The sequence below is a fragment of the Euphorbia lathyris genome, chromosome 7 (genome assembly GCF_963576675.1).
Source record: "Euphorbia lathyris chromosome 7, ddEupLath1.1, whole genome shotgun sequence".
In the NCBI taxonomy this organism is placed as follows: domain Eukaryota; kingdom Viridiplantae; phylum Streptophyta; class Magnoliopsida; order Malpighiales; family Euphorbiaceae; genus Euphorbia; species Euphorbia lathyris.
In genome coordinates, this window is record NC_088916.1 from 71,909,717 (window position 1) to 71,981,805 (window position 72,089).

Genomic DNA, 72,089 nt, shown 5'->3' on the forward strand with positions numbered 1-72,089 from the left:
TTTATGAAGCAAAAGTGCAGAGTAAATAACAATCACAATCATACCAACAATCACAGAAATTACGCAACTGATACATACCCAAAAATTACGCAAATGACACATACCCAAAATTTCGATTAATTATGTAAACCCTAACCCATACACATACCCAGAAATTACGCAACTGACAAAAGAAGCTGAAGGCTTACCTGTATGCGAAATTTCAATCGCGATTCTTCATCTCCCCCAGTATCGAGTGTGCGCTCTCCTCCTACGATCTCCACCTGCGATCTCCACTCGTCCGAGAGTAAGTGATAATAGGGTTTACCCCTTCGATTTTCGAAAATACAGAGCAAATAAAGGTCGAAACGTAATTCGTGGGAGAAGGGGAATATCGCACTTCGTTGGAGAGAACGAAGAAGACGAAAGGTTCGGTCTGGGTTCTGAGAAGATTTTCTAATTTCTGCCTTTTATATTTTGAACTTGCCATGTAGGATATTTTTTTTAATTATTTAAATTTTTTAAAAAGCCACGTGGCATGACGTGTCGTTACACGTGGAACGACGTTTGTGCCAAATCAGCATTCCGTTAGTGTGGGGTATATTTGTAGGGTCGTGACAAGTACAAGGATATTTTAGTGGGTTTATTTGATACAGGGGCAAATGTGTTTTTCCGAGAAAACACGAGGGCAAATATGTGTATTAACCCAAATTAAGACACTAGCTTAGTCAACTGGTGACTAAGTCAGCTTCTTTCTTTGAGTCAGGAGATAGCACTTGAGTCTATTCCTGAACTCAGATACTCAATACACACAACTCAGCGTGACCTCTTTACTTGGCCAGTTTTGTTTAAGCAAGCAATATATATATTAAGGAGTTTAAGGTTAGAAAGATGTTACTCAGCAGATTTATCCAGGTTCGGCCTCTAAGCCTACGTCCTGTCCCCGGAACACGTTCCGAGCTTTCGAAATCTCTACTGAGCTCTTTAACGGTAGAGCATCAAACCTTTTACAACATAGAAGCTGAGTATAACAAGAGTACCTTCCTCTATACCTCTACTCACTCCTAATCTCTCGCTGAGTACTATAACTGAGTACTCAGCCTCTCCTTTCCAATCTCTAAAAATGATAAAGATTTGTCCTAAACAACAATTGCTAAGACACCTTAGATGATTGAATAATCACTCTAGACTTTTACACGAAAGATATAGAATTTGGTGTAAGTATTTGCTTTGCTTTTTCTCACAGAACTTTGAGTAGAATTTTGGTCAACGTAATGGCTTGATGAAAGTTCTCTGTTTTATGAAGCAACTGAAAGGACCTATTTATAGAGATGTCTGAGGTATCAGTCATTTCGAATTTCGAAATTACCGTTGGAGGGAAACGGCTTCCTGTCGTTGTCACTCAGTCCTGCTCAGTGCTCTTGGCCAATCAGATTCAAGTATCTTCTGTCTTCGGTCAGTGCTGAGCAGCTTTTAGTCAGTCCGGCAGAATGTCTCTCCATTTATGGTAAGGTCAACTAGACAGCTTTCTGTGTCTTCTGAACTTTACCCAAAGTAGAAATACTTTGTCTGGAAGTTGTTCTTGCTCAACTGCTGTCTTGTACTCTTTGTCGATACAACTCAGCAGCTTCGTTCCGAAGTTGTTCAGCGAAGGTCTTCTCGATCCTTCTCTCGCTGAGCTGCGTTTTGTACACAACGGCAGCGTTTTGCACACGCGGGCCGAGTGGTGTTGATCTGTTTGACTTGGGCTTTGACTTCTTTAAGCCTTTTAGTCTTTATGTCTTATAAACAATTTAACTCAACATTGAACAAACACATTAGTATAATAAATCAAAGCATTTAAACTTAGTGTGTTTAGAATATATTTAATTTTACTTAAATAATTTTATCAAATCAAAATCATGTGGAAAGGTGTTTCAACAGATGTTTCAATGAATTGAAAATCACTCCATTTGATTGCTTGTATTAATTGAAATGGCCTAATCATTTCCTATTATAGGCATGATATTTGTGGGATCAGAGGCAGGAGTAGAAATTCCTTGCAGTCTCTTTTATGTTGATGAGTATGCTTGAGTTTAATGGATACTTCCATTGTCAACATTTGTTTGATTTGTATGTATTCCATTGTATTTTCATTTATTCATTAGAATAACCTTCTACAAAAATTAGTGTTCATGTTAGCCTAAGTTTTCTCTAGTTTTGTTTAGCAACTTCAATGATTTCACTGCCTAAGTTCTTATACTTTCTCTAGGCTAGCTTTGCAAATTATCTCTAGTTCTAAACTTTAAAGTAATGTTCTAAAATTTCTCTAGGTCTTCAAGTATTCATATCAGAAATCTTTTCCTGTTTTAAGCTAGTGATTTTTAGTTAAAATGAAAAAATCACATTTTTTCCCACTAAAATAAATGGCTACTTTGTATATATAATTATTGAATTAAATAACATATAATTTCTCTTCCTTATTGCTTTCTCACTCTCAATTTCACTTTATTTTTTTTTATCATCCCCTTGTGATTATTGCATGTTGTTAACCCCATTTTTGCAAAGCCCCTTCACTTGTTAATTTAATTTCTCCGATCATCTATGAAGAGGAAGCACTTAGATATTTCTAAGCATTCCTTTGAAACTCACCCTGTGCTCTATTGATTTTTTTTTCTTCTTTTCTTATTTTTGTTCTCATGATTCTCTAAGACCTTTTTTTTCAGTTTTTGATCTATGTTCTTGGATTGAATTTTTCTGTTTTATTCCCAAAAATATTGAGAATTTTATGTGGAATTTCTTACTCTTACTTAATTTTATTGGGAATTTTATGTGGAAATTCTTATTCTTATTCAACTTTCTACCTGTTCTACTAAGCTTGTGCTTGCTGAGTAATTTAAGTATATGTTCAACTCATGCAGGAAGTTTTAACAATCAAGAATGAACATCCAGATGACCGTCAATGTATTGTTCATGATAGAGTTAAAGGGCCTTTGAAGATTATAAGAGCATTTGGTGCAGGATTTCTCAAACAGGTATTTGTTAAAGTTCCTTTATAGATATTTTCTTGAGAATCTTCTCAAAATTTAGTACACAATGAGAAGAATACAATTTTTTTGTAGTAATGTTTTAAATCTGTTGTTTTGTTTGATGATAATTGCATAACTTACATTACCAGTTATGTTCAATATTACAATGTTGTTTTTCCTTGTTTGTTTTATTGCATATAACATTTTGTAGTAATGTTCTGAAGATCTAGAAAAGTTGCATTGATACATGATGGATAAAATTACACCATTTTAGACGTTAGGGGTAAAATTGCATCATTTTAGACATTAGTGGTAAAATTGCTCTTGGCTGCCAATGTTAGGGATAAAATTGCACCATTTTAGACGTTAAGGATAAAATTGCACCATTTAATTGTTAGGGGTAAAATTGCACCATTTTAGAGATTATGGGTAAAATTGCTCTTGGCTGCCCAATGTTAGGGATAAAATTGCACTATTTTAAACGTTAGGGGTAAAATTGCACTATTTTAGACATTATCGGTAAAATTGCTCTTCGCTGCCAAGGCTAGGGATAAAATTGCAAAATTTTAGACATTAGGGGTAAAATTGCATAGCTGCAAACTTTAAGCATTTTTTTGCACCTTATCCCATCAAAGAATTGTGGTTAATATTGCTCAATGGAACCAACATAAATAAGTAGTCCTTGTTTGTTTGAAACTAGTATGAATAGCAAATATATTAATTTGTAAGATACAAGGAAAAAAAAGAAACAGCCTTAAGTATTCATATAATTTCACATACACATACAAAATACTATGCTTTCAAGATAGTTATGCCTTTTTTTTATCCACTAAAGTATCTAAATCGTAACAATTAACTTTTGGCAAAAGGATCAAGAAAGAAAAGTGAAAATATAGAAGGCTATTGGCCGGGACGCTAGCTGTTCTTGATTATTACCAAGGTAATGTTTCTTGCTTTTAACCATAAACTTTTACATTCAATTTAACAATTTTATCCTTTAATTGTTAATTATTTTATTATTTTCACAGGTTATCCAAACGACCAACTCTTGAGGAATTGAATTTTGCATGTTAATTATAATATATTATTTTGATTGAGTTAGTAACTCAACATTTTGGACGATACAATTTCTCGTTATGTTGATTGTTTGTAATGGATATAACCTATAACTCATAACATTAGAGCTTAATTTCAAAGTTACATTTAATCTTATAGCTTATTTCTTGTTATATATTTTCTCAAAATTATAATTAGTCTTAGAGCTTATTTCTACAACAATAATTATTTATAATTTTCAATTTTCACTAAATTGTGTATTTTCTACAAAATACATACATATTAATGGGAAATGAAGATATCTATTGCATCACGAAAGCCTTATATTGAAACAAAATTTGAAACAACCATGATATAATGACAAATGATTTGTCAAAAAATATACTCAAATATGGAGTAATTGTTCATCACAAAAGATTCTCTATTATGGCACTATTTCCTGCCACAAAATTATATACTTTTGTGGCAATATTGCACGCCATAAAATACATGTTTTTGTGGCGTTTATATGTTCCACAAAATACATGCTTTTGTGGAGTATAATTATGCCACAAAATCTATAATTTTGTGGCGTACTATTGTGCCATAAAATACATGCTTTTGGGGCGTAAATTTACGCCACAAAAATACATGTTTTTATGGCGTAATATTATGCCACAAAAGTACATGTTTTTGTGGCGTAAGATTTTGCCACAAAAGTACATGTTTTGTGGCGTAAGATTATGCCACAAAAATACGTGCTTTTGTGGCGTACAACTGCGCCACAAACTACATGCTTTTGGGGTCTGAGATTCTGCCACAATACTTCTATATTGTGGCGATATTTTTCGCAACAAAATAACTTGTATAGTGGCGATAATATAAGGCCACTATAGACGATCATTCGTGGTGTTTTTTAATTCCTCACTATATAATATGGTATTGTGGCAATAAATTTTGTTCGTCACTAAAGGCTTTAGTGTCGCGTTCCTAGTGGCTAAAATTATTTTCGCCACAAAAACCATCAGTGACGAATTTCTAGCTTTTTGTGGCAAATAATTTCCCCATAAAAAATTGCTTTTCTTGTAGTGTGCAGGAGCATTAGTCAAGCCAAAAGGCATCACAAGAAACTCAAAATGACCATACCTTGTGCGAAAAGCAGTTTTAGGTATGTCAGCTTCTGCAACTCTCAACTGCCAATAGCCCGATCTTAGATCAATCTTTGAAAAATGACGAGCTCCTCTAAGCTGATCTAGCAAATCATCAATCCGAGGCAAGGGATATTTGTTTTTCACTGTCATTCTGTTCATTTGTCTGTAATCAATACACAATCGCATACTACCATCTTTCTTCTTCACAAATAATACAGGTGCTCCCCACGGTGAAGTACTAGGTCGTATAAACCCCTTCTCAAGTAGTTCTTCTATTTGTTTCTTCAATTCTTGTAATTCCATTGGAGCCATTCTATATGGAGAAATTGATATAGGAGATACTCCTGGCATGGTCTCAATAGGAAAATCAATCTCCCTATGAGGTGGTAATCCTGGTAGTTCATCTACGAATACATCTGCAAAATCTCTCACCACTGGAATATTCTCCAATTTGCCTCCATCCTCCCTAGTATCCACAACATGAGCTAAATATGCCTCACACCCATTTCTAATCCATCTGATTGCTTGAATTGCAGACATTAAACAAGACGGCACAACCTTTCTCTCCCCAACAAATAACACAGTTGACTCTGAAGTAAAATGTAACACAACTTCCTTTGAACAACAATCAACTTTAGCTTCATATTTACACAACCAATCCATTCCCAAAATAATATCAAATTCTCCAAACCCCATAACTACTAAATCTATAGGGAACTCACTATATATGAATGTGGGGAGATGTATATGTTAGGGTTTTAGGGATGTTACATAATAAGTCTTAGAAAAATATAACAAACTAATATATAAGTTCGAAATAAAATTACAACATAACAATAAAAAATAACTATCTAAAATTACAATATAACAATAAAATATAGCTATCTAAAATTTATATAATTAAATTTATAAATATATATATATATATAACAATAAAATACCCGCCGGGTAATTACATAGCCCAGGCCCGCCCATTTACTAGGCGGGCTTAATAGGGCTTGGGCCGGGCCGGGCCTGACACTAATTTTATGTGTCCAGGCCCGGCTAAATGGGCCTGGGCTCGGGCCGGGCGGGCGGGCTCATCGGCCCATGGCAAGGTCTAATTAAAATCATGTTAATTATATTTATTTAGAATACTTTTACGTCTATATTTATTTCTATTGTGCAAGGTACTTAATTACTTGGTAAAATCCAAAGAGGAGCTAAAACGGAGCAAAAACAAGAGGAAAATCACATTTACGAGCTAAAAGCACGTGGAAGATTAGAAGACCGATACGAGGAGTTAGGAAGCAGTCAAGAACGGGAACCAAAACCCCTATCGCGACCGAGATTCCCAATATCTCGATCGCGACACACTCACTTCAGCATCGGAAATACACTTTCGACAGCAATCTCCCTCAAACCCCATGTCGCGACTGAGATTCCAAAATCTCGGTAGCAATAATGAAGTTTTCAGCACACATTTTACATGTGTTAATTTCCAAACAACGCGTTCTTTCATCGGGATAGAGGCGACTCTTCACCAACGGACACGTCTCTTCAAACACACCTCTTGGAATATTATAAATAGATAAAGAAGTTCAGAATTCAATGTTGTTCAATGTTGATTATTTCAATGTTGTTATGTTGGTTGTTTTAGTTCATAGTTTTGTTACACAAACTTGTTATAAAGTTACAAGTTTGTGTAAATAGTTTAAGATACGATATGTAGTTCTTATAGTTTAGAGTTCGAGTGTTGTTCGAAGATGAGTTTGCATTCTGGTAGTGGATCAAACAATCTCTATTCCGAGATTCAGTGAGAAGAATTAGCGGTTGATGCGCCTCAGGGTCTGACAAACCTACGAAGTTTGAGGAAAGGATTGACAACCCAAAACTCAAATTAGTTAAAATGCTATCCATATTTCTTCTTCTCTGTTAACTTGATTCAATTCATAATCAATTAATAAGATATATTTTCAATGCAATATATTCTTCTGTTGTTACTTTGATGTTATTTTGACAAAATGATTTTCGAAGTAATGTTCTGGTGTTTTCATTAAAACGTTTTACACAAATATAATTACAAGGAAACTTTGTTGAACACTTAAAAGAATTAGGATTTATGGATGCTATGATCAGTAACTCAGCTTATCAGACATAAAACACCAATTTGATTAAGGCAGCGATCTTGCCCGATCATAAGAAGATCGTCTGCAGTTCGAAGCCCGTTAATTGTGTTAATCGATAGATTGTTACATCTTAATAATCTGATCAGAGTTATAAGTTGTTTTCTTGCTTTGTGTAAACAAGTCTCGAATTCTACTTTAACCTAAACTTAATTTCTATATGTTGTAATCTTAACGATAACCAAAATTAGGATTGGAAACCAATTTAAACCATTTCAACCATTAACGTTTTCCTATAAACTTTGAGAAGACGAATGTAATAAAGACAATAAATTCTAATCAAAATTATCATACGTTCGCTGTGGGATCGATATTTTATTACTACAAGCGAAACCGTGCACTTGCGGAATTCGCCTAACAAGTTTTTGGCGCCGTTACCGGGGAACGATGTTGATATTTGATTTTTATTGTTTTATTTTATTCCGAATCTTGGTTTGTAGACTTATTTTTAATTTATGTATTTATTTAGGTTATAGTTTATATTTATTTGAGGATGGTCATTAGGACTAAATTCTCATTGTTATTTAACGTTTGCATTAAGATTGTTTGCAGATAAACAGAAAAAAAATTTCAAGTTTTCTCAAAGAAGATAAACTGGAGATTTGATCATCAGTACAAATTCACCGAAGGAGTCTACAGAAAAGAAATTCGACTAGCAGATACATCAGAAGGGAAAGAAAATATATTTTTTTTGAAGCAGCATGTCAGACGTGGCAGATGATTTTCCTAGAAAAAATTAATCTCTTCCCAAACACCTTTACCTCGTTTCTATACACTTAACCCTTCACTAAAACATCATTTCTCTTTGTAAAATAATTATTCAATTCCTACATAAAACAAAATAATTTCTTCTTTTATCATATCATTTCTTTAAACACCTACATTTATCTCTCTAAGAAATAACAGAATCATCACCAACAAGTTTGGCGTCGATTGATCGATATCTCTTCTTAGACAGATACATCAGAAAGTGGAATGAGAAATACAGTCATTGAAATTATCTTATCCGTCAGGAAGGAATTGTCTACTTTTACCATAGTTTCAACAGTTTCAGTTCATACGCGGAGTTCCTGTTCGTGCACAAAACTAGAAGTTCGGGCATTCAACCGGGATCAGTAGATCCTTAAATTGAGAAAACGTAAAAAAAAAATTTTCTAGATAAGTTAAAATGGACGGGACCATTATTTAAAACCGGTCCATGTAATTGATTTTGTCCATGATTTTGATTCTCCTTGAGAATTCTTAAGGATTATCACATTTTTAGTTTTTAATTTTTCATATTTTAAATCTTTACATTTCATTTTAGTTTAATTTATATATTAATCTTTAGTTTAGAAAATAATAGTTAGATTAGAAATAAAAATTTTTTTTATCATTGAAAGATATTCAAAATATGTTATGTATCTTAAATATTTGTAATTGATTAGGAAAGTGTCTTTAGATTTTAAAAAAAAAATTCTCAATTGAATAAAAATTGAGAGAAATTACATCAAACTTAAATTTCTGCTCATGTAGAGATTTTTTAAAATCTCAACTGAGATTTTTGTTTTTTGAGTTTGATGAATTTCTGCTCATGCAAAGATTTTGATAATCTCAACTGAGATTTTTGTTTTCAATGCCTTATAGAATTTCTGCTCATGCAGAGATTTTTAAAATCTCAATTGAGCTTTTTGAAAATCTCTATAGAGATTAGGGAGGATCAACGCAAAGCATTCCTTGCCAATGGGCAAGGTGTGTCACGATCGATATTCCGAATTCTCGATCACGACATGCGTATTTTGAAAAAAATAAAAATAAAATTTTTTCTCTTTATGTATTTAATTTCTTATTTTTTATTTTATTCAACAAAAGGCACAAAAGACACCTTTTCCTTTTTCAATAGTCATGATTTTTGGTTTGAAATCAACAAATTAAAAACTTCACATATTTTTCAATATTACAATTTTAATTCTCAAAATTTCTGAAATCCTTATTTATTTAAATTCCTCCGTTTAAGAAATTTTCTTTTACAGTAATGTTGTGGATTCGTCACAAATATTTATGACAAGGTTTGATATCTACTTCCCGTTCGAAGAACAAGAAAATTGGATATGAGAATTTTATTTGTATCTTAGCACGATTTCCGTTCCTTGGAACGAGAATGAACCTTTCCCCATCCTTAATTTAGAGTTCTTGGAGAACAACGAATTTGTCGAACATAAATACTAACTTTTAGTCTAAGTTATACATCTTAAAATTAAGTTGATAAGAAGGAAGATACAAACATGATAAGTAGTTTCAAATACAACATTATGCTCGAAATAAGTATAACTAATTTTGAAAAAGGCATCACCGCCATTTTGTTGAGTTTTTCACTCTGCATTCCATAAAAAAAAAAGAGAAAAGCATATTTCATGGCTGAAACTGTGTTAATTACTGAAATGAAGATGATACGGTGAATAATTTTTCAAAGTTTCGCTGAATTTATAAACTTTATATGGTGTCTATTGAATATAGGGCATGTTAATGGAGATGCATATTTCTTTGACATTTATATATTTAGGAGATGAGAGATATAATGTTCTGTTAATATAATGCAGAATTAGATTACTACTAGGGAACCTTCTGCTAAGCAACAATCATTTACTATTAAATATGAGATGTCAAGGAACTCCTTTCAATAAATATGTTAAGTTATTTTGCTTGTCACTTTATTATTACTTTCAACTTGATAGTAAAGTAGATAATATTTGTGTTTTGTTGAATGTATAAATTATGTTGATAGATCTCTATTTGTACTGTATAAATTCTCGAATAATATTTTCATCTGTTTTTGTACATATGTTTTTAGTTCTTGTTTGCACATCTTTCATTTTTTGTGGTTGTACATATATGTTCCAATTAATAAATATCATCTTTTTATGAAATATTTAGTTTAAGGGAAGCCCTTATGGCTAACCTTTTATTTAATTTTCAGTTTTGATTTTAAGTTTTTCAGGTATTACAAATCATTAAAGGAACATTAGTGTAAGAAGAAATAAATTTAGCAAGTGATCGGAACTCTAGGTTTTTTCATACTTCGACCTTGATCCGTAGGAGGAGAAATCGCATTGATGGCCTTCAAGATATTGGGGGTGAGTGGATTTGGGATGATAGTCGTCTGAAGCAGCTAGTAGTTAGCTACTTTCAGGGGGTGTACACGGATGACGTGAGGGGATGAGCCATCTTATTGGTGATGCCATTGGGAATGGGAGCTGGAAGCCGATACATGTGTCTAGAAGAGGTCCTCAGCTCTCTCATTTGATGTTTGCTGATGATATCGTACTGATTGCGCAAGCGTCGGCAGATTAGGCCATCATGATGAAAGGCATCCTAAACAGTTTTTGTTTTGCTTCAGGGCAGTGTGTTAGCTTCTCCAAATCGAGGGTCTCCTTCTCCTCTAATGTTCCGGAGTGGGTTGCTTCTAGGATTTGCACGGTGTTGCAAGTGGGACCGACTACGAACCTGGGTAAGTATCTGGGAGTGTTTCTCTTCCATAAACGAGTGGAGCGCAGTGACTTTCAGCATGTAGTGGATAGAGTGCAGAACAGGCTGAATGGGTGGAAGAGTCATTGCTTATCCCTTGCTGGTAGAACCACCCTGATTCACTCTGTTGCCTCCTCTATTCCTTCTTACATTATGCAGACGATGATTATGCTGATAAATGTGTATTGCCTTTTGGATCGTTTGAATCGTCACTTTTTATGGGGTAGTGTGGGTAGCCGGCGTAAAATTCACCTTGTTCGATGGGACATTGTGTGTCGGCCAAGATGTTGGGGTGGCCTGGGAATTCGCCCCACGCGGGAGTTTAATTTGGCTATAGTGGCGAAGCTTGGTTGGAGGTTAATCACTAAAGATTCGACCCTTTGGGTTCAAGTTTTGAGGAACAGGTATATGAGAGGTACGTCTGATCTTAAGGAGATTTGTGCTAAGCAAAATTCTAGTCATGTTTGGAAGAGCATTGTGCAGGGTTCAGTTTTATTGAATAATGGGCTTGAAAGGCTCGTCGGGAATGATACTTCAACAAAATTATGGACTGATAGATGGGTAGGGGATAGCACTCTTGAGGAAAATTGTATTTCAGTGATTCCTGAGACTGTTAGAGGTAGATCTATAGCTTCCTATTGGAGGAGGGAAGGGGGCTGGGATTGGGAGATGCTTCATGGTCTGATTCTGAGCTCTACTTTGGTTCATCTGCCATCAATGGTCGTTTTTCCTGGCGACGAGTAGCAAGATTCCTGGAGGTGGCGGCTCAATAGTTCAGGTATGTTTAGCGTCAAATCTGCATTTAGTTTAACCCAAGTCCAGGGCAGGGATTTAATGCATACTAAGAATTGGAAGATGATTTGGAATTTGCAAATCCCGGAGAGATTGAAATACTTTATTTGGTTACTAATGTATGAAGCTGTTTTGGTTAATACGGTTCGGATGGCGAGACATCTGAGCGAGTCTGATGTGTGCTTAGCATGCGGTTTGTCAGAGTCATTATTGCACGTTTTGAGGGACTGCAGTGAGGCTGTGGGGCTTTGGCGGATCCTGATACCTGCTGCAGATTGGATTGAGTTTTGCCGCACTGATCTTAGTTCTTGGTTGTTAGCTGGTCTCAATAAAAAGGGGAACTAGCGTGGTATAGGCTGGAGTACCGTGTTTGTCTACACTGTTGAAACACCTTTCCACATAATTTTGATTTGACAAAATTGTTTAAGTATAATTTAAAATACATATTCCAAACACACTAAGTTTAAATGCTTTGATTTATTCTACTAATGTGTTTGTTCAATGTTGAGTTAAAACTGTTATAAGACATAAGAATCAAAAGGCCCAAGCCCAATACGGAAGCTAAGGCCCAAGTCAAACAACTCAGTACAACTCGGCCCGCGTATGTCAAGACGTTGCCGTTTTGAATAAAACGCAACTCAGCAAAAGGAAGGATCTAGAAGACCTTCAGGAACAACTTCAAGATGAAGCTGCTGAGTAGTCTCGACAAAGCGTACAAGACAGCAGCTGGCAAAGAAAAACTTCCAGACAAAGTATTTCCCCTTTGGGCAAAGTTCAGACGACACAGTATGCTGTCCAGTTGACTTTACCATAAAAGGAGAGACAGTCTGCTGAGCTGACCGAGGACAGAAGATACACAATTCTGATTGGCCGAGAGCTCTGAGCAAGTCAGGATGACAATGACATATAGCCGTTTCCCTCCAACGGTTATTTCAAAATTCGAAATGACCGATGCCCAGATGTCTCTATAAATAGTGCCATCAGAAGCTTCACTCAACACAGAACTTGATCAAGCCATTACGCTGACCAAATTTCTACAAGTTCTGCAAGCAAAGAAGCAAAGCAAAATCTTACACTACAATTCTTATATCTGTGTAAAAGTCTAGAGTGATTGTTTCAATCGTCTAAAGTGTCTTAGCAAATCTTTGTATAGGACAAAACATTTATCATTTCTAGAGATAGAAAGGAGAGGCTGAGTACTCGGTTTTAGTACTCAGCGAGAGATTAGGATTGAGTAGAGGTATAGAGGAAGGTACTCTTGTCATACTCAGTTGCTGATATTGTAAAAGGTTTGAGGCTCTACCTTTAAAGAGCTCAGTAGAGGATTCGAAATCTCGGAACGTGTTCCGGGGACAGGACGTAGGCTTAGAAGAAGCCGAACCTGGATAAATCTGCTGAGTGAAGTATTTCTTACCTTTAACTCCTTATTTATATTGCTTGCTTAAAATAACCAAAAACTGACCAAGTAAAGAGGTCAAGTTGAGTTGTGCGCGTTGAACGTCTGAGCTCAGGAATAGACTCTAAGTGCTATCTTCTGACTCAAGCTAAAAAACTGAACTAGTCACCAGTTGACTAAGCCAGTATCTTGCTGTTTACTCAGCGCCGCTGTTAAAACCTTTTTCCTTAGAAAAAGAAGTCTGCCCTAATTGCGAAAAAGTTTAAATAGTTCCTAACCCCCCCCCCCCCCTTGGAACTATACTTGCAACCTTACAAGGGACCAACAAGTGGTATCAGAGCTTAAAAGCTCACTCTAAAAGGTCTAACAACCTTGAGCTGATCCCTACTATGGGCGAAAACAGCACTCGGTTTCTCCCTGGAAACCAAACAACTCAAATACTACCTGAGGGGATGTCCATTACTAGGCCTCCCCTATTCTTCGGGTCAAACTATACCTTCTAGAAGAATAGGATGAAAAACTTCATTCGGGCTACAAACATGAGTGCCTGGCTATCTATAGTCCAAGGCCCATTTGTACCTGTCGAGGTTGTGGCTGGCCAAACAGTTGTAAAAGCTGAGACCAAATGGACAGAGGATGATCTTAAGAAGCTCCAAAACCATGCTTCGGCTATCAATATGCTTCACTATGCGCTCGATGCTGCAGAATATAATAAAATCTCAGGTTGTGAGTCGGCACAAGAGATCTGGAAAAAGCTGGAAGTCACTTACGAGGGAACCAATAAAGTAAAGGAGTCCAAGGTGAATCAGCAGATGAGACTGTACGAGCTGTTCGAGATGAACAATGATGAGGGCATTTCAGACATGAATGCAAGGTTTACCAACATCATTAATGAGATCAAGAGACTTGGGAAAATCTTCACTGAGGAAGAACAAGTCAAAAAGATACTCAAGAGTCTTCCTAAAGACTGGCATGCAAAGAAGACAGCAGTTGAGGAAGCTCAGGATTTAACCACCTACAAATATGACGAACTCATCGGTTCATTGCTGACCCATGAGATACCCATGAAAAACTTTAGGGTGAAGGAAAAATCTGAAGACAAGAAGCAGAAATCCCTTGTCATGAAAGCTGACTCCACTGACGGGAGTTCAACTGACGATGAGGAGATGGCTATGTTCACAAGGAAGATGAAAAGGCTATTCAGGAAGAGTGACAAATACTCTAAAAAGCCTTACAGAAAGTTTGATAAGTATAAGGCTGACTCAAGTGACAGCAAATATAAAAAGGACAGCTCAAAGCCCATTACATGCTTTGAGTGCCATCAAACTGGCCATATTAAGTCAAACTGCCCCACACTGAGGAAAAACAAGAAGAGTGGGAAGAAGGCAATGGTGGCTACTTGGAGCGACAATGATGAGTCTTCATCTACAGAAACTGAGGCCACCGAGTCAGCGAAGATATGCTTCATGGCTGACGAACTTGCTGAGCCATGCGTCTCTGAGCATGCTGACCTATGAGATGACGAGGAGCAATCAAATGAGGTAATTTCTCTTCCCCAGCTCAGAAACGATATGGTTAATGCCCTGAGTGATCTCTATACACTTGTCAAGAAGTGTAATAAGAAAGTTAGAGCACTCAACAGGCGCTGTGACGAAGTGGAAGAGGTCAAACTGAGTGACCTCAGATACCTTCTTCAGGACAATACAACTCTGCATGATAACATGAAGATCATACATGAGTCTATCTCTGAAGTCCAGTCAGTTTCAAAGAAACTGAGTAAGGACGTCACAACTATCCAGAACCAACTAAAGGTTCCAAATAAAAGAAACAGTCCTCTGAGAACTCAGTACCAAGGTACTAAGCAGAGATGGAATCCCCAGCGAAAAGTCCAGTGTGACTTTTGTGGGAAGTTAGGACACACCACTAAGGTGTGCTGGCACGCTCAGCACTGGGGTGCTGATAAGTCAGTGAAACATCCTAAACAGAAGGTCAGTTGTGACTTCTGTGGAAAGAATGGCCATACTGTCCATGTATGTCGCCATAAAATAAAATATGATGCTATACCTGTTGCACCTAACAAGTCAGGACCCAAAAAGAATTGGGTGCCTAAAAGTAACTAGTTACAATGCAGGTAAGCCTGAGATGTGCCGAGAAGTCAAAGATGTGGTATATTGACAGCGCATGCTCAAGGCATATGACGGGTGATGAAACTCAGTTCATCACGTTTGAGCGTAAACGAGGAGGGAGCGTAAGTTTTGGAGACAACAAGAAGGGTAAGATAGTAGGGTCAGGAACCATCGGAGGTAATCCTACTATTGAATCTGTCTCCCTAGTCAGCGGACTCAAATATAACTTACTCAGCGTAGCTCAACTATGTGACAATGGGAGAAAAGTTATATTTATCTTGCTGACCAGCAAGGATGAGACCTTTGAGACATTTTCAAATTTGGTTAGAAAAATTGAAAATGAAAAAGACCTAAAATTAGCTCACATCCGTAGTGATAACGGTGGAGAATTCAAAAACCAAAAGTTTGTTGAATTCTGTGAAGCCAGCGGTATTGACCATAATTTTTCTGCTCCTAGAATACCTCAGCAAAATGGGGTTGTAGAAAGGAAGAACAGAACTCTGGTTGAAATAGCCAGGACAATGCTGGATGAGCATAGGCTTCCAAAGTATTTTTGGGGAGAGGCTGTTAACACAGCATGCTATATTCTTAATAGGGCTCTAGTTAGACCTATATTAAAGAAAACCCCCTATGAACTTTGGAAAGGACGAAAGCCCAATATTGGATACTTTCGTGCCTTTGGCTGTAGATGTTTTATTTTAAATACCAAAGATAGCTTAGCAAAGTTTGATTCAAAAGCTGATAAGGCTATCTTTTTGGGCTACTCAACAAACAGCAAAGCATACAGAGTTTTTAATAAGCGAACTCAAGTTTTAGAAGAGTCAGTACATGTAGAGTTCGACGAAACTGACCCTGCAGGTAGATACCAGCCGCTGACCGAAGATGATCCACACTCAGTAACCACCGCTGACCAAGAACCAGCCACTGAGTCATTCACCAAAAGGCTGACCAAGAGTAAGAGTGAACCTAAGATTACTTTTACTGACCCATCTACTTCTGCAGAGATTGTTGAAACAGAAACAACACAAGACATGAATCTACCTAAAGAGATAAGGATCCCAAGAGGGCACTCAGAAAGTGCAATCCTTGATTCTGCTGGGAATACCCTGATGACAAGGAATCAACTCAGGAAGTACCTCAGCAATGTTGCCTTCATCTCAGTACAAGAACCGAAGAATTTCGCTGAAGCTGAGTACGATGAATTCTGGATGATCGCAATGCAAGAGGAGCTCGATCAATTTAGAAGAAACGATGTATGGGAGTTAGTGCCTCATCCAAAGAGTCAAAAGACCATCAGAACAAGATGGGTCTTCAGGAACAAGATGGATGAACAAGGAAACGTAGTCAGGAACAAAGCATGGCTTGTAGCTCAGGGCTACAGTCAGCAAGAAGGTATTGACTACGGTGAGACCTTTGCCCCAGTGGCAAGGCTAGAGGCAATTAGAATTCTATGTGCATATGCATCTTACATGAACTTTAAATTATTCCAAATGGATGTCAAAAGTGCATTTCTTAATGGAGTTATAAACGAGGAGGTTTATGTAAATCAACCTCCAGGTTTTGAGGACCCTAAGTTCCCAAACCATGTTTACAAACTCAAAAAGGCTCTGTACGGCCTCAAGCAAGCACCACGTGCTTGGTATGAGAGGCTGACCAGTTTCCTGCTGACTAGAAATTACGTCAGGGGCAAAGCTGATACAACCTTATTCATTAAGAGAAAGGGTAAAGATACCATGCTGGCCCAAATTTATGTTGATGATATAATATTTGGTGCAACTAAAGAATCAATGTGCAAGGAGTTTAGCCAAAAAATGCAGAATGAGTTTGAAATGTCCATGATGGGAGAACTCAACTTCTTCCTCGGTCTTCAAATTAAACAAGGAAAGAATGGCATCTTCATCAGTCAAGCCAAATATGCCAAGGAGATATTAAAGAAATATGACTTGGAAAATTGCAAGCCAATATCCACTCCTATGGGCACTGACACTGTCCTCTGCGCTGACGAGAATGGTAAGTCAGTAGACAGCAAATTATATCGAGGTATGATAGGCTCTCTACTTTACTTAACAGCTAGTAGACCGGACATTCAGTTTTCAGTATGCTACTGTGCTAGATATCAATCTAACCCTAAGGAATCTCATTACATTGCTGTAAAAAGAATCCTTAGATATTTGCAAAGTTCAGTGAACGCAGGTCTATGGTATCCAAATACTCATGATTCTACACTCATCGGATACACTGACGCTGACTATGGACGGGATAAGCTAGAACGTAAAAGCACCTCTGGAGGATGTCACTTCATAGGAAACTGTCTTGTATCCTGGTTCAGCAAAAAGCAGGCGTCAGTAGCCTTGTCTACCACTGAAGCTGAGTACATTGCTGCTGGTCATTGTGTTGCTCAAGTCCTATGGATTAAGCAACAGCTTGAAGACTATGGTGTTCAAACGAAGACAATTGAAGTCAAATGTGACAACAAAACTGCAATTGATCTCTCAAAGAACCCAATTCAACACAGCAGAATGAAGCATGTCAGCATTAGACATCACTTCATTAGAGACCATGTACTCAAGGGTGAGATCAAGCTGACCTTTGTCCCAATGGACGAACAGCTTGCGGATATCTTCACGAAGCCACTGGCCCGTGAGCAGTTCAGCATACTGAGAGAAGCAATTGGTATGTTTAATCCTCTTCAGTAAATTCCTGTGCTTAATGAATATGCATGTTGATTGAATTACCATGCTAAATGATTGATTGTTTGCTGAGTAACTCATCGAAACTGACTGAATATCAAAAACTGAGTAAACTTGCACACTGAGTAAGTTAGTTTAAACTTAAACTTAAAAAATCATGCCTTTATGCAAATACTGACCACTCAGAATATCAAACGCTTGACATTCTAAACGCTGAGTGTTAGATCCGTTAGCATAAATGCAATAGCACGCGTATAGCCCTAGAATGACGTATTCGCCGTATGTGTCATAAATGCCAGGATCTTTGTCGGTACACAATCCCAAGGAAAAACTGACACATGGATTCGATTAAATCCACACCGCTCATTCCATCTATAAATAATGGGTAATTCCCCATTTTTTATTCTTTACGCTTAATCAAACTCTAAGGCAAAGAAACTCTTTCTCTCTCAAAATCCTTCTAAACCTTCCCCATCCTCGAAAATGACTAAGGTATCCTACAACGTCTCTGGTGCCGGTCACCAAAAGACTAGCTCTGATGAACCTACTGGAAATCCTCCTACGTCGAGCAAAGGAAAAGCTGGCCAAACCTCTGGTCAGGGAAAACCCGTAAAGGTCAGGACCTACTCCAAAGTTTTTGAGAACGTACGAGAATGGAAAGTTGAGCCCTCAAGATGGGTTTCAGAAAACTTCGTACAGAACGAACAACCCTTCTGCGAATGGATTTCACAGAATGGATGGACTGGGCTGTTTTCAGTTAGGGATGAAACCTATCCTGACTTGGTGAGGGAGTTTTACCACAACCTCAAAGTTACAAATGACAACACTGACTACCTGTGCACTGAGGTGAAAAACAAAACCATCTTCATCAACCCTCTCTACATAGGAAATCTTCTCAAGCTAAAAACTGAGGGAGCAAGGCTGAGAAGATCGGGAGATCAGGATAAAATTGACTGTGCACACAACTTCTGCAAACCTGAGGGTCACTCAGGAGAAGTCTCAGCTTCATCAATGGGTCAGCACCAGAAAATGGCTCACTACTTGCTGACCTATTTCATATACCCCAAGATCAACTGCACTACATCAGCAACCAATTTCGAGCAATGCTTTATCTGGCATATGCTGACATACACCCCCATTAACATGCCAGTCTTTCTTGTTGCTGGTTTCCTTCGAAGCACTGGCACGATGCGGCTTGGATCACTCATCACTAGAATCCTCATTGACCATAAGGTTGATCTCGAAGGTGAGGAGAAGACTCGAGGAACTGAGATCACAGCTTCCTCGCTGAGAGCCTTAAAGTTTGGACAGCCCTTGAAGAAAGGTAAAGCTGCTGCTGCTGCTGGCCAAGCTGAGGAAACTGCTGAGCTAAAGAAAGGGCGAAGGACTAAGGCCCCAGCTTCCCGCAAGAGGAAAATTGCTGAGACTCCTTCCAAAAACGTTGAGTCTCCAGCAAAGAGGCAGAAGTCAGCTGGTAAGTCAGCTGAGAAAAGAAGCAGGCAAGGTGAGCCTGGAACTGAGGAAGCTATGGAGCAACCTCAGAAGAAGCAGAAGTCTTCAACACTGACTCCATTGAACGCCATACCTACGGACTTCGTTGTACCGGGTGACTCTCACTTCACCCAGTGTCAAGGTACTGTAGCTGAGCATGATGAGCACGATGTACAACTGGATGATCAGTTTATCTCCCAAGTTGAAGAAGAACTTGATGGTGATAGCTCAGAGGAAGAAGAAGAGGAAGAAGCCAGCGGTCAGGATGATGCTGAGGACTCTGAGGAAACAGCCAGTGAGATTGAGGTTGAGCATGCCGATACTGAGTTGGCTGCTGGTGTTGAGCAAGTACTTGACCAACACACTGTTGATCCAGCCGAAGAGCAAGCTGACCAGCCTCATACTGAGCAACAAGAATCTTCCCCTTCTCACTCAGGAGAACCTGATAATACTGCCACTCCACCTCGTAGAAGGCGAAAGTTGGTCAAGGCCAGTGAGAAGCTAGTCAGTGAACCTCCTGTGCAACTACTAACTCTTCCTGACTTTGTCGTCTCAAAGACAACTAAGGACACTTCTACCGTCAAACTCAAGTTTTTCAAACGCCAATCCACTTCCACTACATCGGCGGCATTAGAAAAACAAGCCTCTGTTTCTTCTCAACAGGAACATCCCGACCCCAATGCTTCTGCAACATCAACCAGTCAGGTTGAGCTGTCTACTGTTCATGCTATTTCCTCAAGCATGGTGCTGACTCCACACACCTTTGCCGTCAGCACAGACAGTATTCGCATTACAACTTCTCCAACTCAACTCTCTGCCGATCAATCAACTATTCCTACAACTCAAGTGCAGATTGAGCATACTATTCCAGTCACTGACCAGGTTAGTCCTTTCACTCCTCCTCCTTCCGGTCATACTGATGTCCCTGAAGGTTCACAAAGCCATCTGAATGCCACTGAGTCTGGCAAAAAGATCATTGACTCAGTGCAAGCATTAATCAGAGACCTTCAACATTCCACTCCTCCTGCTGCTGGATCTTCACTTCTTGAGACCACCCAGCTTTCCCAGGTCACTTAGCTTCTCAACGAAGTTAAGGGACTCAAGGATCTATTGAACGTCGTCTTATCCTTCCAAGCATAGCAAGCTAAGCAGGATTCAATTGCCAAGTTGGCTGAGATCCAGCTGACAACCGTGCAACACCTGAACTCTCTCCATCAACAAGTCCAGAAATTGTCAGCTGTGAACACTGACTATGCCACTTCATCTGAAATCAAAATGCTCTTTGCTCAGCTTCATACTGAGCAACTTAAGACCAACGAGCAAATGGTGTCGTACAGTCAGTGCTCAGTAGAGCAAATTGGTGAGGCTATAAGGTTGCTTAATCTGAATAAGCAAGAGATGGATACTGACGCAATGAAGCAGAACGAGATGATGACTCTCGCACAACAAACCTTCAACCACATTCGTCATAACAACATTCAACGTCAGTATTACGACACAGCTCTCTTAAAAACCTTCCACCAAATCTTTGCTAGCCTTACTGAAGCTCTTATCTGGCAAGGCAAAGCTCAAGCATTCAGTGTAAATATGCTCAGTGCTGCTGATCTCAAAGTACCCGACGAGGTATCAGTTGATGGAGTTGCCATTTTTGATGGCGTAAATGAAAGCGCTGAGAAGCTTAAGGAGCTATCCCAAGAACTGAATCGCGCTGTATTAACTGATGCTTTTAGACTCCCTGAAGTTGACAAAACGGGGGAGAAAGAACATGCAGCTAGAGCTCAGCATGAGCGAAGTCAGTCATCGCAACACAAGAAAAAGAAATAGATAGGCTAGCCCAGTTTTAGATTGAGTCACTTGTAATCTAATTCTATTTGCCTTATCTATAAAAAATTTTGCTGTGTAATTACTGACTTCTATCTATATATCATATTTGCATCTCTTATTCAAATCCTGAGTTATGATATATGTTATTAAGTACTGAGTCATTATGTATCTTCAATTAAATCAGCTATGTTTAATACTTGTAACATTTATTGACTAAATGATATGCTGATAACATGGTTGACATTGACCTATGTGTTTATAAAACATTCTGATAAGAACTCATTGAACAACAAATTACTCAATGCGCTCTATATGACTAAACCTTCCGCTTAATACTGAGTAAATAGAATATGTTGATATAGCTGACCTATATCTGAAAACTGATCTTAGACTTACTCATTTAAACCTTTAAATGTTTTGAGTAAAACTAAGTCAGTAGCTCAACCCTTACGGGGGAGTTTGCTAAATTATACTAGGTCAACTATCATGGGGGAGCTCATACTGAGTTCCTCGCTGAATAGTTTTGCCAACATCAAAATGGGGGAGTTTGTTGAAACACCTTTCCACATAATTTTGATTTGACAAAATTGTTTAAGTATAATTTAAAATACATATTCCAAACACACTAAGTTTAAATGCTTTGATTTATTCTACTAATGTGTTTGTTCAATGTTGAGTTAAAACTGTTATAAGACATAAGAATCAAAAGGCCCAAGCCCAATACGGAAGCCAAGGCCCAAGTCAAACAACTCAGTACAACTCGGCCCGCGTATGTCAAGACATTGCCGTTTTGAACAAAACGCAACTCAGCAAAAGGAAGGATCTAGAAGACCTTCGGGAACAACTTCAAGATGAAGCTGCTGAGTAGTCTCGACAAAGCGTACAAGACAGCAGCTAGCAAAGCAAAACTTCCAGACAAAGTATTTCCCCTTTGGGCAAAGTTCAGACGACACAGTATGCTGTCCAGTTGACTTTACCATAAAAGGAGAGACAGTCTGCTGAGCTGACCGAGGACAGAAGATACACAATTCTGATTGGCCGAGAGCTTTGAGCAAGTCAGGATGACAACGACATATAGCCGTTTCCCTCCAATGGTTATTTCGAAATTCAAAATGACCGATGCCCAGACGTCTCTATAAATAGTGCCATCAGAAGCTTCACTCAACACAGAACTTGATCAAGCCATTACGCTGACCAAATACAAGTTCTGCAAGCAAAGAAGCAAAGCAAAATCTTACACTACAATTCTTATATCTGTGTAAAAGTCTAGAGTGATTGTTTCAATCGTCTAAAGTGTCTTAGCAAATCTTTGTATAGGACAAAACACTTATCATTTCTAGAGATAGAAAGGAGAGGCTGAGTACTCGGTTTTAGTACTCAGCGAGAGATTAGGATTGAGTAGAGGTATAAAGGAAGGTACTCTTGTCATACTCAGTTGCTGATATTGTAAAAGGTTTGAGGCTCTACCTTTAAAGAGCTCAGTAGAGGATTCGAAATCTCGGAACGTGTTCCGGGGACAGGACGTAGGCTTAGAAGAAGCCGAACCTGGATAAATCTGCTGAGTGAAGTATTTCTTACCTTTAACTCCTTATTTATATTGCTTGCTTAAAATAACCAAAAACTGACCAAGTAAAGAGGTCAAGTTGAGTTGTGCGCGTTGAACGTCTGAGCTCAGGAATAGACTCTAAGTGCTATCTTCTGACTCAAGCTAAGAAACTGACCTAGTCACCAGTTGACTAAGCCAGTATCTTGCTGTTTACTCAGCGCCGCTGTTAAAACCTTTTTCCTTAGAAAAAGAAGTCTGCCCTAATTGCGAAAAAGTTTAAATAGTTCCTAACCCCCCCCTTGGAACTATACTTGCAACCTTACAAGGGACCAACATACACCATCTGGTGGTTGTGGCGGTGGAGATGCTCGGCGGTGTTCGATCCGGATAATGCTGTTTGTCGAAATAAGCTGGAATTTATATATGGTAAAGCTGGGGAATGTCAGAAAGCCTTTTTAGATGAGCAGCGCATGAGAAATAGAAGTAGAAGGACTGTCATGGTTAGTTGGAAGCCCCCGTCGAAGGGCTGGATCAAGGTGAATAGTGATGGTGCTTATAAGGGAGCCCCGGGTCCGACGGCTGCAGGGGGCATTACTCGGAATGACAATGGAGTTTGGGTAGGAGGGTTCTCTGTTAACTTAGGTATTTGTAGTGTTGTGCTTGCAGAGCTATGTGGTCTGTACTTCAGGTTAAAGTTTGCTTGGGATAGACATTTCCGTAGAGTTTTATTCGAAATGGACTCGCTTGTGGTTGTGGATTTGGTGAAGAATGGTAAGGATCATAGGCATAGGTTCTTTTGGCTAATTGATGAGTGTCAAAGATTGTTAAGACAGGATTGGGAAGAGGTTAGGTTGATTCATATTCTCTGCAAAGGTAACCGTGCCACAGACTGGATGGCGAATTACACAGGAAGTTTACCCCTGGGTCTTCACGAGTGTGGGGTGCCCCCTGCAGGCATCATGGATATCTTATTTTCTGATATTTGTGGTACTTGTCTTCCTAGGATGACTAGTATCACTTAACTTGTTTTTTGTTGTGCTCCGGGGTTTCTTCCCCTCCATTAAGAAAAAAAAGCAAGTTGAAAATGTTAGAAAATGGAAATTTTGGTGTACAACTTGAAAATCTCGGTAGAGATTCTCAATATCTTTTGACGATCAGCGAGCAGGTGAAGTCAAGAAGAATTTTTCTCCCTGAAAAACGTTTGGCGTTATTGAGATTCTCGCGACACGCTGTTTAGGCCGAAAATTGGCTTACATCCTTCATTTTTTCCTATTCCAACTCTATTTAAAACATATTTTCTTCTTCAACATTCAATTACAAAACCATATCATTTTTAATTTTACCAATTTTTATTTCACCTATCCAACATACTTCTTTTTCCATAAAATATTTTTGATTTTTCCCCTACCTTTTTACTATTCATCTTTTTCCCCAAACACAAACTCCATAACCTAACCCTCCATTTTTCTCTCTTTTACAAAATTTTTCTATTTTATTTCTCTCTTAAGTTCAAAATTTTATACACCATGCCTAGTCATAAGGTTACTCACAAGATTTCCACTTCCACCTCCAATTGGTTGCGTTGTCTTTTTGTGGCCACATTCGACATTATTTCTGATGAGGAGGGGAAGCAGTATAGGCACTCTTTTGGGACAAAGTTCGCGTTTCACGCTATTCTTTTTGGATTTTGCTACAGAGATTTACATTTAGGTCATTGGGTACAATTTATGAAGTTGGATTAGATGAATTTAATCCCAAGAATGCTTCTAGCAAGCTCATTAAGGATAATTGTATTTTCTATATCCATTAATTTTTATCCTATTCTCTTTTTGGTCATGTTAAAGGGTAGAAGGTTCGAGGTCGGAATTTATTTGTTCATTTTGGATTACATCTTCAAGGGTTTAGTGGTAGATAACGTTGGACAACTTCTTGACAATTTAAACCGAGCCTCCGTTTCAACCAATACGCAAGTTTTTATGGGTAATTTGATTACGAGTTTGTTTTGGAAGCTACGGGTAGTTTGGAGTAATTTCATTCCGTTACATATGATTATTTTCCAATGTTGGATTATGCCGCACTTTTCCAAGCTAGTTTAGTAGTTAGCTACAGTACTCCTTCAATTAGGTCTTACGAGACCAGACCGGCTAGTTTATTTGCAAGTTTGATGTTGGTACTGCAAGTCCGGTGTTGGTATTTCAAGTTCACATGGCAATGGTTTTCAAGAGGATGGTAATAAGGAAGCGGATTTTGGTGAGGATGAAGATATGCATGAAGATGAGGCACCACGTGAAGACGTTGGGGCTCCTGTAGATGAAGTTGTGGGTTGACAACAAGTTTTGGATCACGTATACGGTTATTAGAGACATTCTCGCAACGAGCAAACAACAAAGTTTTTGGCGAAAATAAGCACCAACAATAGACAACTAAACTTACAAATCGATGAGTTAGATAAACACGTCAATAATTTGAGGAAGGAACAACAATCCACTCGTCTACAGTTATTATTGTATTTCTGTCGCGAAGGAGTCGAGTCGACACGATCTCCATCGGATTCTCCGTCACATTCATGTTTTATCTTTCCTTACTTTTTAGTCTATTTTTTTATTTTATGATTGTTTGTTTCGTACTCGTTTATTTCGGTTTTTATAATTTCGTACTCCATCTTTTAATTATCAATTTTTGCACAATGAGGACATTGTCCAGTTTAAGTATGGAAGAAGATACTTCATTTATCTTATTTCGAGTACGAATGTTTGTCAAATTATTTTTGCATACACATTTTTGCCTACGTAAAAATAATAATAATACATGTTACATATGCTAAAAAATAATTAGTACATATTACATATTAAGGTTATATAAATATGCTAGAAATAATTAAATATTTCTACAAGGGCAACAATGTTATTAAAACATCTCCGACACGATTTTATAAAGAAAATGTCTCGAGTAAATGTATATAAGTAATATATTCTTTATTTCGATTTTTCTTTTATATTATGCCAATGCATGATAAATATACTTCTTATTTCTATTTTTCAATTAGGTTTATAGGCATTAATCAAACTAACACTTTTTGCTCGGTTTGATTCATTCTTACTTTAAATTCAATTGAAGTTTTCAGGGAAACTATAGCCATAATACATGTTGATTTAAGTCAATAGAGGATGAATGTACTCTTTGCTTTCCCATATTAAAATTTTATTTATTTACAACTCATATTAATTTAATTAAATAATCGTATTCTTAACTTTTGGCCACGGTTGCGACCACCCATGTCATAATCGAGGTATGAAAGGGAAGAAAAGTTAGTAAAAAGGTACTTTTGGCCACGGTTGCGACCACCCTTATCACGATCGAGGTATGAAAGAAATGTTAAATAAAAATTAAAAACCAAAATAACGTGTCTAAGTTTAAAGTCACGGTTGCGTCCAGCCATGACATGGTCGGGACCTCTTAAACGGACACAAGTTAATAAATGCCTTGAGACCGAAGATCAAAGACATGTGTGCTTACACCCGTCCCTAATGCTTCAATATAAAAATCACAATACAAGACGGATGATAAATCACTTTTATCCTAGCTAGTTTGATGTTTTGCGTATAAATTTACCTTAAAGAAATTTATCTTTTGGTTTAACTAATTTAAAAATGTTATGTGGAAATATATTCTATTTTTAAAGATCGTTTGAAGGATAAATTTAATGATAATTTTGCTCGGGACTAGCAAAAGCTTAAGTGTGGGAGTGTGATAAGCCCCATGTCGCGACTGAGATTCCAAAATCTCGGTAGCAGCAGCGAAGTTTTCAGCACACATTTTACATGTGTTAATTTCCAAACGACGCGTTCTTTCATCCAGATAGAGGTGACTCTTCACCAACGGAAACGTCTCTTCAAACACACATCTTGGAATATTATAAATAGATGAAGAAGTTCAGAATTCAATGTTTTTCAATGTTGATTATTTCAATGTTGTTATGTTGGTTATTTTAGTTCATAGTTTTGTTACATAAACTTGTTATAAAGTTACAAGTTTGTGTAAATAGTTTAAGATACGATATGTAGTTCTTATAGTTTAGAGTTTGAGTGTTGTTCAAAGATGAGTTTGCATTCTGGTAGTGGATCCAGCGATCTCTATTTCGAGATTCAGTGAGAAGAATTAGCGGATGAAGCACCTCAGGGTCTGACAAACCTACGAAGTTTGAGGAAAGGATTGACAATCCGGAACTCAAATTAGTTAAAATGCTATCCATGTTTCTTCTTCCCTGTTAACTTGATTCGATTCATAATCAATTAATAAGATATCTTTTCAATGCAATATATTCTTTTGTTGTTACTTTGATGTTATTCTGACAAAATGATGTTTGAAGTAATGTTCTGGTGTTTTCATTAAAACGTTTTACACAAATATAATTACCAGGAAAGTTTGTTGAACACTTAAAATAATTAGGATTTATGGATGATATGATTGGTAACTCGACTTATCAGACATAAAACACCAATTTGATTAAGGTAGCGATCTTACCCGATCGTAGGAAGATCGTCTGCAGTTCGAAGCCCGTTAATTGTGTTAATCGATAAATTGTTATATCTTAATAATCTGATCAAAGTTATAAGTTGTTTTCTTGCTTTGTGTAAACAAGTCTCGAATTCTACTTTAACCTAAACTTAATTTCTATATGTTGTAATCTTAACTATAACCAAAATTATGATTAGAAACCAATTTAAACCATTTCAAACCATTAACGTTTTCCTATAAACTTTGAGAAGACGAATGTAATCAAGACAATAAATTCTAATCAAATTATCATACGTTCCTTGTGGGATCGATATTATATTACTACAAGCGAAACCGTGCACTTGCGGAATTCACCTAACAAGTTTTTTACCGAAGACAATCGGCCTGAACTGCTCAATCTTGACCGCTCCCTCAATTTTTGGAATTAAAACCATGGTATTTGAGTTAAGCCCCAGAAGCATATGACCAGTAGTAAAGAAGGCTCTAACAGCTTCACAGACATGTGACGGAACGATGAAAAAAAGTGTTATTACGATCACCCGTCATTAACCAATTATTCCTGCTTTTTTCTTTTAGAAAAATTTACTTTTGCAGCAGTTTTTCATCAAGCTCAGAATGAGCTAAGAGCTCACGATGAACAAGCGAATCCGAAAATCCAGAGATGTCAATTTCAGCTTGGATATCAGCAAGAGAAGTCTGTGCCTCAGAAATAAATTTATCAAGATTCCTAAAAACATCACGGTTCCAAACCCGAAGCACCCCCTGAAGTCACCGTAATTTGAAACCAATTAATTGCAAAGGAGGAAGACGAGTGCTATCGTCAGACTGAAAGTCAAGGATAACTTATCATAGGCCAGGGTGAGTTAGCCACATCCTTTCGAAATGAAAACGAGCCGGGCGAGAATCCATAATCTTTCCTTCTAGAAAGATAGGGGGTGATCAGATAAATGTCACGGGAGTAAAGAGCAGGAGACAGATGCCCACATGTTCATGAAATCCTCAGAAGCAAGAGCCCTACCCAGACTGCTGCAAACTTGTGCATAACCAAGTCATCCATTTGTCAAGGAATAAGTTGAACCAGAATGAGGAATATCAAGTAAATTAGTTGATTCAATGAAGTTACGAAAGTCTACACAAGGGCGAGAAGGAGGAGGATTGCCAGACTTTTCATATGCTCCCAGAATAGCGTTAAAATCCCCAATGACAAGTCTAGAAGAGGGAAAGAGATTTCATGGAAGTCCCCAAGAATGTCTTCCCAAAGGATTCGGTGACGATTTGACCAAACACTGGCGTACACAAACCAAACACAATGGGATTTGTTATGTAAAACAAAGTCACAAACTATCACCTGCTCACGGATAATCACACGAGTAGAAGTCATAGTTTGACGAGTAAGAACCCAAATAGTAGAAGGAGATCGATTATTGAAAGCAATTAGGACTAGACCAAGAGAAGACCAGAAGGTCGCAAGTATTGAATCAAAACCAACCATCGGCTCAGCAAGACAGACCAAATCCGGATGATTCTTAGAACAATAATCATAAATGAAATGCTTGGTTTTAGCGTTCCTAAAACTCTACAGTTCCAGTAGAGGATTCATGAGTTACGAGGTTCAGATTGCCTCCTCGCATGAGAGCGGGCTTCCCTTTTCATCTCGCGGAGAGATGTGTTTTTCCTGTATGAAACGACTTGCCATTCTGGAGCAGGGACCTGAATCTCGGAAGTAAAAGCATATGTAGCCTGAGCAGTAGTATTAATGTTGTTAACGGCAGTAGAATCATCATTGTTTGCCAAAGGGAAAGAAACAATAGGTGTTGGGATCACAACCTCATCAGGTCTGCTGATCAAAGGAGGAAGTGCGGATGAAGTGGGGTCAGATGATATAATAACAGCCACCAAATCAGGTGGATTAGAAGCAATAGCGTTTGTGATTCTCGGGAATGATCGGTGAATTGGAACAACGTCATTTTGAACCTCCCTCAACACTTTAGAGGCGCGAGATGGACTTTGAGACATCCGTCTGCCAGCCCCTTGCCGAGTGGAAGGAGTAACTGTCACACCCGACCCTAAATGACCTCAATCAGCATCGGGCGTGAAATAGAAAAATCACAATCAACATCTAAGAGTCTCCAAATTATCCAAATATCATAAATTTCAAACTTTTCAAGTATTCCTCTTAGATATATTATAAAACGAATTCATATATATACTACATTCAAGTCCCAAAATATAACCCAATACAATCAAATTTTCAAACGAAAGACAAATGTCCTAACCAAAGACAAAGTCAATGACTCGATACTTTAACCTTGTTTATCAACTCGTAACTTCTTCTATACCTTGCTCTTTCTCGCCTAAATCGTTAAAACATTTAAAAACGTGAGACAGAAATCTCAGTAAATAATTATCAACTACATAAATTAATTATACTCAAAATAACTATATTTATAGTTTAATTTTTCAAAATGCATCATATAAAATTCATATTCTTAAGAATTAACATTTTATGGATTAAACCATAATAAAATAGTCAAATGATACTTTTAACAAAATTTGCAACTTAAAATATCAAGCTTGCTATCATTTCTCAAAATACCAAGCATAGTCAAAACGCAAATCACTGTATTAAATTACTTAAGATAAAACTCGTGTTCAAAATAGCTATAAACATTTATTTGGTTAAAATCTCAGCTATACAAAATAAATAGGTTTGCAATCAACCATTTACTCAAATCAATCGTAAATCAATAAACACTTCATAAATCGTATTTCGATAAATAATTCATAAATCGTATTCCGATAAATACTTCATAAACTGTATCTCAATAAATACTTCACAAGCCGTATATCAATAAATACTTCACAAAACTTATCTCAATAATTACTTCCCAAACTGTATCCATCCGAGAGATAATCCCCGTATGTATCAATCCCCACAATATAATAGAATCGAGATATCATACAATTTTGCCTAACTCTGCATGGTCTTGCTCAACACTTCTTTTCCATACCATATTAGGTCTTTAACTGTGTACACAGGCCGTATTTCTCCTTAAATACAGACTTTAATTAAAGTCACATATCTGGATTACTCTTGATGATACTAAAAGTATTATAATTTCATAATAAAATTTAAAATCATATATATATATATATATATAACTCATAAATCAACATCATAAAATTTTCTCCATACCTTTACTCAATCCATTTCCAAAATATTAAATCATAATTTATTATTGAACTAAAATCACCAATAAATAATGTATTGATATACTTATCAATACTAACTTCAATTTCTTAAAACAAAAGACATAAATCATTATATATATATTTTATTTCAATAAATCATAAATTTATCAAAATTACTATTTTAATAATCTTTAATTAAAACTAAAATTTACTTTGAGAAATAAATTTATAAAAAACCACTTAATATATATTCATACACCTTTGTTCATAAACCAATTATTAATAAAGTTTCTCAATACACTTTCCTTTAAATTCTAGTCTTCAAAATATCAAATCATACACAAATATTAATCAAATATATTAAGTTCATCAAAACAAAACCCAAATCATGCAAATACATATATAATTGCTTGAACTTAACTTTAAGCTCATGTTAAAAACTAAATCATAAAAACTCCAATTAATCAAATGCATGGTAAAAATTCCGAAAAAATCAATTTCTGGAAAAACATAGAGTGATATATATATATATATATATATATAAACTCAAAAGGGTAGTTGATAGTTACTTACCATAATTGAGAAAATAAAACACATTAAGCCTCAAATCTTCTCCTCCAAACTGCTTAGGACGAATTCATGCTAAAATATTCCAAATCAAAATCACACCGACCATAATGTGTATTAGGATGTCTAGAAGGTACTATAAAAAAATAGGCTCAATTGGACCACACAAACTCCGTCCGGATATCATAAGATCAATGAAGCTGGGTATTTTGAGAGTTTGAATGGAGAGGGTGAGATGGAGATGATCACAAGCTTCGGAAATTCTTCCAAAAAAATTGCCCTGGAAATATGGCACAAAATGCATGCCTAGTTTTATATAATTTGGGTTCCAATAATGGATAATATCTATTTTGATCCTTCTAAAATCTAGCCTCCTTTAAATTTACTATAAACATTTAATTTTACACTTAAAGCATGACATTAGGCTCCAAACTATATCCATAATACCCAATTAACTCTCCGATGAATAAACAAATATAATGTAACCTAATATTAGGGTATAATAACTAAAATTAAGGGCACAAATGTGACAATTCTTCCCACCTTAAAGAATCTCGTCCTCGAAATTCATAATCTCTAGTCTATCCAAGTTTTTTTTTCAACCGTCTTCAAGATCATAAAGTTATTTCAACTCACTAAATTTATCATAATCATCATGAGACCACAAATTCTAATGTTTTCCTCCATTAACTTCATCCATATCGACATCACTGTAACAATTATTTATACATAACTCTTAACTCTAAACTTCAACCTAGTTAACTCCATCACCAACATATCTGTAAGAAGACTTCAAATATCATTTATTCAATTTTATTTAATATGCTACACTTTATATTCATATCTTCCTAGCATTAAACCAAATCTCACTTTAATAAATCTAAATCACAATTGATTTCGTCCATTGCTTATATATCAAATATATTTCACATATCTCCAAGTTCAATAGATTTCTATAGGGAAAAAATCACTTTTGAACCACTAATATTTACGATATTATATTTTCCTTAAACTTCAAATAATTCGAATCAATAAATTGCATCAACGTATAATTTACTTCATCATAATAATAATAATACTTATATCTACAATTTTCACTCCAATCATGATTTATATTATAACCTCTCCAATCATCATCTTCAATCAAATATAAACCTTATTATTATAATATGATTTCCTATCAATAAGACTCCTTTCATAAAATCTTAATATCCATGTCACTCTTATAATTTTCAATTTAATTCCTTAAAATCAATTGAACTAATATGCTATATTTTTTTTTTATAATCATCACTATATATACCATTTATCAATCTAAATAAACTTCAACATTTTCTCCAACCATATAACTAAGCAATATAGAGTACCTAAATTACGATAATCAATGTTTTTACAAACTCCAAATAATATCCTTACATATATAAAAGTCAATAAATCTATAATGTCATTCGATTTTCTTATTTGACCTACAAACACTCAATTTGATCCTTATATAAACTTAAACTATAATCACACAAACTTCAACTAAAAATTACTTGACTATTATTATCAATGAAGGTACTATATAAATTCAATTGTCAATATACATATCTTCAACTATTTATCCTAACTCCAAATTAGTGTCTATCATAATCTCCAAAATATTATTCAAACTCCATAATAATTAGTAAAAATGTCAACATTTTTATTTTCCTCAAGCTTACAACAAATCATCACTTGCGCCACGGTTAGAATCGTGGCACAAGTATAATATTTTCGTGGCTATACTATTTAGCCACGAAAAATCAAGGTAGATACTCCCGCGGCGCAAGTGATCGTGGTTAGGTATTTGCCACGGGAAAAGAGTGGGTGTGGCATAAATTGGTTTTTATGCCACGGAAAAATTTGTGGCTAGTTGAATCATTTTGCCACAGGTAAATTTGTGGCAAAAGTAAAATACCCGTGGCAAGAAAGCCACCCGTGACAATCAATTCCACTTAGCCACGAGCATAACCGTAGCAAAAAAATTGAACATTTCTACCCAGAAACTTTGCTTAGCCACGAGCATAACTGTAGCAAACATAGAACACTTGTGGCCAAAACCTTGATTTGCCACGAGCATAATCGTGGAAAAATGAATTTTTAGTAATTTATTTTTATTAATATTTCATTATTATTATTATTATTATTATTATTATTATTATTATTATTATTATTATATAAATATTTGGATTGAAGGGAGCTATATTAAAACTAATAAGAACAAAAAAGAATAAAAAAACAAACAAAGTTCAAAAATGTTAACCATTCCTTTTTTTGAATGAGAGTTGGGACGCGAAGGCAGGCCGGACATCCCAGTTAGACTGGCAAATGTTAACCATTCCTGACGAAAAATTAGTAATTAATATATAAACATAAATCATTCTATTATAAAAAAAATATTCTCAATCAGAGAACACATATATCTACAAACAAAATCTAAGTCTAAATCAAAGGCATCCACAACAAATATTTCATTCCATATTATTAAGTACCATATGAATAACAATGGAACCATAAAGTTGAATATAATTAGCATTTCAAATATAAACATTTCAAATGTACAATTTTACAAGGAGAACAAAGATGTGCGAGAGCTAAAGAAACACGTTGGATAGCCTTGTCCGCCACACGAATGGTAAGCGAACAATATGCTTCAACTTCGAGCTGAAACTATAATAATCCTACAAAATAAATGAGCATCTATAAAATTTTGACAGAGAAGGGTATATTTTTTGACAATTCAATAGCATTGAATAAACAAAGGTTGTCCATAACAGCATATTTTTTTTTTAAATTATACAAGTCATGAGAATTCACATACACATATATGAAGGGTTATAGAGCCTTGAATTTGGGAGGAAATTAAATAAAATAATCCAGCAAGTGCATACCACCTGATTAGAGAGGTAAAACAAGCTCAACTATCCAAAGACTTCATAAATTAGAGTTTTAATGAATTTCAAGGAAGTTAGCTGAGTACCTAAAATTGTATTTTCTAGTTTGAGAAATAAAATATTATTGGAAGATTCTTGAAAGAGTGAACTGAATTCATTAAATTGTCCTAAATGGAAGGAAAAGAACAGTTGCAGTAAAACTCACCAATAACTATTAGATGATCAACCTCACAACTATAAAGCAATGAGGGGGTATATTTGTTTCCGTCGTTCTCATATATTGCTTATCACTGTCGATCAAGTTCAAGGACTCGAGAGTAGCAAATCTGGAAAAGGTATTATTAATGAACTAATAGAAAAAAGAAATCAGGAACAAATTCTAGCAATGCAATATAAATTTCAAACCTGATCAATTATTGCATCCTCATAATCTCTTCACGGCCCTCCCAAGATGAATTCGGGTGCCGGAGTACAACAAATACTCCGTGCACACTCGCTCAGCGGTGGAGCTAGGAAAGAGGGTCTGCTAAGACGGAGAAATTATCGCATAGCCATTCAAACCAGAGAAAGGTAAATCAATAAAGAGATAAAAATAAAATAAATAAGAGAGCCTAAACCTATTATTTACCTCTAAGAACGAAGGAGAGCCAAACAAAGGATATCAGCACAATTAACACAACTACCTCAATGAGAATATTACCATTAACCGGTAACCTAGACATTACAATAAGAAGGTTACTAATTGTGCAAAATGAGGATGGAAGAGACCCAACCCAAACATCTCGTGCCCCTATTTCTTTTTGAAGGAAAAAAGGAAAGAGAAACAGAGAAGATAATCTGCAAACCTACACGACTAGAATCCTTTGGCAGATGATGATGAGTCAAATGGTGTTGACCACTTGTCACCAACGATTTATAGCTTGTATTTATGTTTATGATGGCTAGATTGGTTGTCTGCACCCAATCATTTGAACTGAATCACTAGGTGTAAAAAAACTATATATTATTTAAGCATCATGGACCAAAAAGTACCCAACAATATAAATACTATAATGATGAGTATGATAGAACCAACAAGGTTAAAAGTGTATGCATTAATACTCATTCCCCAATTGAAAATTGAATTCAGAAACATGATTCAACAATTTAAAAAACTAAGCTTGAAATGTAAGCAGATGAAAAACAGAGTAGCATAGAGAGATGAGTAAAACAACACGACTAAGCCTTAGTCCCAACGTGTTGGGCTTAGCTATATGAATTATTCGATTCCTATCATTTGCGTTCCTTATAAGATTATTCAAAGAGCTAGTATAAAGAAAAGATTTGAAGAAAAATATCATTTTGATACTTCCTTGTGATCCAGTTATGGGACCATCAAGTTTATTTGGTTTTCTCGTCTTCTTCTACCTTTAGAACCTATGGTGAATGAAGGCAAGGGTCCTTTAAAAATAGCCCTTGGATATCTTAGAAAACTTTGATGGAAATTAACACCATTGTTTGTTGTACATCAATAAATACCCATTACAAACAAGAACTTCTAAATGATCTTATCCAAAAACGCAGATAATTGAAAGTAATAACTGACACATAGCTTCCTATATACATTTGACTAGTATAACATGCTTTTATTAAAAACAAATGTTGCAAACACACACATGATACACTTAGAAAATCATAAAATGAAAAAAAACTAATCAAGCTTCCTCTTGTCTCTATGAGTGTATTGTTTGACACCTTGATGGCCCACTTGTATAACATAACACACTTCATTGTCAGAATAAGCATTAATATAGTAGAATGGATATGTCGATGAAACAGGGTAAACAAGGATAGCTCAATGATAATAAACACATGGCTGGATAACAAATATAACACTCAATTGTTTCATATCTAAACGAATGAATTAGTGGTCAAAATGGACCCTTGAAGTTGGCAATCAGTATCAGTTTATCCCAAATTGATTCTTAACTTGGCAATATTTCATAAATTAGCCCAATTTTGACAAAAATTTTAGTCATTGAAACTGATTCTACTTGGCTAATATGTCAAATATTGACTAAGTCGGCACTGACTTGATATAAAACAGCTCATGTCTGCCAACATCAGCAGATGAGAGCTACTATCCTCGCTCTGTTCTATCTCCCGGTTTTCATATATTTTTATAAAGATGCTATGAGCAAAGATTAGGCGTCTCAACATTAACCAATTCAGCATAATTGCATTTGAATTCATAACAGTCCTATCATGTAAAAAACAACTCGTCCTAGCAATTACCAATAAAATTATGAATAACAAGCTCACCTATGTAGAACCTGTGTGGTGTTTGCAAGCAATCTCATTGAAGAGGTTCTGACTTTACCATTCATTTCCTTGTCATGTAACTGTTTCAATCTAGCAAATATTAGAAAATAAAAGAAAAACTGCCAGTTGTGATCAAATAAAAACAGAGAAAACAAAGATTAAGCCAAACAGAAAAAAGTATAGAACTCTTTTAACCCTGTCCATCAATCCTCCAAATTGAGAATGTCCACAAGCATTGATGTGGACTTCACCATAATCAACCTGCCCTCCTTTCAAGTAATAAAACAACTTATTAAAGCTGGTTGGAAGCAACTAAAATGGCAGCAATATATCTTAGAAAGCAGTTTTTGGAAGGTCAATTTGATGAAATTAGTTGCTGCACAGGAAACTTAAACATGAAAGGTTGCAGACTGAGGTAAAAAGATTGGTGTTAAAGACAACAATATACTGCAATTTGTAAAACAGATTTCATGAGAGTACCATATTTAGTTGTTCTATTTGTGTCTTTAATTGACTCCCTTAATGCGATGTCACATAACAATCAATCACAGATGTCGTGACACCACAAGCTCAGCTAAGTACTTGTTTCGATAGGAAAATACATAGGGCACTGATGCGTACCGTCTAGTGTAGTGGTTTTCTAAGGACGACTAAATGTGTATTGCGGTGAATGTGCTATGAATATGGATGTGATCTTTTAAATGTTCTAACTCCACTAGACACTACGACTACTTAGGGGCAAGTGTACCCCGTCGTATCAAGTAATAATCCGGTTAAGACCGGGTATCGAATCCACGGGATTTATAATTACAAGTATTAGACGACTCGGTTTCGTATGTTATTTAAGCGGTGATTACTTTGGGGTAAAGTAAGACGCAACTACACACTATCCCTAACTATTGGCGACACAGATTTATGTAGCTAAAACCCTATGAAGTAGGATGAATAACGATAAGTTATAACCACGATAAATAACGACTCTAAATGTATACGGATAATAATTTACTCTTGTAAAGACGACTAAGTGTAGTAGGACCGACCCGTGAAGCACTTAGACTACGTGATTCCTAGTCAAGGCGTGTCTAATGCGGGGGAATTAGAAACTAGGGCCCGTAAGTTCCGTGGCTTGTCAATTCCTACGGTTTCTGATTTGTCACTTCCGGTAAGGCAACACCTATATAACTCCCTATGGATAGCCCGAATGGCGTCGGAAATCGCGTTCTCCAACACAATAATCAATTATCAATATCAAAACAAGTAGCAAACACTAACACGTAAAGGGAAATAGAGATTATAAATCATGAAATTATAAATATGGAATGTATATAAATGGAATACAACCAAGCCTAGTACATAGGAAGAGTACAAGCTAATTAGCACGTAAAAAGGGGAGAATCCGCCCTTGAAACTAGCTAACCGGACTCAAAGCCGTCTCCTAGGTCGTGGAGGTGGAACTCTCGAGCTTGGTGACGAATGGTGGAGCGGAACTTCGATGGAATGCCGGAGCAACCGAACAAGCTCTCGAGGTGGAGAGTTTAGCTACAAAAACTGAATCTATACTACAACAATAATCAAAACAAGTATAGTTTGCTCTCTAGTGTGTAAATTGGTGTCCCAAATGAAGTCCAAGAGCTTCCTATTTATAAACATCAAGCAAGGGCAATATTGTAACTTCACAAAGCACAAGTATGGAGCAACATTATTTGGTGCAGAAATCCCATGATACGCCCCGCGTGAGGTGGTCTACGCCCCGCATAAGTGCCCATTCCGTCAGAAATCTCCTGCATGTGGACCAATTCCATGTCTTGTTGTCTCAAGCACGCCCTGCGTAGCTAAAGTACGCCCCGCGTGTTTGAGTCTCTGAAGTTTTATTGCTTGAATTGGAGCTTTTTACGCCGTGCGTAGCCGAAGCACGCCCCGCGTAAATGAGTCTCTAAGTTTTTATCATTGAGGAATTGCCTGGCACGCCCCGCGTGTATGGTGATACGCCTCGCGTACAAAGAGTTGACTCAAGGAGACAGTGCAGTCTGACTTTCAGGATTAGGCCAATTATTTCCGACATGTGTCATATGCCCCGCGTAGGGTGGCATACGCCCTGCGTATGCTGAGTCAATTCCACATGGCGTCTGCGGATAAGGCAATAATTGCTGACACCATGTTTCACGCCCCGCGTAAAGGCTGATACGCCCCGCGTATTTGAGTAGATTTTTGCTCCTTGCTCGTACCTGAAATACAAATCTTGCGAGCCGAGTCAGCTTGACGTTTTTATTTCCTAAATTAATCAAAAACACGGAAAATTAACTGAAAGTATGAAATTTATTTTTATTTCTTTATTTTCTCAAAACGCTTTATTTTCGTAATTAAACTTATTTATTTTATCCAAAATCAACCCGTAAATCACGCTAAAAGATAGGGGTAAAATACCCTTATCAAACCTCCTCGGACTTTAAAGTTTTACTTGTCCTCAAGTAAAAGAAATCGAAAGACAATGGATTGAGAAAATTAAGAAACAAACCAAAGGTTGGTTTTGCCAAGTGCGTGATTTCAAAGTTATGGTTTTATGCAAAGGTTTCGGTAAGTACCTACGCAAACAATTGAGTACAAAACTTTGTTTGAAACCTCCATGATCAAGATTAATAGGCAATATTAACGGGGGTTGATTATCTTTTGAGAACCCGATAGTACCTCACCAAGGGATTTCGCTCTTACACTCAATTTTAGGTGGGTCGGTGTTTTAGCACTCTTCTTTGCACTTACTCGAGATCATGTTGAATTTGCATTTTCATCCAGGTTTTTCCTCCTAAAATATGGTTAGGCAATATTAAAAATGAACCCGGAGGGGGGTTGTAATGTGGGTGGCTTCTTTAGTGGTTAGTTTAAAGAAACTCGAGTTCAAAAATACCGTTTTGTGTTTGCACCGTGTTTTTGTTTATTTCGGCCTTGGCGATTTTTACAAAATATACTTCAAAATTGCTCGGGTGGAGCTTGAGAATGCCTTTTTATTTTTATCGTATCCTTTGTTTTGATAGAGGCACAAAAACAATATTTTGAAGGCTTATGGTGCTCGTTTGTTAAGGCCGTGACTTTTTTCGAGTGATTTAGGTGCAAATTGGTTTTGTCGGTATTCGAACAAGAGGAAAAAGGGTTAAATGTTAAATGGGTATTAACAAAAAAAGTTGGTTAATAGGCTCGAAGGGGTTTCCTAATGTTTGATGAAAACAAGAAAAATAAATTAAGAAAAATTAGCGTGGGTTCGGTTTATCATCTGTTGCCTTTTTACCAAAAATAAGTCTACTTAACCCGGTATTAGATGCAAATTCTATGAGTCGAGTCAAGTCAAAGCTCTCGAAAAATTGTGAAGGAATTAGCGTTCTCGTATGAACTCCTTTAAGCTCAAAAATACCTCACAAAGATTCGGGTTTAAATTGTGTACTATCAAGTCTTCGCTAAATTCTCAACTATCCCGTTTTTATTGCCTTTTCAAAATTCATTATGGAGATAACATTAGGGTTAAGACTCAATGCCTTAGTTTAGTACTACTTAAGCTTTGCACAAATTCCCTAATTTCAAAACCAAGACTAAAATTCCTTAATTAGATCATCCCCTTGTGTCGACGTCTTTTATTTTTGATGACAAATACCGGAACTTTAATTAATTTCCGAAGGAGGGATAGCGTGTCGGGAAGAATTTAAAAGAGTCAATAAAGTAGTTTAATTATTTTGTTGGTTATTTATTATTATTATTTTATTATTATTTTTGTATTTTTGTTTTTGTTAGTGCAAAACAAACTGAAAGTGCGGGGTTGCACGGCCCTCCGCGTTATTTAAAATGACGCCTGTTCCAAGGGCGTCGTAAAAAGAAGTTAAAACAAAAACAAAAATAAAGGTAAGGAAGGAAAAGAAGACCCTTAGTGGTCAGGGGCCCTACGCGAGGCGTGCCCAGGGGGGCGCCCCGCGTAGGGCGGCGTTTTTATCTCTTGTGGAGTCAGAGACTCAAATACGCGGGGCGCAGGGAGTGGGGCGCCCCGCATGTTTGAGTTTTTGGGCATTTCATGTACGAAAAATGATGATCACGCGAGGCGTAAATGTGAGTACGCCATGCGTGAATGTTATTTATGGTAAAAAAAACTTTGAAAAATAAACACAAAATATGAACGGAAACTATAAAAAGACATTACATAGATATTAAAACAGAAAGCAAAAGTACAAGAAAGCAAAACGTACTAAAACAAAACGAACGAAAATAAAACGAATAAAAATAAACACGAAAACACAAGATAAAGGAAAACATAAAAAGGGAAACTATGGTTGAGGCGGAGGAGGATTGCCGTGGAGGTTGAAGTAGGAGGCGAAGGAGTTGGTGAGGGCATCAAATCGAGCATCGAGATGAACCCGATCCTCCCGTTGTTGTGCTTCGATGGAGTCGAAGCGGGTGTTGAGGGTGGCGAATTGGGAGTCATAATGAACCCGGTCCCGGCGTTGGTTATCCTCCAAGATATCCAACCGAGAATAAAGAGCGTTGAAGTCGTGGAGGGGTGGAGGACTGAAATTGAGACCCATGCTTGAATCCGAGTCCCCTTCCGCATTGGAGTGAGCCGCCCCCAAAGTCTCGCCCGGGCCAGAAGTTGGACGCTTTAAGGATTTAAAGGCGTTTTTGTCCAACGGCCGAGGCACAAGGCACGAGAGGTGCTCAATGGCGTCAGAGCCGAGAGTGGAGAGGGCGAAGATGGTGACGAGGTGACCGAACCCGAGCTTGGCCCGTTTCCGGATGGGTGTGGCGTGGAGGTGAGCAGCCACGTGATAGGCAAGGTCATAGGTGCGCCCATTGGCACAATAGTAGAGGGCCAACAGTTCGTGCTTGTTGACCTTAGAGGACTCAGACTTCCTCGAGAAGTAAAATGAGATGAAACGGTGGAGAAGTTGGAGGATAGGGTCGCGGATGAGAGATGGGCGGAGGTTGGAGATATCATAGTCCTCGGACCCGATGATGGAGGTCCAAAACTCATAAGCGGCAACACCGTCGGGCCAATGGGATGTGCCCCCCTCCGCTTGGTAAGTGAAATGGTGTTGGAGCCATTGAGTGTCAATGGAGAAGGGGCGGTTGTGGAGGCGGAAGTTGAAGAGGGCGGCTTCGGGGATGTTGTTGGAGGTGAGGGTGGTGTAGAACTCAATGACCAATGAGTGGTATACGTGGTATTCTTTACTGTAGATGTCGTACCACCCGAGGGCACGGAGACGATCTTCGAAAGGCGTGCCGAGATCGTGTTGATCGAGCACACTACGTTGGATATAGGGTAGCTCCATGACGGTGGCGGCACAAAGGTCTTCGTACCGGGTGGCCTCCTCCTCGGTGAGGAGGTGAAAAGGAGCCCGGTATAGGCGAGTGAGGGGGGGTGTGCTTTCCCGCTCGGGTGGTGGTTGTGATTAGTTTTGGGTGCGGCCGGTACGGGCACGAGTGGCTCGTGGGGGATGCATATCGGCGGTGTTCTTTCTCCTAACCATGGTGGAATGTGAGATAGAAAGAGTAGAAGATGAGTGTTGTGAAGAGTTGGGGTAATGAGTGAGGAAGAAAAAAGGAGGAAAGGAAGGGTGTATATATAGGAGGGAAGTGGGGATCCAAGCAAAACTCGGATCCCCAAGAGGGATACGCGCGGCGTGCAGCGGCCACGCCACGCGTATCCCACCTCTTGAGCGTAAATTATGCAATAGGGGCACGATACGCGGGGCGTACATGGGGGTACGCCACGTGTAGTGCACCTCCTGCCCTTTTGGATGGGAGAAAAAGGCAGGGAAACGGGGCGTACAGGGGAGTACGCCGCGCGTAAAGACGAACTTGGAACAATCTTTTTCGGGTTTTTTTAGATGTATTTTGAATTTTTTTTTTTTTTTGGAGTTTTGATTTATGATGTTATTAATGAGGTGTTAATGTTTTTATGGTTTTTATATTTAATAAATGTTTTTGTGTGTTTTAATTTGGAAATTAAGAGGGTAGTTAATGCACAATTTATTATGGAGGGAGGTTAAGGGTTTGAATTTGAAAAGGTAGAAGTTGATTGGAGAGGAGAAGAGGTGGAGTGGAGAAGTGGGAAAGATTTTTGGGGAAGAGAAATGATGGGAAGTAATGAAGAAAAAGCTGCCATGGGGAGTTGTAATTCACAACTCCCCGAGGATACGCGCGGTGTACCCTAGGATACGCCCCGCGTGTTCCCCACGTGGCGTTTATTCAGGAGCTTCGAAAAAGATAAAGGGTACACGGGGCGTGGTTGGAGGGACGCCCCGCGTACCGTGTCTGTTTATTTAAGAATTAGGATTAAACACGCAGATATGCGGGACGTATAGGTGCGTACGCCCCACGTATCACAAAATTTTTGGATTAAAGAGGGATTTATTTTCTTTTGGTTTTATAAAAATAATAGAAACTAAGCTAAAAATAAAAATGAAAGTAAAAATTAAAACGCAAGCGAAAATAAAATGTAAAACAATAACTCAAAAAAAGAAAAATTAAAGAGAAGAAAAGAAAAGAACAAAAATTTATAATACATATAAACAAAAAGGTTCGAGTAATTCAAACCGATGCTACGTTTATAGTCGAAGTAGCTCGACTTTCTCACGCCGCGGCTTAGGGCAAGATGTCCGGGTTGGAACTTGACGGGTCCGAACTTCTATTGTTGAGGAGCGTTATCACCTGTCCGGATTCCCTATTCTTACCCCGCGGGTTCTGTTCGGTGTTCGTCGGGAGGGTTCCTCGTGGCCTTTCTTGTTGTTCACGGTTTAGGTGGGCTACTTGGCGGCTAAGATCCCTGTAAAACACTTCGCTATCGGAAAGACGGGTTAATATGTCCTTTAACAAAGACGTGACCGATTGGTCGTGTACATTGTTGGAAGGTGGAGCGTTCCGATTACCGGGCGCGGCTTGTGATTGCCCGAGCCCGTTTTCTCGAAATTCTTGCTCAAAGCCGGATGGGGGCCGCAACACATTATTATTATTGCCATATGACAAGTTCGGGTGTTGGTACCGAGGCCGCCAACCGTTGTTATTATTACTGTGGTGGTGATAGGAGTTCGGATTAGGATTATACCTTGGATTTCCTCCTACGTAACTTACACTCTCGATGTCGCCGGCGAAAGGGCTACCGGCTTGGCAGTTGAGTCCGTCGTGGTCTCCACCACACTGATTGCACATCAGGACCTGTGCACTTTTGTTGAGGCTTAGCTGGGCGATTAATGAGTCAAGTTTCTTATGCATCTCTGCCATGGAGCTTTTCGGAGCCTCTTTCTCCACAGCAAACATTTGGTGTCGCGACGGGCCGGCAAGCCGATCCTCTTACCATTGCACGCTTTTCCTCGCGAGCTAATGAATGAGCTCGTAGGCCTCACTAGCTGACTTCCGAAATAGATCCCCACCTGCAGCGGAATCAACAGTCGCACGGTTAGTGGGGGTTAACCCGTGGTAAAAAGTGCTTACCAAGTCGTGCTTCGAGATGTCATGGTGGGGGCAGTTTTGGAGCAACTTCCGGAACCTAGCCCAAGCTGCATGAAGGGCCTCGCATTCCAATTGCCTGAAGGACGTGATATCGGTCCGTAACTTGACTGTTTTGGATGGCGGAAAATAGTAGGAAAGGAACTCCTTTTCGAGCTCCTCCCATGACGTGATGGATCCCGCCTCCAATGAGTGTAGCCATTCCAACGCCTGTCCTGTCAATGAAAAAGGAAATAATTTTAGTCTCACAGCCTCAACGGGAACACCATTTTGCCGAGAGGTATCGGCACACATAAGAAATTTATCCAAATGTTCGTTGGGGTTCTCATAGAGTTCCCCTCCGAATTGACCACATTGTTGTATCAGTTGGATCATACCGGTCTTGATCTCGTATGTGTTGGCCGGGATCGTGGGAGCGACAATGCCATTACGATTCTGGGGGCGATGCGGAGCAAGGATCTCCATCATCAAACGCGTATCATTGCCCCCGCGGATGTTGTTCACGTGCGGCCTTTGGTTTCCGTCGGGTTGGTTGACCTCGGCGTTGGGGTTTGCCATTCTTTCTCTACGTAACCTACAAAGAGTACATTCAATTTCGAGATCAATAGGTACGAGAGAATCACTTTTAGATCGGGTGTGCATAAAGTAAAACAAGTATAAAAGAATTATCAACAAGAAAGAATAATGTTAGTAAAAGTATATATAAACAATTTATACAAAAAGAATGCTTAAACTAACAATGAAACGTTTTTGTCTAATATTGTAGGAGATTATAAATCCCCGGCAACGGCGCCAAAAACTTGATGCGTACCGTCTAGTGTAGTGGTTTTCTAAGGACGACTAAATGTGTATTGCGGTGAATGTGCTATGAATATGGATGTGATCTTTTAAATGTTCTAACTCCACTAGACACTACGACTACTTAGGGGCAAGTGTACCCCGTCGTATCAAGTAATAATCCGGTTAAGACCGGGTATCGAATCCACGGGATTTATAATTACAAGTATTAGACGATTCGGTTTCGTATGTTATTTAAGCGGTGATTACTTTGGGGTAAAGTAAGACGCAACTACACACTATCCCTAACTATTGGCGACACAGATTTATGTAGCTAAAACCCTATGAAGTAGGATGAATAACGATAAGTTATAACCACGATAAATAACGACTCTAAATGTATACGGATAATAATTTACTCTTGTAAAGACGACTAAGTGTAGTAGGACCGACCCGTGAAGCACTTAGACTACGTGATTCCTAGTCAAGGCGTGTCTAATGCGGGGGAATTAGAAACTAGGGCCCGTAAGTTCCGTGGCTTGTCAATTCCTACGGTTTCCGGTTTGTCACTTCTGGTAAGGCAACACCTATATAACTCCCTAAGGATAGCCCGAATGGCGTCGGAAATCGCGTTCTCCTACACAATAATCAATTATCAATATCAAAACAAGTAGCAAACACTAACACGTAAAGGGAAATAGAGATTATAAATCATGAAATTATAAATATGGAATGTATATAAACGGAATACAACCAAGCCTAGTACATAGGAAGAGTACAAGCTAATTAGCACGTAAAAAGGGGAGAATTCGCCCTTGAAACTAGCTAACCGGACTCAAAGCCGTCTCCTAGGTCATGGAGGTGGAACTCTCGAGCTTGGTGACGAATGGTGGAGCGGAACTTCAATGGAATGCCGGAGCAACCGAACAAGCTCTTGAGGTGGAGAGTTTAGCTACAAAAAATGAATCTATACTACAACAATAATCAAAACAAGTATAGTTTGCTCTCTAGTGTGTAAATTGGTGTCCCAAATAAAGTCCAAGAGCTTCCTATTTATAAACATCAAGCAAGGGCAATATTGTAACTTCACAAAGCACAAGTATGGAGCAACATTATTTGGTGCAGAAATCCTATGATACGCCCCGCGTGAGGTGGTCTACGCCCCGCGTAAGTGCCCATTCCGTCAGAAATCTCCTGCATGTGGACCAATTCCATGTCTTGTTGTCTCAAGCACGCCCTGCGTAGCTAAAGTATGCCCCGCATGTTTGAGTCTCTGAAGTTTTATTGCTTGAATTGGAGCTTTTTACGCCGTGCGTAGCCGAAGCACGCCCTGCGTAAATGAGTCTCTGAGTTTTTATCATTGAGGAATTGCCTGTCACGCCCCGCGTGTATGGTGATACGCCTCGTGTACAAAGAGTTGACTCAAGGAGACAGTGCAGTCTGACTTTCAGGATTAGGCCAATTATTTCCGACATGTGTCATACGCTCCGCGTAGGGTGGCATACGCCCTGCGTATGCTGAGTCAATTCCACATGGCGTCTGCGGATAAGGCAATAATTGCTGACACCATGTTTCACGCCCCGCGTAAAGGCTGATACGCCCCACGTATTTGAGTAGATTTTTGCTCCTTGCTCGTACCTGAAATACAAATCTTGCGAGCCGAGTTAGCTTGACGTTTTTATTTCCTAAATTAATCAAAAACACAGAAAATTAACTGAAAGTATGAAATTTATTTTTATTTCTTTATTTTATCAAAACGCTTTATTTTTGTAATTAAACTTATTTATTTTATCCAAAATCAACCTGTAAACCACGCTAAAAGATAGGGGTAAAATACCCCTATCAGGCATATTCTGCACAGAGCACATAGATGCTATTATTGAATACGAATCCAGTTGTGTGGCTTTCGCATTCATTTTTATGTGTTGTAATACTTCCTACTAACCCTCTTAGTATAACCCATATTCTGCACCCCTACAAGTACAAATTATATATTTTAGAATTCACTTTTATATACGAAAAGATAAACGAGTTTTATGTAAAAATCCACATAGAAGGAAGATTTTGGGAGAAATTTTATAATACTCGACAACATTATACCCGAGCAATCAATGGATACTACTGGCATATATTTATTTAACCAATCATCTTCCATGAAATGAGTATTAAATTAATTCAGTTTTAGGATTTAATTGTTGACTTGGGTAGAATAGAAATATTGTATAGAATTAGGGTCTATTTTGTAATTATGTAATTAATAAGCCTATAAAGCTTATTCTCTTCTCTGTAATCGAATCAATTTTTGATTCTCCAAACTCTTCACCTTTCCCTTCTCTGCTCTTCATCTTCTTTTCTCTGTAATGCTCTTAAATCTTCATCAATGAAATTCTTCCTTGATTTTCTGATTTCTTTGCTTCTCTAATTTTGATATGGTATCAAAGAAATAGCTTCCGCGATATAATCAATTGATCTGTATCATTCTAGTTTTTTTCTTGGATTTCATTGGATCTTGAGATTCATTTTTCATATTTCTTATTCTCGATCTTCTGGTTAGATCGTAATATTAGATCAATTTTTCTGATCTATTTGTTGATTTTATAGATCTTCCTGTTAGATCTTTCTATTGTTCACTTCTTTTGATCTACGATTTAGGTCAAAATCTCTTTTCCTGGTTCATCTTATTTGATTAATTTCAAGATGGCTAACAATAACACAAATAATACCACAATTCTTGATCAATCGTCGAATCCTACCAGCGTCTACTATATACATCCCAGTGAAAATACTAATCAGTCTTTGGTTTCACTCAAGTTAACTGGTAACAAGGATTACCATTCCTGGGCACGAGCTTTTAAACGATCTTTAATGGCCAAGAACAAGATGAAGTTTGTGGATGGATCTCTGAAGCAAGATGATGTTGAAGAAGCAAATAGATTGGCATGGAATCGATGCAACCAACTCGTCTTATCTTGGTTGAATCAATCTGTATCTGCGTCAATTTCACAAAGCATCACATGGTTTGAGAATGCTTATCAGGTTTCGCAAAACTTACAAAATCGTTTTTCGCAATCAGATTATTTGCGTATTGCTGAATTGCATGATGAACTTGCATCTTTAAGTCAAGGGGATCTATCTGTTACTGATTATTTCACCAAATTGCAAGTTATATGGGAGGATTTAGTCAATTTTAGACCTATCTTGAATTGTGATTGTGTTCCAACTGGTGCTACAACATGTACTGCTATCAAGAATGTGAGAACTCAGCAGGGGCAAGATCATCTTATCAAATTTCTTAGGGGATTGAATAGCAATTTTAGTATGATTAAAACTCAAGTGCTTATGATGGAACCATTGCCTAGTATAGAGAAAACCTTCAATCTGGTCATTCAACATGAAAGACAAGTTTATGAAGGTATTGATTTTAGTCTGTTGGGTTCTCTAGGCGTTACAAATGCAAATGCAGGAAATCAGTCTTTGGATAGTGTTAATTTTGCACAAGGAAATAACTCTGGTTTTAAGAAGGGGGCTATTAAAAAGTGTAGCTACTGTGGTAAGGATTGGCACACTGTGGACCAGTGCTATAAGAAGCATGGCTTTCCACCGAATTTTAAAGGAAAAAAGAAGTTTGTGGCAAATACTGTTGCTGAAGAGGATGATTCTGAAGTAGGATTGCAGGACATTGTTTCCATTCCATCTGAGAAGTTAGGAACTCTTATGAATATGTTGCATCTTTTTGAGACTGGACAGATGCAAGCCAAGTCTGCAAATTCTCATGCCACAACTACTGCTCACATGCTGCCACAGCCTAGTGTTAATGCTTTTTCAGCAGCTCCGATGGTACAGGGAAATAACAAAACTGATGGGCCAACTATACAGACAGATTTTGGTAATGCAAACTACACAGGTATTCCTAAATTCCCTTACAATTCTTATGTTAATATTGCCAAACATGATGCCATGACATGGATTGTTGATTCGGGAGCAACAGATCATGTTACAACTGATATTGGTTTATTGTTTAATGTTAAACATGTCTCTGGTATTAAAGTGTCTTTGCCTAATGGTAATTCTGTGTTAGTTCATAAAATAGGATCAGTTCAATTGAATGATCAAATCTGTTTGCATCATGTTCTGTTCATACCTGAGTTTCATTTCAACCTTATCTCAGTCAGTAAATTGTTACAGGACAAGAGTTGTGTGGTATCGTTTACCCATGATAATTGTCATTTTCAGGACATTATGACATTGAAGAAGATTGGTATAGCTGATATGGCAGATGGCTTATATGTCTTCACTCAGAAGCATAAAGTTGATTCTCTGCATAGTTCTTTAAATACTGTAAAGAGTGATAATAAACTTAGCAATTTCCCTTTATGGCATTATAGGTTAGGACATCTTGCACATTCTAGGTTGAAATTCTTGTCAACATACTTAGATAATTTTGAAGCGTGTGATACTCTAGCTTGTACAATTTGTCCCCTTGCTAAGCAAAAGAGGTTACCCTTTCCTATTAGTGAAACTGTAACAGAAAGTTGTTTTGATCTTATACATGTTGATGTCTGGGGACCTATTAAAAATGTTTCAATTGCTGGTTATAAATATTTTCTCACTATAGTGGATGACTACAGTAGATATACTTGGGTGTACATGCTTAAGAATAAATCAGAAGCTTCTAATGCAATTAAAAGCTTTTGCAATTATGTTTTTAATCATTTTAGCTGTTGTATTAAAACTTTGAGGTCTGATAATGCTTATGAACTCCATTTGCATGATTTTTATCAAGAAAAGGGCATAGTTCATCAAACTAGTTGCCCTTATACCCCACAACAAAACAGTATAGTTGAGAGAAAACATCAACACATTTTAAATGTTGCACGAAGTTTAAGATTACAAGCTGGCATTCCTTTACATTTCTGGTCTGATTGTATTGTGCATGCAGTTCATCTTATTAATATTACTCCAACACCTCTATTAGACAATATTTCACCATATTTTGCATTATATCATCAGCAACCTACATATAATGACTTAAGAGTCTTTGGGTGTCTTAGTTTCATGACCATTCTTAGTCCTAAATTTACTAAATTTGATGCCAAAGCTTTTCCTTGTATATTCTTAGGTTTCCCTTTGAATACAAAAGAATATAGATTATATGATTTGGTTGATAAAAAGTATGTTATTTCTAGGGAAGTTTCATTTTATGAAACCTCTTTTCCATATCTTGATAAGAAGCAAAATTCTTAATCTGCCATTGTTCCCAATATTGATTTTCAAGCACAATTGCTTTATCCTAACATATCAAGGCATGTTAACAGTCCTGCTTCTACTCTAAATAACTCTAATGATACTCAAACACTTGGTTTGCATGCTACCGGTGATGATGATTTTGTTGTTGATATGCCTCATAATGTTGTGCCTTGTGATATTTTGGATAATGTTGAGCAGCAAGTTGTTGATGATGTTTGTCCTATTCAAGGAACTAGAAAGTCTGATAGAGTTAGAAAAGCACCTGAATATCTTAAAGAGTTTCATTGTAATAATGTTCAGTCTAAGCTAATTACCAAGCAGTCTAAGGTTAGATATACATTATCTTCTGTTCTTTCTTATAGTCATTTGTCTAATTCTCATAGAGCTTTTGCAATGAATATTGTTGTGACCACTGAACCTAAGACTTACGCTGAAGCAATTCAACATCAGTGTTGGCGAGATGCCATGGATGCTGAATTGAAAGCTTTACAGCAAACTAATACTTGGCAATTGACTGAGTTGCCACCTGGAAAACCAACTGTAGGATGTAAATGGTTGTTTAAAATTAAATATAAGGCAGATGGGACTATAGAGAGGTATAAGGCCCGTTTAGTTGCGAAAGGATACACACAAACAGAGGGCATTGACTACTTAGATACTTTCTCCCCTGTTGTGAAAATGACCACTGTCAGATTAATTTTAGCATTAGCTAGACAATTGGGGGTTGTTTCAGTTAGATGTCAATAATGCATTCCTGCATGGGGACTTAAAAGAAGAAGTCTATATGCAGTTGCCTTTGGGCATTGAGAAAACTGGACCAAATTTAGTTTGTAAACTTACTAAGTCCCTTTATGGCTTGAAACAAGCGAGTACACAATGGGCATCCAAACTGTCTGATACTTATAGCTCATCAATATCAAAAGTGTCCTTTTGATCATTCATTATACATAAAAAGGCAGCAGAATAAAATTACTTTGTTACTTGTTTATGTTGATGACATCATTATGACATGTAATGATACTAAAGAGATAGATTATATTAAGACTGTTTTGGACAACAAATTTAAGATTAAAGACCTAGGCAATCTTAAATTTTTCTTAGGCTTAGAAATTGCTAGGAATATGGAGGGATTATACATCTGTCAACGCAAATATGTGCTGGATTTACTTTCTGAAACAGGATTCCTAGCATGCAAGCCAGCAGATACACCAATGGATTCTACTCTCAAATTGTCCAAGAAAAATGGAACTCCCTTGGAAGATAAACAACAATACAGGAGGTTAATTGGCAAGCTAATATATTTAGCTAACACACGACCAGACATATCCTTTTGTGTCAGTTCTCTTAGTCAATTCCTTGATTGTCCTACAGACATCCACTTGCAAGCAGCACATAGGATCTTGAGATACCTCAAGAAAACACCAGCTCAAGGTCTCTTCTACCCCAGTAAAGGCAGCATTCACTTGAAGGCATTCAGTGATTCTGATTGGGCAAGCTGTGTCGACACTAGGAGATCAGTTACTGCTTTTGCTGTATTTTGTGGAGATTCTCTTGTCTCTTGGAAAAGTAAAAAGCAGCCAACTGTGGCCAGAAGCTCTAGTGAAGCAGAATATAGAGCATTAGCACTCACAATATGTGAACTACAATGGTTTCTCTATATGCTTGATTATCTTGGGGTCCAACATCAGCAAGCAGCCACAATATATTGCGACAACCTCTCAGCCATCTACATTGCCAATAATCCAACATTTCATGAACGCACCAAGCACATAGAGCTTGATTGCCACTTCATTAGGGAGAAGTTACAAGCTCAGGTAATCCACCTTCTACATGTTTCAACTTCAACTCAACTTGCTGACCTCATGACAAAACCTCTTGGAAGGCCTCAATTTGAAGATCTTGTAAACAAGCTAGGACTGAAATCAATATACAGTCCAGCTTGAGGGGGGATATTAAATTAATTCAGTTTTAGGATTTAATTGTTGACTTGGGTAGAATAGAAATATTGTATAGAATTAGGGTCTATTTTGTAATTATGTAATTAGTAAGCCTATAAAGCTTATTCTCTTCTCTGTAATCGAATCAATTTTTGATTCTCCAAACTCTTCACCTTTCCCTTCTCTGCTCTTCATCTTCTTTTCTCTGTAATGCTCTTAAATCTTCATCAATGAAATTCTTCCTTGATTTTCTGATTTCTTTGCTTCTCTAATTTTGATAATGAGATGCATCACTTTTTTTTATTGGCCATGGATTTTACTCTACAAGTATGATAGAAGTTCCTAGGATTATTGTTACCTGGTAAACGGATTGGGCCTTGCCGAAAATAAAATCAATGGATCCTTCAATATAACAATGCTTGAAAAAGTGGAGGTTTTTTTTCATCACACAAGGTATCTTGTACACCTTGAAATCCATGTTTATAGAATTTTGTTTTATCCCATTTGAGTCTTTGCTGCTACTGCTTGTTTCAAACTTGTTTTTTCTCCTCTCCAACTCATTGTGCCTTTGGGCATTCCAAAGTTATATGAGTTCTAATTTTGTACAAAAAAAATTAAACAATAAAAAGTAAGAAGATAGGATCTTGCAAAATTCATAAAGTAAATAATGCATATTCTGAGTTTGATTTGGACCTTAAACGTTATACTTTTGAGTAATATGATATCTGCCTATTAAGTGAAGGTAGCACCGGCCGATGGAGTAGAGCATGGACCTGCCCACGCGGCTTCACTCTCACTTTCGACATGCGTGTGTAAAGCATATTCCCTTTTTGAGCATGATTGGACTTAGGCTACTAAAGCTTGAACCTGCTCTTAGAGGAAAGTCAATAATAAGCAAGATTGCCTCATTTCTTCTCTCTTATCTTTTATTACGCTATTCTTATCTCTTATATAGCTATTTCTTCTTTACTATGCTATAGTCTATAGTACTGTATAATCATAAGATATTGCATCTGCATTTTATAAATGCCATTTTGATTTGTTACTGCTATTTCCTGGTATGAATTGATTTTGCTTATTTAGATATCAAAGGATCAGGACAATCTACAACTTCATAGGGTTTCTCTTTGCAGAAAAATACAGAATAGACATACAATCCTTAAACAAAAGAAAAACAGGAAAAATTTAACAAAAGGAAATCAAGGCATACAGTTGAGAAGGCAAGAGAGGGAGAGTTACTAGGAAAAACCTAAAATTTGCGAAAGAGACCCAAAACAACACAAAATTTCTAAAATATCAATTTTTCCGCCTCCTACTCGAAAGCAACTTTCAATTGCAAGAATTATCAATGGGGGCTTGGATGGTAAGGTTTAGAAAGATAGATATGAAATAGTTACAGTTGAGGAATCAACATATGAAATCGTTACAGTTGAGTAAGATACATATGAAATAGTAAGGTCTACAGAAAAGAAATGGCATATCTGAGTGGTGAATATTTAAGAGAGCAACAACAAGGGAATCAATCGAGTTAAAAGAACTTTATACCAAGACATAACTCCCAGGGCGAATGGCAGGGGTGGGGGATTGAAAATCTCGGTTGGCACAAAAGCAGCAGATTCTCTTGCTGCGCTCAGCTAAAGAACCACACATTCTTCTTCCAGGCATGTCTTGTGCGAACAGAACCACCTAGAAAGAGCATCCTGCTTCTGCAAGAAAAGTTTGTTTACACAGAATCGTTCCCGTGAAAGTCAAAATTGAGGAGCGGTGGTCGGTGAATCAATTATCAAAGAGCAAGCAGCCGCTAGGTTTGCAAGCATCCAAACTCAGTCGAGGACAAAAAAAACAGGAACGATGCAAATTTTCAGAAGTTGAGAGGGTTTTGGGAATAAGGATGGGAGGGTTTTCTGGTCTAAATTTTGGGGGAAATGAAAATTTTGGGAGGGAATCAATTTGCTTCTTCCGCGCTAAAACAAAAATTTATTAATGAGCGTTTCTTTTTTTTCATATTAAAATTAATGATTTAATAAGCATCGACAGTGGAATAATTTCAGCGTTATATGAATAATAATAATAAAGAAGAAAATATAAATTTAAGAGAATAAATAATAAAATATTTTATATATTAAGCATAGAAATGTTAGTGTGTATATATATATTGTATAAAATTTTCATTGTAAATATACTAATTAAACTTAAAAAATTAAAAAGATAAGTTTTTATTAGTATAACTGAGGGCAATTTTGTACTTTAATATCGAAAAATGTATGAAGGTATTAAGGAGTTGATAAAAAAAATTTAAAGACCTTAAAATATATGTATTGACTAATTAGTATAATAGATTAAAGGTCGGTACACAAAACAATGGGAAAGACGCGTGAGAGAGAGCGAGGAGAAGACCGAGGGCGAGTAAGAGATCGTTCGCAGGAGAGGATGGCTGGTGGCCTGAGCGGCCGGTTTTGAGCGGTGGAGGCGGATCGGAAGGAGGGGAGGCCGGATGTGGTGGTTTTACCGAAAAGGGTGGGAGGATGCCGTGATAGGGATGACGGGATTCCGGATGAGATGCAGCTAGAGATAAGTAGGGGAGAGTCTAGGGCTGGGAATTCCGATGATCCGCGTGAGGCGGAGGCTTCCGGTCTGGTTGGCTCGATGGGTATTGATGATGTTTCTGAGGGGCTTGGCCGGTATGGGTGCGTGAATCCTGAGGCAATTAGGGAAATTAGTGAGGCGGTAGGTGGTTTTGGCCCTGCGGCTGGCGCCTCTGCCGTTGGCTGTTCAGCGGCGGCCCGTGCTGTTAGAGCAGCTTCTAACCTTGGGGAGGCGCTGGCTGTCAAGGAGGTTGGTAATTTTGCAGGTCCTGCTTTGGGAGTAAAGGATTGTCAAGCAGATGATGTTGTGATGCATTCTGAGTCCAACTCCATTTCAGAAGTGGCTCCTAAGGTTTTCAAGAATGCAAAAATTATAAAATCTTACGGAGGAGTGGGTAAAACCTCTTGGAGAGATACTGTATTGGGGGTGGTTGAGGAGGATCCTGTGTTAGATGATGAGATTATTGAGGATGATTGTGAGGAGGACTTTTCTGACTCTGATAAAGAGGATGGAGAGCAGGACGACCCGCTATGTCCTGTGATCAGGATATCTTCTGCGGATAAATGTAACCTCAGGTCTAAATGGAAACTTACTTTAATTGTGACTGTGCTGGGCAAAAGAATTAGTTTCAATTATTTTTCTCAAAGGATCCAGGCTCAATGGGCAAAGAAAGGAAAAGTTACCATTACTGATTTAGAGAATGACTATTATGTTATTAAGTTTACTAGGAGAGAGGACTTTAATGCGGTTATCACCATATATCATTTCTAATCATGTTCTGGCTTTAAGGCCATGGGTCCCTAATTTTAATCCTCATGATTGTTCTGTTAATAGAATTCTTACTTGGGTAAGATTTCCAGGGTTACCTATTGAATACTATAATGAAAACTTTCTTAATAAAGTGGGTGGTCTTGTTGGGAAAGTTCACCATGTGGATAAAACCACAATTGGAGCAGAGAGAGGTAAATTTGCCAGGGTCTGTATTGATCTAGCCAAGCCTCTTTTGTCTAAATTCTTTGTTCAGAATACAGTTTACTATATTGAATATGAAGGCATTCATAATATCTGCTATGAATGTGGTATGTTTGGCCATACTTTTGATGGTTGTCCAAAGAAATAGAAGATGGTTGAAGAGGTTAAGGTGGCTGATAAGGGAAAAGAAGAGGGGGTTCAAGGTGAAGGGAGGACCTTTGGCCCCTGGATGCTAGCTAAGAGGATGGTTAAAAGAAGGACTTCGGCAACTGTTGTTCAGAACCTTCCTCCTGACATTAACAAGAAGATGATTCCTATCCAGATTGCACCAGAGATCAAAGGAAGGAACCCCAATAAGGATGTTGGCTCTGGTGTTGAAACGGTCTGTGGTTCTGGTTCTAGATTTGGGGTCCTATCTATTGAGGAAGCTCATGAATCTGATCAATCTAATGAGCAGTTGGAGTTAAGTATGCCAGGGTTGGAGTCTGCTGAGCCTGAGGCCAATAAAGTTGAGACTGTTAACCCTTTGTTTGAATCCAAAGTAATTGCTTTGGGAAGTTCCCAGAATCATGCTATGGTTGGGAAAAAAACTGCACAATGAGGTTAATATCCCGAAATCCCATGATGTTAATACAAATGGTTTGGCTATGGGGATTAATAAAAAGAGTATGAAAAACCCTAAGGGTACTCAGAAATTTAACCATAATTCTTTGCATATTTTGGACAAAAGAGGGTCGGCTGGTACTTCTTCAAGGCTCTCAGGAGCCCCAAATAAATACCTGATTTAGGGTATTGGACCCATGGTTGGTAGTCTTGTTTCTTGATGGACTTGTTTGTGTGGAATGTTAGGGGTGCGGCTAGTAAGGCTACCTGTATCCATGTTAAAGACTTAATTAAACAATTTAACCCTTCTATTTTTGCTTTGCTGGAAACCAAAATCAGTGGAAGCAAAGCAGATGAGGTGGTTAGAAAGTTTAATAATTGGAAATGCATCAGATCGGAGGCTACTGGCCGGGCTGGGGGGATTTGGCTATTCTGGAAGCCAGATCATGTTCAAATTGACATCATTAGTATGGATAAACAATTTATTCACAGTAAGGTTTCTTTTCCTGGGAATAAACCCTTCTTTATTACCTTTGTCTATGTTGATCCCATTTTGGCTAATCATAAAAGGTTATGGGAGGTTCTTTATTCTATGAGTAGTAGCATTTTGGAGGCTTGGTTCGTGGCTGGGGATTTTAATGACATTGGACTTATGAGCGATCAAAGAGGGGGTGGGAACCACTATGTGAACCGGTGTCTTAACCACAAGCAAAATATGGACTTGTGTGGGCTTTCTGATCTGGGAGCTGCTGGTCATAGATTTACTTGGAAACGTAATAGTGTTTTCATTCGTTTAGACAAAGTTTATGCGAATATTTCAGCTATCTACAGATTTCCCGAAGTGAAGGTGTTGAATCTCCCTTTTCGGCATTCTGATCACTGTCCTATCTTAATTAGTCTTGTGAGAAGCCGGCGGCCTAAAGGGGACAGACCTTTTAGGTACCAAGTTGCCTGGGAATCTCACCCTGAGTTTAAAAACTTTGTTCAAGACAACTAGCAACCACATTCCAATGTTCTCCTTGCTGCTGAGGGGTTTAGAAGGAATGTGGTGGGATGGAATAAAAACATCTTTGGGCATATCATCAGAAGGAAGATTAAGCTTCTTAGAAGAATCGAAGGCGTGCACCGGAGTCTGGAGTTCAGATTTGATCATAGTCTGAATGGTCTTCTTAGATCTCTCCAGAACGAATTAGAAGCTGTTTTGAGACAGGAAGAGCTTCTTTGGTTTTAAAAATCCAGAAAGGCTTGGATCAAAGATGGTGATCGCAATACTAGGTTTTTCCACCTTTCAACTATTATTAGAAGACAGAGGAATCGTATTGATGCTATCAAAGATTCGAATGGAGATTGGGTCTATGAGGATGAGGATATCCGGTGCTTGGCACTTAGCTTTTATAAAGATTTATTTAAAGAAGAGGAAGTGGATCTGGATAAAGGCCTTTCTAGTATTTCGTATCCTAGGATGGAAGAGGAAGCGTTTCGGGAAGCGTTCCGCCCTATTGACCAGAAAGAGATTGATCTGGCTTTCTCTAGTATTGGAGCTACTAAAGCTCCTGGAATTGATGGTATCCCTGCCAGTTTTTATCACAGACATTGGGATACTGTGAAGGAAGGCATGTACAGTTTTGTGGAAGGAGTGTTTAGTGGGTCCAATGATATTAGGCTAGTGAATAAAACTCTTTTGGTCTTAATCCCTAAAGTGGAGAAGCCTTCCTTATTTTTACAAATGAGGCCTATTAGTCTTTGTAATGTGTTGTACAAACCTATCACTAAAATTGTGGCTAATAGACTCAGGTGTATTCTTCCAGGGATTATCAGCCAAAATCAAGGTAGTTTTGTCCCTGTCAGACAGATGATGGATAATGTTGTTATTGCCCAAGAGATGGTTCATTCCATGAAAATTAGGAAGGGTATGAGAGGAATTGTGGCTCTGAAGCTGGACCTGGAGAAAGCCTATGACCGTTTAAACTGGAGCTTTCTTCTTGATTGTCTAAGGGAAGCTGGTATTCCTGAGAGTTGGAGGAGTTTAATCGAATCATGCATTTCTTCGCCTGTTTTTCAAGTCTTGATTAATGGAGATATGACTGAGGAGTTTACTCCTTCTAGGGGGATCCGACAAGGGAACCCTATGAGCCCTTTCTTATTCGTTATTGCTATGGAGAGATTATCCCACCTTATCCAAGAAGTTGTGGACAATGGGAGGTTCCATCCTGTTTCCATAAACAAATTCTGTCCCTCGATTACTCATTTGTTCTTCGCAGATGATGTTATGATCTTTGTGGAAGGTAATGTTGAAACACCTTTCCACATAATTTTGATTTGACAAAATTGTTTAAGTATAATTTAAAATACATATTCTAAACACACTAAGTTTAAATGCTTTGATTTATTCTACTAATGTGTTTGTTCAATGTTGAGTTAAAACTGTTATAAGACATAAGGATTAAAAGGCCCAAGCCCAATACGGAAGCCAAGGCCCAAGTCAAAACAACTCAGTACAACTCGGCCCACGTATGTTAAGACGTTGCCGTTTTGAACAAAACGCAACTCAGCAAACGGAAGGATCTAGAAGACCTTCGGGAACAACTTCAAGATGAAGCTGCTGAGTAGTCTCGACAAAGCGTACAAGACAGCAGCTGGCAAAGCAAAACTTCCAGACAAAGTATTTCCCTTTTGGGCAAAGTTCAGACGACACGGTATGCTGTCCAGTTGACTTTACCATAAAAGGAGAGACAGTCTGCTGAGCTGACCGAGGACAGAAGATACACAATTCTGATTGGCCGAGAGCTCTGAGCAAGTCAGGATGACAACGACATGTAGCCGTTTCCCTCCAACGGTTATTTCGAAATTCGAAATGACCGATGCCCAGACGTCTTTATAAATAGTGCCATCAGAAGCTTCACTCAACACAGAACTTGATCAAGCCATTACGCTGACCAAATTTCTACAAGTTCTGCAAGCAAAGAAGCAAAGCAAAATCTTACACTACAATTCTTATATCTGTGTAAAAGTCTAGAGTGATTGTTTCAATCGTCTAAAGTGTCTTAGCAAATCTTTGTATAGGACAAAACACTTATCATTTCTAGAGATAGAAAGGAGAGGCTGAGTACTCGGTTTTAGTACTCAGCAAGAGATTAGGATTGAGTAGAGGTATAGAGGAAGGTACTCTTGTCATACTCAGTTGCTGATATTGTAAAAGGTTTAAGGCTCTACCTTTAAAGAGCTCAGTAGAGGATTCAAAATCTCGAAACGTGTTCCGGGGACAGGACGTAGGCTTAGAAGAAGTCGAACCTGGATAAATCTGCTGAGTGAAGTATTTCTTACCTTTAACTCCTTATTTATATTGCTTGCTTAAAATAACCAAAAACTGACCAAGTAAAGAGGTCAAGTTGAGTTGTGCGCGTTGAACGTCTGAGCTCAGGAATAGACTCTAAGTGCTATCTCCTGACTCAAGCTAAGAAACTGACCTAGTCACCAGTTGACTAAGCTAGTATCTTGCTGTTTACTCAGCGCCGCTGTTAAAACCTTTTTCCTTAGAAAAAGAAGTCTGCCCTAATTGCAAAAAAGTTTAAATAGTTCCTAACCCCCCCTTGGAACTATACCTGCAACCTTTCAAGGGACCAACAAGTGGTATCAGAGCTTAAAAGCTCACTCTAAAAGGTCTAACAACCTTGAGCTGATCCCTACCATGGGCGAAAACAGCACTCGATTTCTCCCTGGAAACCAAACAACTCAAATACTGCCTGAGGGGCTGTCCATTACTAGGCCTCCCCTATTCTTCGGGTCAAACTATACCTTCTGGAAGAATAGGATGAAAAACTTCATTCAGGCTACAAACATGAGTGTCTGGCTATCTATAGTCCAAGGCCCATTTGTACCTGTCGAGGTTGTGGCTGGCCAAACAGTTGTAAAAGCTGAGGCCAAATGGACAGAGGATGATCTTAAGAAGCTCCAAAACCATGCTTCGGCTATCAATATGCTTCACTGTGCGCTCGATGCTGCAGAATATAATAAAATCTCAGGTTGTGAGTCGGCACAAGAGATCTGGAGAAAGCTGGAAGTCACCTACGAGGGAACCAATAAAGTAAAGGAGTCCAAGGTGAATCAGCAGATGAGACTGTACGAGCTGTTCGAGATGAACAATGATGAGGGCATTTCAGACATGAATGCAAGGTTTACCAACATCATTAATGAGCTCAAGAGACTTGGGAAAATCTTCATTGAGGAAGAACAAGTCAAAAAGATTCTCAGGAGTCTTCCTAAAGACTGGCAAGCAAAGAAGACAGCAGTTGAGGAAGCTCAGGATTTAACCACCTACGAATATGACGAACTCATCGGTTCATTGCTGACCCATGAGATATCCATGAAAAACTTTGAGGTGAAGGAAAAATCTGAAGACAAGAAGCAGAAATCCCTTATCATGAAAGCTGACTCCACTGACGGGAGTTCAACTGACGATGAGGAGATGGCTATGTTCACAAGGAAGATGAAAAGGCTATTCAGGAAGAGTGACAAATACTATAAAAAGCCTTACAGAAAGTTTGATAAGTATAAGGCTGACTCAAGTGACAGCAAATACAGAAAGGACAGCTCAAAGCCCATTACATGCTTTGAGTGCCATCAAACTGGCCATATTAAGTCAAACTGCCCCACGCTGAGGAAAGACAAGAAAAGTGGGAAGAAAGCAATGGTGGCTACTTGGAGCGACAGCGATGAGTCTTCATCTACAGAAACTGAGGCCACCGAGTCAGCGAAGATATGCTTCATGGCTGACGAACTTGCTGAGCCATGCGTCTCTGAGCATGCTGACCTATCAGAAGATGAGGAGCAATCAAATGAGGTAATTTCTCTTCCCCAGCTCAGAAACGATATGGTTAATGCCCTGAGTGATCTCTATACACTTGTCAAGAAGTGTAATAAGAAAGTTAGAGCACTCAGCAGACGCTGTGATGAAGTGGAAGAGGTCAAACTGAGTGACCTCAGATACCTTCTTCAGGACAATACAACTCTGCATGATAACATGAAGATCATACATGAGTCTGTCTCTGAAGTCCAGTCAGTTTCAAAGAAACTGAGTAAGGACATCACAACTATCCAGAACCAACTAAAGGTTCCAAATAAAAGAAACAGTCCTCTGAGAACTCAGTACCAAGGTACTAAGCAGAGATGGAATCCCCAGCGAAAAGTCCAGTGTGACTTTTGTGGGAAGTTAGGACACACCACTAAGGTGTGCTGGCACGCTCAGCACTGGGGTGCTGACAAGTCAGTGAAACATCCTAAACAGAAGGTTAGTTATGACTTCTGTGGAAAGAATGGCCATACTGTCCATGTATGTCGCCATAAAATAAAATATGATGCTTTACCTGTTGCACCTAACAAGCAAGGACCCAAAAAGAATTGGGTACCTAAAAGTAACTAGTTACAATGCAGGTAAGCCTGAGATGTGCCGAGAAGTCAAAGATGTGGTATATTGACAGCGCATGCTCAAGGCATATGACGGGTGATGAAACTCAGTTCATCACGTTTGAGCGTAAACGAGGAGGGAGCGTAAGTTTTGGAGACAACAAGAAGGGTAAGATAGTAGGGTCAGGAACCATCAGAGGTAATCCTACTATTGAATCTGTCTCCCTAGTCAACGGACTCAAATATAACTTACTCAGCGTAGCTCAGCTATGTGACAATGGGAGAAAAGTTATATTTGATGCTACTGGATGTAAAATATACGAGGGTAAAACAAATGAGTTAATTTTAACTGCCCCTCGGATAGATAATGTCTTTATGCTAGACTTAGAGAAAAAGTTTTCAAAAACTGTGTGCTTAGTATCAAAGGAAGAAAATTCCTGGCTATGGCACAGGAGACTTGGTCATGTAAGTATAGACCTCCTGGCCAAACTAGCAAGAAAGCAATTGGTTGAGGGACTACCTGAACTTAAATTTCAAAAAGATCAATTATGCCACGCTTGCCAAGCTGGAAAACAAACCAAACAGTCTTTTCATAGCAAAAATATCGTCTCAACTAAACGTCCGTTAGAGTTACTACACTTGGATCTCTTCGGTCCAGTCCAGCCGCTGAGTCTGGGTGGAAGAAGATTTTCCTTGGTCATTGTAGATGACTTCTCTCGGTATACGTGGGTCATCTTGCTGACCAGCAAGGATGAGACCTTTGAGACATTTTCAAATTTGGTTAGAAAAATTGAAAATGAAAAAGACCTAAAATTAGCTCACATCCGTAGTGATAACGGTGGAGAATTCAAAAACCAAAAGTTTGTTGAATTCTGTGAAGCCAGCGGCATTGACCACAATTTCTCTGCTCCTAGAACACCTCAGCAAAATGGGGTTGTAGAAAGGAAGAACAGAACTCTGGTTGAAATAGCCAGGACAATGCTGGATGAGCATAGGCTTCCAAAGTATTTTTGGGGAGAGGCTGTTAACACAGCATGCTATATTCTTAATAGGGCTCTAGTTAGACCTATATTAAAGAAAACCCCCTATGAACTTTGGAAAGGACAAAAGCCCAATATAGGATACTTTCGTGCCTTTGGCTGTAGATGTTTTATTTTAAATACCAAAGATAGCTTAGCAAAGTTTGATTCAAAAGCTGATGAGGCTATCTTTTTGGGCTACTCAACAAACAGCAAAGCATACAGAGTTTTTAATAAGCGAACTCAAGTTTTAGAAGAGTCGGTACATGTAGAGTTCGACGAAACTGACCCTGCAGGTAGATACCAGCTGCTGACCGAAGATGATCCACACTCAGTAACCACCGCTGACCAAGAACCAGCTACTAAGTCATTCACGAAAAGGCTGACCAAGAGTAAGAGTGAGCCTAAGATTACTTTTACTGACCCATCTACTTCTGCAGAGATTGTTGAAACAGAGACAGCACAAGACATAAATCTACCTAAAAAGATAAGGATTCCAAGAGGGCACTCAGAAAGTGCAATCCTTGATTCTGTTGGGAATACCCTGATGACGAGGAATCAACTCAGGAAGTACCTCAGCAATGTTGCCTTCGTCTCAGTACAAGAACCAAAGAATTTCGCTGAAGCTGAGTACGATGAATTCTGGATGATCGCAATGCAAGAGGAGCTCGATCAATTTAGAAGAAACGATGTATGGGAGTTAGTGCCTCATCCAAAGAGTCAAAAGACCATCGGAACAAGATGGGTCTTCAGGAACAAGATGGATGAACAAGGAAACGTAGTCAGGAACAAAGCAAGGCTTGTAGCTTAGGGCTACAGTCAGTAAGAAGGTATTGACTACGGTGAGACCTTTGCCCCAGTGGCAAGGCTAGAGGCAATTAGAATTCTATGTGCATATGCATCTTACATGAACTTTAAATTATTCCAAATGGATGTCAAAAGTGCATTTCTTAATGGAGTTATAAACGAGGAGGTTTATGTAAATCAACCTCCAGGTTTTGAGGACCCTAAGTTCCCAAACCATGTTTACAAACTAAAAAAGGCTATGTACGGCCTCAAGCAAGCACCACGCGCTTGGTATGAGAGGCTGACCAGTTTCCTGCTGACTAGAAATTACGTCAGGGGCAAAGCTGATACAACCTTATTCATTAAGAAAAAGGGTAAAGATACCCTGCTGGCCCAAATTTATGTTGATGATATAATATTTGGTGCAACTAACGAATCAATGTGCAAGGAGTTTAGCAAACAAATGCAGACTGAGTTTGAAATGTCCATGATGGGAGAACTCAACTTCTTCCTCGGTCTTCAAATTAAACAAGGAAAGAATGGCATCTTCATCAGTCAAGCCAAATATGCCAAGGAGATATTAAAGAAATATGACTTGGAAAATTGCAAGCCAATATCCACTCCTATGGGCACTGACACTGTCCTCTGCGCTGACGAGAATGGTAAGTCAGTAGACAGCAAATTATATCGAGGTATGATAGGCTCTCTACTTTACTTAACAGCCAGTAGACCGGACATTCAGTTTTCAGTATGCTACTGTGCTAGATATCAATCTAACCCTAAGGAATCTCATTACATTGCTGTAAAAAGAATCCTTAGATACTTGCAAAGCTCAGTGAACGCAGGTCTATGGTATCCAAATACTCATGATTTTACACTCATCGGATACACTGACGCTGACTATGGACGGGACAAGCTAGAACGTAAAAGCACCTCTAGAGGATGTCACTTCTTAAGAAGCTGTCTTGTATCCTGGTTCAGCAAAAAGCAGGCGTCAGTAGCCTTGTCTACCACTAAATCTGAGTACATTGCTGCTGGTCATTGTGTTGCTCAAGTCCTATGGATTAAGCAACAGCTTGAAGACTATGGTGTTCAAACGAAGACAATTGAAGTCAAATGTGACAACAAAAGTGCAATTGATCTCTCAAAGAACCCAATTCAACACAGCAGAATGAAGCATGTCAGCATCAGACATCACTTCATTAGAGACCATGTACTCAAGGGTGAGATCAAGCTGACCTTTGTCCCAACGGATGAACAGCTTGCAGATATCTTCACAAAGCCACTGGCCCGTGAGCAGTTCAGCATACTGAGAGAAGCAATTGGTATGTTTAATCCTCTTCAGTAAATTCCTGTGCTAAATGAATATGAATGCTGAGTGAATTACTATGCTGAATGATTGATTGTTTGCTGAGTAACTCATCGAAACTGACTGAACATCAAATACTGAGTAAACTTGCACACTGAGTAAATTAGTTTAAACTTAAACCTTAAAATCATCCGTAAATGCAATACTAACCACTCAGAATATCAAACGCTTAGTATTCTACATGCTGAGTGTTAGATCCGTTAGAATGTATGCAAAAGCACGCGTATAGCCCTAGGATGACGTATTCGCCGTATGTGTCATAAATGTCAGGATCTTTGTCGGTACACAATCCCAAGGCAAAACTGACACATGGATTTGATTAAATCCACACCGCTCATTCCATCTATAAATAATGGGTAATTCCCCATTTTTTATTCTTTACGCTTAATCAAATTCTAAGGCAAAGAAACTTTCTCTCTCAAGATCCTTCTAAACCTTCCCCATCCTCGAAAATGACTAAGGTTTCTTACAATACCTCCGGTGCCGGCCACCAAAAGTCCAACTCCGATGAACCCACTGGAAATCCTCCTACGCCGAGCAAGGGAAAAACTGGCCAAAACTCTGGTCAAGGAAAGACTGTGAAAGTTTGCACCTACTCCAAAGTTTTTGAGAACGTACGAGAATGGAAAGTTGAGCCCTCCAGATGGGTCTCAGAACACTTCGTACAGAACGAACAACCCTTCTGCGAATGGATTTCACAAAACGGCTGGACTGAGCTGTTTTCGATTAGGGATGAAACCTATCCTGACCTAGTGAGGGAGTTTTACCACAACCTCAAAGTTGCCAATGACAACACTGACTACCTGTGCACTGAGGTGAAAGGCAAAACCATCTTCATCAACCCTCTCTACATAGGAAATCTTCTCAAGCTAAAAACTGAGGGAGCAAGGCTGAGAAGATCGGGAGATCAGGACAAAACTAACTATGCACACAACTTTTGCAAACCTGAGGGTCACTCAGGAGAAGTGTCAGCTTCATCAATGGGTCAGCACCAGAAGATGGCTCACTACTTGCTGACCTACTTCATCTACCCGAAGATCAACTGCACTACATCAGCAACAAATTTCGAGCAGTGCTTCATATGGCACATGTTGACGTACACTCCCATCAACATGCCGGTCTTCCTCGTTGCTGGTTTCCTTCGAAGCACTGGCACGATGCGGCTTGGATCACTCATCACCAGAATCCTCATTGACCATAAGGTTGATCTTGAAGGTGAGGAGAAAAATCGAGGATCTGAGATAACAGCTGCCTCACTGAGGGCATTGAAGTTTGGACAGCCCTTGAAGAAAGGTAAAGCTGCTGCTGCTGGCCAAGCTGAGGGAACTGCTGAGCCTAAGAAAGGGCGAAGGACTAAGGCCCCAGCTTCCCGCAAGAGGAAAACTGCTGAGACTCCTACCAAAAACGTTGAGTCTCCAGCAAAGAGGCAGAAGTCAGCTGAGAAAAGAAGCAGGCAAGGTGAGCCTGGAACTGAGGAAGCTGCTGAGCAACCTCAGAAGAAGCAGAAGTCTTCAACACTGACTCCACTGAATGCCATACCTACGGACTTCATTGTACCGGGTGACTCTCACTTCACCCAGTGTCAAAGTACAGAAGCTGAGCATGATGAACATGAGGTTCAACTAGATGATCACTTCATCTCTCAAGTTGAGGAAGAACTTGACGGTGACAGTACCGAAGAAGAAGAGGAAGAAGCCAGCGGTCAGGATGACGCTGAGGACTCTGAGGAAACAGCCAGTGAGATTGAGGTTGAGCATGCCGATACTGAGTTGGCTGCTGGAGTTGAGCAAGTACTCGACCAACACACTGTTGATCCAGCTGAAGAGCAAGCTGACCAGCCTCATACTGAGCAACAAGAATCTTCCCCTTCTCACTCAGGAGAACCTGATCATACTGACACTCCACCTCGTAGAAGGCAAAAGTTGGTCAAGGCCAGTGAGAAGCTAGTCAGTGAACCTCCTGTGCAAATACCAACTCTTCCTGACTTTGTCGTCTCAAAGACAACTAAGGACCCTTCTAGCGTCAAACTCAAGTTTTTCAAACGCCAATCCACTTCCACTACATCGGCAGCATTAGAAAAACAAGCCTCTGTTTCTTCTCAACAGGAACATGCCGACCCCAATGCTTCTGCAACATCAACCAGTCAGGTTGAGCCGTCTACTGTTCATGCTATTTCCTCAAGCATGGTGCTGACTTCCCACACCTCTGCCGTCAGCACAGACAGTATTCGCATTACACCTTCCGCATCTCAACTCTCTGCCGATCAATCAACTATCCCTAAAACTCAAGTGCAGATTGAGAATACTATTCCAGTCACTGACCTGGTAACTCCTTTCAGTCCTCTTCCTTCCGATCATACTGATATCCCTGAAGGTTCACAAAGCCATCTGAATGCCACTGAGTCCGGCAAAAAGATCATTGACTCAGTGCAAGCATTAATCAGAGACCTTCAACACTCCACTCCTCCTGCTGCTGGATCTTCAATTCTTGAGACCACCCAGCTCTCCCAAGTCACTTAGCTTCTCAACGAAGTTAAGGGACTCAAGGATCTGCTGAACGTTGTCTTATCTTTCCAAGCATAGCAAGCTAAGCAGGATTCAATTGCCAAGTTGGCTGAGATCCAGCTGACAACCGTGCAACACCTGAACTCTCTCCATCAACAAGTCTAGAAATTGTCAGCTGTGAACACTAACTATGCCACTTCATTTGAACTCAAAATGCTTTTTGCTCAGCTTCATACTGAGCAACTTAAGACCAACGAGCAAATGGTGTCGTACAGTCAGTGCTCAGTAGAGCAAATTGGTGAGGCTAGGTTGCTTAATCTGAATAAGCAAGAGATGGATACTGATGCACTGAAGCAGAACGAGATGATGACTCTCGCACAAAAAACTTTCAATCACATTCTGATAACTTGCTGGATCCGCTTTGATATTCTTTGCCGGAGTTACCTGCAAAACAAAACCGGAGACAGGATCTCAGGGAAAACTCTCCGACGATCAAGTCAGTTTTTGTAAAAATGAGTCTATAATTTAGCAATAGCTTTGTGGGAAAAAATGTGAACGTACCTCCCCCCTTATTCTTAAGGCCTTTTATAGGTGTTTTTTGGGTAACCGCTAAGGGCGGTTACTCCTTAGTGGGCCACGTTCTGAGGGCGGTTACCCCTTTTTAGGCCATGTCCCTTTCGTGGCTTTCATGGCAACGAACGTGGTTCTGAGTGGGAGTCTTGATGCTCCGTTTAGGAATTCGGGGCGGTTTACTCGCTGCGCCCGCTTCCTTCATTCGGGTCCCGTCCAATCTTAGCCCATGGGGCTTTAATATGGGCTGGGCTTGCGAAATGAATATAACCCGTTTTGGGCTTCGCGGGTTATCACATGCCTCCCCCTTGGTCTAGCAAGAGCCCTTTTAGGGTCTTTTTATAGGGGACGCTTCGTCTTTGTCCGATTATTTCAAAGTTTTGAATTTGTGCATTTCCCCTCTTTCGTTTTCTCCGGCGTCGACCTTTTAATCCGTTACTTCTTTTCCGGCGTTGACCTCTTAATCCCGTCACTTCACTGTGTTGTCTTTTTCATGTAAGTTTTTCTTTTCACATTTGTTCCTTGTTCGGCTTTTTGCTTCTGTTTTCCTTTTATCGATCATGTCAGACCTCGACTTCGCGCCGTTTGACGACGATTATGTCCGCGAGGTCTCTAACGAGGTCGAAGAGATGGTTGAGGAAGCTTCAACCAACTCTCCTGGGTGTAATTCTCATCCCGCCGACTTCCTTCATCTGGCGAATATAACCGACGAGGGTTTAGGTTTTGACCCCAAAAAGTTGATTCCGCCACCTGTCCCAACCCCTCGTTTGTTACCAAAGAAGGACAGGTCGGGAAGTCTGGTTTGTCAAGATACAATCGATGATTTGCGGGAGCATTATCCCTGGCTCCGAGGTCTCGAGACTATCATTCCTGGGGAGGATAGGGGACCGGGCGATTACCCAAAGGGGTACTTCACTATTTTCGTGGCCCAGATTATCTGTGGCTTCACTTATCCGCTGGCGGATGAGATTGCTTCCGTCCTAGGCGGTTACGAAATCGCGCCCGGGCAATTGCATCCTAACGGCTGGGCCGATTTGACTCTGGACAAATTCTTGGCGGATTGTTTGGAGGTTCCCTTTTCGCCCAAAATCTTCTCCAAGCTCCACCATTTCAAAAGCTCGGCGGGGTATTTCACTTTCATCCGCCAGAGCGGATACTATGGTTTTGACGAGAAGCTGAACAAGATCCGCGAGTGGGATCGATCTTACTTTTTTATCAAGTTTAATGAGGAAAACCTGAACTTCCTTCGTTGCTGGAGCCGACCCAACGTAAAGAGTTTGAACTTCGGGTATCCCAGCAAGGAAGAATCCGCCGTTATCAAGTTCCTGAAGAGCACTCCTCCTTTTGTATGGACATACGATCAGGCCTTTCATATGCTAAGGAGCCGAGTAGCGATTGCGTACCGCGAGGGGGATCGCGTTGTCTATATTCCTTATCGCGTTTTTGTGCAAGGTACTTTTTATTTCCAAGTTGATGGTTTCTCTTAACCCTTTACAGGGGTGATCCTTTATCTCAAATCGCTGCAGATCGGGAGGCTAAAGCCCTGGCGAGAAGAAAGAAGCGGATGACGGAAACCGCTTCTGTTGTAGGGGAGGATCCTTCTGGAGGGACGATTCCTTCTATTGGGGCGGCTTCCCCGGTTAGGGCTTCCGCTTCACAAGGTCCCGCTTCTGCCTCCGAGGATCTTCCTTTAACCAGGAAGCGGAAGATAAGTGCGGATACAGAGTCTTATCGTTCTAAAAAGAAGAACACTTCTGTGTCCCTTACTGTTGGCGGCGCACCTGTATCCGCCTCGTCTAAAGGAAAGAGCAGTACCCCCATTCACGAGGTATCTTGATCTACTCCCTCTCGTATTGCTACTTTTTCCTCATGAGCTATCTGCCGTTCTCTTGATATTTTTCTTTATGCTTTTGCAGCCAATCCCCGATATTAGCGGATGGTGGACTAGGACTTTCGGCCTGGCCGTGAACTTCTCTTGCAAGGATATTGTATCTTCCATATGCAATGTCCTCGGGCGACTTCCCTCTGCCTCCCATGTGCGCGAGCAAGTACCACTCCCTACTGCTGTGGAAGGGATCGAGAAGCGTTCTGTAGAGGTATATTATTGCTTTGTCCTTCGCTTTCAAATATCTTGTGTTCATTGTAACCGCATATTTCTATTCGCCCATTTTTATTTGTGAGACGTGTTATATGCAGATTATCAATTTCGCTGAGGGCATTCTCCGAAGGGATGCAGAGCGAGCCAAGGAGTTGGAAAGTCTTGGTACGGAATTGGCGACTCAGAAGTCGCTTTATGATGATGTCCAAGGGAAGGTGAAGGTCCTAGAGGGCACCTGTCAGAAGGCCGTGGGCGAGAAGGAGGAGGCCCTTAAATCCCTTCAGGCCAAGTCCGATGAACTGCAAAAAGCCCTCGACGACCTAGCTGCTTTCAAGGAGGCCCAAAAGAAGAGGGTTGAGGAGATTTTGGCTGAAGATGGCGCCCGCATCTACTGGTATGGGGAGCGGATTCATGCGGCTTATGAGCACGGGCATCAGGGTCTAGTACTTAACCGCCCCAAAGTTCCCATCCCTGAAAAGGATTTAACTGGGGAGTGGGATAAGCTGGAAGCCGAGGATGCTGATATGGATGAGGTACTCTTCTTAGATTGGAAGAGTCTTTAGGATCCTCCGATTAGCTGCGAGATCCCTATTCAGCCCGCGGAAGGAGAGGCACCCCAAGCCGTTTCTCAACCTGTGCAAGAGGTACCTCTCACCGAAGAGGTTACTGAAGCGGTTACCGATTCAAGGGTTGAGGATTCGCTTGAAGTAGATCCTCCTACCGGAGGAGATGAGGGAGTCGCCGCAGTCCAGGAGGGCATTAGGGGCGAAGGAGAGGAAGCTGTAGCATAGCTTAACTTATATTTGGACTTTTGTATGTAAAAACCATGTAACAAACCGCTCTGATATATATATTTTCTTTCGGTTGTTGCTTTTCATATGTGTGTGATTGTCACTTTTTTGCCCTTTATATGTGCCCTTTGTCCTTTTGCCGACTCCATATTTGTGTTTCTTCATAGCTAGGGTGGCCAGACCCTTTTTGCAATTTTGAGTACTCGTTTATTCGCTTAATTTTATGCCTTAACTTATAATTCTTCTTTCGAAAATAATCATAAGTTTTGATCATAAGGTTTTGCGAGTGATGCGTAATCATGCATCCGCCTTTCTTTAATAGGCAACACATTTATGTGTTTTTTTGAGTTTAACCCTAAGGGTTTTGCGAGTGATGCGTAATCATGCATCCGCCTTTCTTTAATAGGCAACACATTTATGTGTTTTTTTGAGTTTAACCCTAAGGGTTTTGCGAGTGATGCGTAATCATGCATCCGCCTTTCTTTAATAGGCAACACATTTATGTGTTTTTTTTTTAGTTTAACCCTAAGGGTTTTGCGAGTGATGCGTAATCATGCATCCGCCTTTCTTTAATAGGCAACACATTTATGTGTTTTTTGAGTTTAACCCTAAGGGTTTTGCGAGTGATGCGTAATCATGCATCCGCCTTTCTTTAATAGGCAACACATTTATGTGTTTTTAAGAACAATCCGCATTCGGGCGTAACATATTGAATAAATGTAATAATTGAATACCTTTATTGATAAAGAGAAAAGGTTTATTACATAGGTACACCAACTGTGTGGGATCAAAGCCTCATTAAAACCTTTTATCAGAAAACCCAATGGGAAAAACTCATAAAAGGAAAAAGAGTACTCGTCATTTCCTCGAACTACTCGGCCTTTTTATATAGGCGTAGATTCTCTAGATTCCAGGTGCGCGGGAGCTTCTTTCCGCTCATTTCTTCTATTTCGAAAGTGGCTGGTCCCAGCTTCTTGGATACTTTGTATGGTCCGATCCAGTTGACGCCCAGCTTGCCTTTGCCATCTCTGGATTGTATTTTATCCGCTTTTTTCAAGACCAAGTCGTTCTCGTTGATTATTACTTTTCGCACTCTTCTGTCATGATATTTCTTGATTCTATTGCGGTATACTGCCATTCGCATATAAGCTTTTTCTCTTCGTTCCTCCACAGAATCCAAAGCATCTCTAATGTTGATAGGATTTTGTGTGTCGCAATAATAAATTATCCGATCTGTGGGCGACTTGATTTCAACAGGTAGGACTGCTTCGGCTCCATAAACTAGCGAGAAAGGTGTTTCGCCTGTTGCTGCCTTTACAGAGGTTCTGTATGCCCATAACATATGGGGTATCTCATCCGCCCAACCTGTTTTTTTGTCTCCTAGCCGCTTCTTGATGCCTTGAATCATGGCCCTATTGGTAAGCTCCGTCATACCATTCGATTGGGGATGGTTTACGGAAGAAAAATGATTTTTGATCCCCATGCTTTCGCAGTATGCTTTGAACTTGGCACAGTTGAACTGGGTGCCATTGTCGGTTATAAGCTTTTGCGGGATTCCAAATCGCATGATAATGTTCTCTCGTAAGAACTCGATCATTCGCTCAGGTGTTTGTGCGGTTACTGCCTCCGCTTCTACCCATTTGCTGAAGTGGTCAACTGCGACTATCAAGTACTTCCTTTTCTTTGTCGTTTCTGGGAATGGACCCACTATATCGATTCCCCATGTTGCGAATGGCCACGCCGTCATT

The 72,089-nt window shown here is 38.9% G+C and overlaps 1 long non-coding RNA gene across 2 annotated transcripts; it reads right to left on the reverse strand.

Annotated features, from left to right (window-relative positions):
• Positions 1 to 36,260: 36,260 nt before the first annotated feature.
• Positions 36,261 to 53,598, reverse strand: LOC136200628 (uncharacterized). Of its 2 annotated transcripts, none has more exons than XR_010673418.1 (3): positions 53,186 to 53,598; positions 51,999 to 52,234; positions 36,261 to 36,469 (listed from the first exon to the last, which is right to left on the reverse strand). It is a non-coding gene; the product is annotated as an uncharacterized lncRNA (long non-coding RNA). The 2 variants fall into 2 exon arrangements; XR_010673419.1 differs by lacking the exon at positions 36,261 to 36,469 and adding an exon at positions 46,302 to 46,430.
• Between the last annotated feature and the right edge of the window lie 18,491 nt (positions 53,599 to 72,089).